At 43.3% G+C, this 72,089-nt stretch overlaps 1 protein-coding gene across 2 annotated transcripts; it reads right to left on the bottom strand.

Moving 5' to 3' along the window:
- Positions 1-35,679: 35,679 nt before the first annotated feature.
- TLR4 (toll like receptor 4) lies at positions 35,680-65,842 on the bottom strand. 2 transcript variants are annotated; one of them, XM_069242535.1, is made up of 3 exons: positions 65,687-65,842; positions 57,408-57,574; positions 35,680-38,345 (listed from the first exon to the last, which is right to left on the bottom strand). In XM_069242535.1, exons 1-3 carry the CDS (start codon positions 65,798-65,800, stop codon positions 36,095-36,097), a joined length of 2,532 nt encoding a protein of 843 aa, XP_069098636.1. In that variant the 5' UTR covers positions 65,801-65,842; the 3' UTR covers positions 35,680-36,094. The 2 variants fall into 2 exon arrangements, with proteins under 2 accessions (XP_069098636.1, XP_069098637.1); XM_069242536.1 differs by lacking the exon at positions 57,408-57,574 and having other exon boundaries at positions 65,687-65,781.
- Positions 65,843-72,089: the final 6,247 nt, after the last annotated feature.

Below are 72,089 nucleotides of genomic sequence, written 5' to 3'. Positions count from 1 at the left end.
TTGCCACCATGCAGCTAATGGGTATTGGCCCAAAATGTACACGCTGGGTACGCACACTGTACACTGACCCACAGGCCAGGGTGAAAACAGGTGGAGTCATATGAGGGAGCTTCTCGATCAGCACAGGTACAAGACAGGGATGCCCCCTATCCCCCCTCTTGTTTGCCCTAGCGATGGAACCATTGTCCGAACGCGTTTGTGCAAAAAAAGAAGAATGGGGGGGTAGCAAGGAGCGGCACCTTCCACGCCATATCGCTATACGCAGACGATGCCTTGATATACATACACAGAGGGGAGGAGGTGTTGCCCCCGGTGATGTCGCTGCTATCTGAGTTTGGAGGGATCTCTGGCCTAAGAGTCAACTGGGGAAAATCCTGTATATTCCCGCTAGCCAGCTGGCCCTCAGCAAAACAAGAGAATGCCCCATCAGGCCACCTAAAATGGTGCTTCGACACATTTAAATACCTAGGGGTGAAAATCTACCACAGAGCATAAGACCTCAGGAATGGTAATCTGGGGAGAGCGGCGGCCTCTATGAAGGGCTCAATGCGATTCTAGAATAAACTACCACTTTCACCATTGGGCAAGGTCGCCTTAGCAAACATGCTGGTATTACCTAGACTGTTGTATCACTTTGCGGCCCTGCCAATCATTATTCCCAAAAGCTTTTTCAACAGTCTGAACTCTATCCTATTGCAACTTGTGTGGGGAGAGGGCAGAAGGCGGGTCGCACTCACCACGCTACATTATCCGGTGGCTGCGGGCGGGCTGGGTGCCCCAAACTTTGAGCTCTATTCCGCGGCCGCACAGCTGCAGTGGATATTGAATTGGATCCATAGACCCAGCTCAGCGGAATCTATTTGGCTGAAATCCCGACTTCAGGGTGTCCCCCTGCTTGTATGGCTTACGAATAAGCAAACCAAAAGCACACGCGAAAACCCACTGATGGCAGCGGCACACGCATGCTGGAAGAGGTATATTCAAAAAGACGCAAAAGAACTTCCCTACTCACCGCTTCTCACGCTAGAACGGCTTCCCGGGTGGGTGGAAACCGGATCCCATTCGCCCACAATCTAGATAGATGCGGGCATAAACACAGTGGGAGATTGCTTCGAGGAAGGAAAATTAATGTCCTTTGAATCCATGCAGGCCCTCACAGAGGTCAGTCTGGGGCAATTCCTGGCCTACCACGCTATATGTCACGCAATTAGAAAAACATGGGCGTCTGGAGATCTAGAGCCATACACCTCAGCTACCCTGCATCATATGCTGAGCTGCGGTACCCAAGCAAAAGCAGTCTCAAACTCATATAAACTTCTGAACAAGCCCCCGGAATCCAATTTGCAAAAAGCTTGGGAGAGGTGGAACGCCGTACTGCCTACCCCGATCTCAAGGGCAGAATGGCCAAAAGCCCTGAGCCACACCCGTGAGGTCTCAAGAAACCCCAGATTCCGATACACACAGTTTAACTACATACATCAGACATATTTGGCGCCAGCCAACATTAAACATGTTTCCCGGGACGGACCCGGCCTGCCCCACGTGCAAAACACCAGCAGCACAGTTTTATCACATGGTCTGGGAGTGCCCGCGGATACAAGGGGAATGGGCTGGGGTGGTTAAAGCATTAACAGAAATGACGGGTCTCAACCTGGACGCAAATCCCAAGTCCTGCCTACTTGGCCTCAGGACAAGGACGAAAAAAAATAAACACTTGCACAGGTTCGTAGACGTAGCTTATGCAATGTACAAAAGACTGATAGCCATGAACTGGAAGGCCCCCAATGCACCCGACCTGAAAGCCTGGCTCACCCTCACGCTACGTTGGACCCGTGCTGAGTACCAGGTACTAATGAACCTAGCGCGAGGGGGACTGCGACAAGCGGGCTGCGAAACTTGGTGCACGTTAGTTTCTAGGCTAGAGGCAAAAAACAATGAAAGACCCCCTTGAACTGTGGACAGCCGCGATCACCTACACGGCCGCAGGCTTGGATCCGGCTACAATGCAGCACTATATCAGGGGATGCACACACACTTGTCAACAACGCCTCGACCTTACTGACAATACACCAAATCCCCAAGCGCACACATGTCAAATAGTACCTACGGGCCAACACGCCCAATCAATAGACACCAGCACCCAGGCGTTCCGCAACCCTCCCCCTTCCCTCCTCTCCCCTCTCCTCCCCGCGCGGTGGTCGGAGCCCCACTTTAAGCATCGTTGGAGCCTCTCTACACCAGAAGGCACCAAGCATCTGCGTCGGCAAAACCCAATAATACTGATCAGATTGTGCAGACCTGGAAGTGTACGAATGTTCTTAGTTGTTTGTTAACCTTAATTTGTGGGAACCTAACGATTTGCTGAAACCATCAACATCCTGTCATTGATAACACCGGTATGTAGTATAATGTACGGTTCTCTTGAAAACTCAATAAAAATATGTTTAAAAAAAAAAATGTATATCTAGAAGTATGCCCTGAGGGTGCCTTATATTTTTTGGAGCAAAGCCTTGTCTAACAAATTGTAGTAGCTAGGCTTTGTGTAAAAAACTATGGATGGTAGCATGGGAAAGCCCACTTACCACCCATGGGATGCCCCCTTGATGCAAAGTAAGGCAGAGATGCATGACATGCCAGGTTGCGTTGCTTTGAGAAACTTTAGAATGCCAAACAATATTTGTACTGAAAAGTAAAATAATAAAAGAACAATGTCAATATTGTTGGTAAATGTGCCCCGAAAGCTGTATCAAGGTTAATTCAATATTTGCATTAAGCAATAATACTTCTATTAATTGCTTCGTGAAATCAGTCTCCAGATTTCTAGTATTTTTCACTAAAATCCATAATGTCAGTTTGAGGACCCTCCTTGGTACATGCATAGTGTGATAGCAGACTCTCTTGTTTCTGTAGCATCGAAAAAGAGAAACGGGTAAACAAAAAGCCTCTGAGAAGCGCTAGTGTCATTTAACTCTGTTTCTAATGCAAGTTACATTGTTCTTTTTTTAAATGCAGCACAGGCAGTTTTCGATGGCATCCTGATTTCTTTACTTCTTTATCAGATGTTGTGTGCCCTGCAGGAATCTCTTGTGTATAGCGACACTTACATATAGGCTGGGAATAAGGTTGCTGAGTGGTTATGTGTGCTTCAGACTTTCTTTTGATGTTCTTAGTTTGCTCTTCAGGGAATGCGCTGGTTGGTAGAACATTGGCTACATCGCAAATTTTCTTATCCTCAAATGCTTTTCAATATAGGCTGAGTAATAATGCTAGTTTCCCCTACCACTAACTTGCTTCAATATTTTTTCATGGAAAACTATAACTTCGCAGAACGAGGAATAAGGCTGGTCACGTTCATCCATTAGGCATATTTGCTTTAGGTTTTGATGTAATTGTGAGATAATACAAGGGGTCTGTCAGCACCGGGTACTAGGACCAATACAAGAGGACAGACAGGGTCGTAGCACTGGAAGTTAGAGTAAAAGTCATATATCTTCAAACTGCCAAACAATGCTCCAAAGAGTGTTTCCTTTGAATTGTCTGCATGGAGTCGTGAGTACTGGTGTAAATTGGGCATAGTGATTTTTTTCTAATTAAGGCTTAGACATTTTGGGCCAGATGTATGAAAGGATTTTACCCATTCTGTGTCTATGGGAAAAAGCTTTCGTCCATATGGCCCTTTACTGCTTGAGTGATTAGTCCCTGGCAGTAGGAGCTGAAAAGCTTTCCCATTGTATTCTTTTCTGTAAACCACATTCCAGTTTACAGAAGAAAATTGATGATCCAGGCAGGCCTATTGTGGTCCACCATGAAAGTCTTCTTTTAGCCCTGCGGAGACCCAGCCATGCAACTCGGGAGCAGTTCTTTGCATTCAAGTAGAGCTTGTACTTCTGGCACGGATGGCAAACTATAGTTACATGATGAACTCTTCCGTACTCCAGGCTCTGTTGTTTCCAGTGTATAACAGCAGCATGTAGCTACTCTGTTTGTGGTATTCTTCCTCCTGCTCGATCTTTGCCACTCCTTACCGAGCTAATGTTCTTTCTTTTTCGATCTCAGTATTTGTTTGTTATTTTCTCTTTGGATGTTTCCTGAATCCTTGCGGTATGTAGGTGTATGAAAGGGACACAGTCCACTTTGGGGATCATTCCGACCCTGGCGGTCATGGACCGCCAGGGCCGGGGACGGAGGAAGCACCGCCAACAGGCTGGCGGTGCTTCTGGGGCAATTCTGACCGCAGCGGTAAAGCCGCGGTCAGAAAAGGGAAACCGGCGGTTTCCCGGCCGTTTTCCCCTGCCCCAGGGAATCCTCCACGGCGGCGCTGCAAGCAGCACCGCCATGGGGATTCCGACCCCCTTCCTGCCAGCCTGTTCCTGGCGGTGTGAGGCTGGCGGGAACGGGTGTCGTGGGGCCCCTGGGGGCCCCTGCAGTGCCCATGCCACTTGCATGGGCACTGCAGGGGCCCCCTAACAGGGCCCCATTAAGATTTTCAGTGTCTGCAAAGCAGACACTGAAAATTGCGATGGGTGCCACTGCACCCGTCGAACACCAGCAACTCCGCCGGCTCCATTCGGAGCCGGCTTCATCGTTGCTGGAGCTTTCCCGCTGGGCGGGCGGGCGGCCTTTTGGCGGTCGCCCGCCCAGCGGGAAAGTCAGAATGACCGCCGCGGTCATTTGACCGCAGTACGGTCTTTTGGCGGTCTCCGCCCGGCGGGCGGCGCCCGCCGCCCGCCGTGGTCGGAATGACCCCCTTTGTCTTATTTAACAATTTTTGAAAGGTTTTTCTGCAGACCTGCACACCACATTTTTTATAATTTGGAGCGCTGTGAAGTGTTGGTATAAGGATAATAGCATGCCGCCTAACAGTGTGGAGGGAGTATCCAGGTTTATCGCTTTTCTGACAACGAATGGTGGTACTCAAGACTTATCTGAGTCCTTGGAGTTGTGGGCAAAATGAAAGAACACTGAAAATGAGGGCATGTCAGCATCCAGTCCCACCTTTATTTCGGAGAAGGGACCATTAATGGGGTATACATGGCCAGGAGATACCACATGATGTCCATATATATGTTGTACTCCATTGGAAACCTGAGACTTGTATATCTGGTAATAAACATATTGGCTAACCATGAGAAGTTTTTGGACTCCAAATTAACTGGTCAAAGTTTTACATTTTCCCATTAGAGGAGTGGTGGTCCCCCCAGCAATTTTCTATGCCAGAAGGTGAGCTGCATACTAACACATAGAGAGACAATGTGGCAGGAGGATGACTCACCGACTCTCTGCAAGTAAATATACAAACTGAGATAAAATCAACATCTGGTCACTCTAAACTATTAAAAACAACCCAATTTTGTTGAAAATTTAAACTAAAAAGTAAAGGAGATCATTATATAGCCACCTGATGTATCACTGTGGTGCATTACACAGATTTCGTAAATTAATGACCCCACTACCTATGATGCTATGGATGGAGGCCGGGGTTGTGAACAACATGACTTGATACGTACATTCATAGATTAAGGGAGAAGGGCAGCTTTTGTCATTTAGAGCATTGATCAAGGCCACAACCCTAAACATGGCAGCTGCCCAAGTGTGAGGACAGGAAGCATCAGAACCCCCTCAATCTAACATATTGCACCTAATATTGACATTGATATATAACAAAACCATAACAACATATTATGAAGAAATTACTGACCTAAGGGGGAAATTGCAAGCAAACATATTGGACGAAATTTCTGACACTGATTGGATACATTTTTTTTAAAACAGGAAAAAAGGTTTCTGCCTATTACCAAATAAATTACGCCTTACAGACTTAAAAAATGGGCCAACGCTGAGAATTATACTCTGACGCTAATAAAGAACCAAAAAGGGATAAGGAGACACAAAAGGTAATGGACTAGTATTTCTCGAAGAAAACACTGACAAATGTCCTTCATGAGTCTCTCAGAAACAGGTTACTCCATAAACAAACAGGGTTATATGCACCCCAAGAACCCCAAAATCCAGGGTATATCGAGAAACAGGCCATTTCCACAAAAAACGGCTGATGCAGACAATTAAATAGGTCTGCCCAAAAGAGCAGAATAGATTCTCGAGCGAGGGGAAACTCATTTACATTATTGTTAATTTAACACAAGGGATAGAGATATGTAATGTTATTGTATAAATAATTTTGTAACAGCGATCTGATTGTGGAACACCTATAAAAGTTATACAATGTTCTATTTGTTCTCAGTGGTTACCACAGGTTGATAAACATTGCTGAAAAAGTTATTTCTTTCATGGCCGGTGTAAATACTGAAAGCAAAATTAAGAGCCTTTATAAAAGAGGGAGTGGCTAGGCCATCCAACATGGGCGTCCTGATAGCGTGAGCTCCTGTGTCGGATCAGCCACCAGCTGTCTGTATTAATGGAGTAGTCTCTAGCAAGTTTTGAAATTAACACCACTTTCTTCTGAAGCCCTGCCATAGCAGATGGATACCTGTGGGGTGGCCAAACTTCAGCGGCTTGGCTCCATATCCAAAGGAGCAGGCGACCACCCACAAGGTAGCTGAAGGTTGCTATCAAGCTGTAGTCATGGCCTGTGTCTTACTGATCGACTCCTGTCCAGAAGGGCAGGTGGAATCAGAAGAGCCATCACAGCTGTCCTTGTACTATTGCTTCAACACTGGCGTGAGGTAGGGGTGAATACGAGAACACCCCACTGCTCTCTGCGCACAAACGGGCAAGGACATAGAGTTATTTATTTGTGGAGCTGTGGGGTCCAATTTTGAGCAGAAAGGTGAGTGGGAGGACCCCCTCCAGTGCCATATGAAAAGCAGAAGATCTCCAGGTTTCTCCTTTGTGAAGGTGAGGGAGATGTGGATGTAATTTTTGTGAAATGTGCCTGACTTACTCTTATGTAGGTGGCTTTTTACATGTCCCTCCCTGTGGCCCTCCTTGATTTCCTCTTGCCTTTCACAATTGCTTGGAGTTATTCCACATTTTAGGTAATTCTGTCTTGCCACTCTCACTTTTAATCCTCTGTAGTCTATTTACATGTGCAGAAACTCTACACAAATGAAGTTGTATTATGCACATGGATGAGAGGAGGGCCTGCCCACCACTGAGGTATATCATTGCTGAATGCCCAGTGTTCTTCCATGTTTTTCTTGACACTCAACATTTTCTTCTGCCTCAGCAACAAAACAAACGAAAGGGGTTTCCTTGCTGAAACATAAAAAACACAGCTGTGTAGTGCTATGAGTTCTCTTCCTGCATGTCAGGACATTTTTTCCACTTTCGTGCCCAGGGCCACCATACCTCTCATAGTGGTTCCGAGCTGGGGAAATTAATAGTGAAAGCCCTGTCCTAAATAAGGTAAGATATGCAATACTGGCACCAAGCAACCTGTGTTGCCACTGGATTTAAAGTGTCTCAGAGAGTGAAGACAACCGAGGCCCCATTGTCAGAAATGTGGCAGATACCTCACATATAAATTAGATGGTAGTCCATAGGTTTGGATTTCCCTGTCACTTAAAAAGCCCTCCTCAGTGTGCCCATACTTAAACCTAAGTCAGTAAGTATATCGTGTTATCAGACAAGAAGAGAGACGCTTTTGTCCTGCACAAATTGACTGAAAATATATTGTTGTGTTTTAAAATTCTATCTAAATGTGTATTATGTCTTTATGGAATGTATCATCTGGAATTTCGATGACCTCACAGATTCTGAGCTGGGCAGTTGCGGAGCTGCTTTTGACTCGGTGGCTGTGAGGACGTTGGTGTTGACAGAGGAATAAATCTTCTTGTTCCAGACAAAGAAGCTTCTTGGAGTTTCCTTTATTTCATGTGGAGGATACATCTTTTGGCGACGAGCTGGTCAACACCATTGGAACCCACGCGACCTCACCTACTTCTTCATGTCCTTACAGCCTGTCTTTCGGTTACTTCTGTAATCAGTATTCTTGCTGCCGGCATCCTTTTTAGGGAGATGTTCGCTGGATGACTGCGGTAACATTTCTAAAGCGCCGTTTTTCTTTGTTTTTTCACTTACGTACAACATTATTTTGTTGCCAGGTAACGGACGCCACACGGAAGAGCGAGGCAATCTGTTATCTAGTTTCGGATCCACGAGGGATTACGGCGTCTGGACGCGTGCATTCCTGGCTCGCTACAATTTTGGTTGCTAAGTAACAGACTCCATGTTTGCACGTTCTCTATTTTTCGAAGGCTGGATGTTTGTGATAAGTTGTTACTGTTGACAGAGTAGTCAACTTTCTGGCGGTATTGATCCTCATCGGGTCTTTTGGGAATCGCACGGCTCAGTATCTGTCTCAAGTTTGGTTGCTGAGACACGATACTCACCTAGTTTTCACTTTCATCACGAGTTTTGCACACACCCTGTGCAAATTACGTGCAGCAAACGAGTTTATTTCTAACTGGCGCTTCGCACGCTCGCACCCAGCTGTCTGTTGTTTCATTTTACTTTCAATATGCAAACAGCTAACTTACCTTTATCTTTTTTTCCTGAACCTGGCATTCCTGTGATAAGATGGCAGCATTGGTTTAAATCCTTTGAGAGCTATTTGGTTGCTATTGATGGGGTTAACTTTTCTGCTGCTCGCAAGTAGGCGATTTTGTACAATTGCCTTGGCACAGAAGGGCAAAGAATTTTCGACCATCAACCCCAGGCGCAACCTTTTGCCACTGGTGATTGGGACGTGTTCACCGAAGCCGTGAGAAGATTAGAAAACCACTTCAAGGATGACCTCAGCATCATTGTTGAGAGACACAAATTTTTCACACGGAAACAACTTCAGCATGAATCAGTTGACAGTTTTGTAGCTGAACTTCGAATTTTAGCGTCTACTTGTGAATTTGTAGGTCCTTTGGATCAGTATCTCAGAGATCAACTGGTTGTTAATTGTTATGATGCTAAAATTCAATAAAAGATCTTATGTTGTAGAGACCCAACGTTGAATGAAACGTTGGAAATTGCTAGAGGAATTGAACGTTCTATGTTAGCCTCTAAAGAATTGGGTAAAGTGAGAATGTTTCCAGTTGAAGATGTTTGTTTGGTATCACAGAAATCTAAAACTGTTATGTCCACTACCCCTGATTTGAAAAAGAGCAACTTCAGGTGTGGCTCTAATTCACACTTGGCCAATTCCCCTATTTGTCCAGCTTTAGGAAAAACATGTATGAAGTGTAAGAAGACTGGTCATTTCGCTCGAGTGTGTAAACAAGATCAAAAGGTGATGTTGGTTGAACAGCAACAATTTGTTGAGAGGCAAGTGGGCGAGTGTGGTGATTTGCATCTTTCCAAAAAGTGTGTTCTTATGGTTAATTATGCATCCAATTGTAAGTCTGGTCTTAAGTGTTCCAAAGATCCGGTATGTGAAGTTATGATTGGTGAAGTTAAATTGAAAGTTACGGTGGATTCAGGTTCACCAATAACGATTGTTTCTGATGCAAATTATCATTCCTTTTGGAGTGACTCTCTCTATCTGCTCCTGATATAAAAACCATAGCGTTTGATGGCCAAGAGATTGATATGGTGGGGTACTTTATTGGAAAAGTTGGATACCAGCACAAGAACTTCGACACTAAAGTGTATGTTGCCTAGAGAGGGTACAACATTTTGGGGTGGAAGGATCAGGGGCAGTTTGGTATGGTGCTTAGGCCAGTCACCAATCAACCCATTACATTGGTGGGGAAAGTGGAGGTTAAACTAGATTCCATCCAGGATGTTCTTATTAAACACTCAAAGGTTTTCAGCAATAAGCTTGGTTTGGTGAGGGGGTATGAACATAGGATTATTCTCAAACCTGATGCTGTTCCTGTTGTACATAGGGTACGTAATGTGCCTTTGAGTGTCAGGGGAAAATTGTAAGAGCATCTGTGTGAGTTATGCAGTGATGGGGTTATTGAACCAGTTGACTCTTCACAATGGGTGTCTCCAATTGTAGTCGCGGTTAAGAAGACTGGAGAGTTAAGATTGTGCATAGACTTGAGATCGTTAAACAAAAATATTTTGGTTGATTGCTTTCCTTTGCCCAAAATTCAAGAGTTATTGGCTCGTTTGGGGGGAATGAAGGTTTTCTCTTCAATTGACCTTAGGTCCGCCTACCATCAGGTGGAGTTGAGTAAGGAATCCCGTTCACTTACCACGTTTATTACCCCGTTTGGGGCTTTTAGATTTTTGCGAATGCCTTTTGGCTTAGCCTCCGCGGCGTCTGTATTCCAGAAACTTATGTTTCAGATATTTGGTGACATTCAGGGTGTTTAGCTTACCAGGATGACATTTTAATTGGTTCGGAATCTTTTCAAGATCATGTACTCATGTTGGACAGAGTTTTGGGAATTCTGAATGACCATGGGATTACGGTTAAAAAAGACAAGTGTAAGTTTATGGTAGATTCAGTTGATTATCTAGGTCATCAAATTTCTGCACAAGGTATTCTTCCCAAAAGAGATTTATTGTTGGTTATTGAGAATTCCCCTGCTCCTAATAATAAAGATCAGGTGAGATCCTTTTTAGGTCTTTGTGAGTACTACTCACGCTTTGTGCAAAATTTTGCTTATTTGTCAGAGCCGTTAAGGAGGATTCTGAGGAAGGGGGAAATATTTGTATGGCTGGAGGAGCAGGAGCAAGCTTTTTCCATGCTTAAGTCTCTCATTGTACAGGCTCCTGCTCTTCATCCGTTTGACGAGGATCTACCTGCAGTAATTACCGTGGATGCAAGTGGTGTTGGTTTGGGAGCCATTCTTAGTCAGATGGAGAAAGGGAAGGAGCATACAATAGCATTTGGATCTAGACGTCTATCGGATGCTGAAATGAATTATAGCACGATCGAGAGGGAGGCGTTGGCTTGTGTATGGGGAGTTAATCATTTCTCAACATATGTTTGGGGAAGGGGGATCACGCTTGTCACAGATCACAAGCCATTGGTCTATCTTTGGAATGACAAAGTTTTTAATAAAACCAGTCCTAGGCTGACCAGATTGTTAGCCAGGTTGTATGAATTTAATATGAAGGTGAAGCATATTTCATGGACAAATAACTGCAGGGCAGATTTCCTGTCTAGGTGTCCTGTCAAAACCACTAGAATTGAGAGACTGTCAGTCGAGGAAGACGTTGTGGTGGGCATGATTGATGGTGTGGTTGCAGCTGGTGAAGTCATCTCTAGGCCAGTTTGGAAAGAGGCGGTGAGCAAGGATAAGTTTTTACTACTCCTTAAGAATATATTCGTGAAGGTTGGCCTACGGGTGGGGGATTGTCAGATGTAATGAAATCTTATGGCAAGATCAAGGAGGAGTTAAATGAGGAAGACAATTTAGTTTTGAGGGGAGAACGTTTGATTCCTCCCAGTGAGCTAAGGCTCACATTAATAAAGTTGGCCCATCATGGGTATGTTGGTATTACTGGTACGAGAAGACGTTTACGTCTATATTATTGGTGGACAGGTATGGATTCTGAAGTAGAAGTAGTAATTAAGAATTGTGGGAGTAGCAGATAAAAGTTTGCACACCAGGGAGGTGCCTTTGTGTTCTGTATCCTTCACTGACAAGCTGTGGCAGAAGTTGGGTCTAGATTTTATGGGTCCGTTAAGAGTTTGCAATGATGGGAAGAAATATGTATTGGTTGCAGTGGATTATTTTTCTAAGTGGGTATCATATACATTTTTAAGAGAACCGAATACCACCAGCGTGATTGATTTCTTGAAGGAGATTTTTCATTGGGAGGGAATTCCGGAGTTTTTAGTCTCTGACAATGGTGTACAATTTATCTCACATCAGATGGTGAACTTAAGGAAATGTAATATAAAGCATCTTACTACTGCTTTATATAGCCCGCAAGGGAATGGTTTAGTAGAAAGGGTGAACAGGATGATCAAGGAGACCATTTAATTGGCTGTCAGTTCGGGGGTTAATGTGCAAGAAGCGGTTTCAGAAAGGATCTGGAGTTATCACAACACGCCACATTCTGCTACAGGTGTTGCTCCTTTTGTGCTTTTGAACGGTAGGCACTCTGGTAATGAACTCTCTCCTGAGTGGGTGGTGCAAGAAACTTTGGGGAGTGATGCAAACGTTGATCTCAGTCAAGTAAAAGAAAAGGTAGAGAGACATCAAAGTAGGAGTAAGAGGAGATATGACAATCTCAAACGAGTTAAGGCGTTTCCATTTGCTGTCGGTGATGCAGTTAGAGTGAAGAAACGTCAAGGGAAAAGGATGGGAGTTTCTAGTTTTTTTTCTATCACTAAGGTTATTAGGGTGTCTAAACATTCTGTTATGGTGGAAGGAGGCAAATGGTGGAGCATGAGGAATGTGGTGAAGGTTGCTGTTCCGGTTCCAGAGCCAAATAAAGGGTTGTCTGACATTTGGTTTGATGGTGGTTATGATGTTAATGTGGGTGATGGTGGTACCTTGGAGAGGGGAGTGTGTGAGGAAGTGAGTCAAGGCGGAAACCTTCAGGGAGGAGGTTCTGGACTGCTCTTAGGGAGTTCAAAAGGCAACTTTCGGGGTGATGGAGCATTGGATGTTGTTAGTGGTACTCACACTACTTGCGTTCTGGACCAATCTGAGAGGTCCAAGGAAGGTGTGATTCAGGTGGATACGAGGGAAGTGTAGGATAGACCTAGAAGGAACGTGTCTAAACCTAAGTATCTTAATCAATATGTTATGTATTGAGGGTGACCAGTTTTTAATGGTGGTTTGGTGGGTTGTTTATTTTTGTTTTTGTTTTTATATTTTTTTGGGGTCATTTTGTTTGAAAGGGGGAAGATGTGTTGTGTTTTAAAATTCTATCTAAATGTGTATTATGTCTTTATGGAATGTATCAGCTGGAATTCCGATGACCTCACAGATTCTGAGCTGGGCAGTTGCGGAGCTGCTTTTGACTCGGTGGCTGTGAGGACGTTGGTGTTGACAGAGGAATAAATCTTCTTGTTCCAGACAAAGAAGCTTCTTGGAGTTTCCCTTATTTCATGTGGAGGATACAACATATATTTTATTCATTTTTTAATTATCACAAAATATATATATGTATCTTCGTTAAAGTATACTCAAATATCGGTATTGAAAAAATACATAATTTTAACTTTCGGAGCCTCATGATCTGTTGCATATCCATCCAAATTCATACTAATTACACTGCTCTCTCCAAATCCGTTTTCAAAGGAGTAATCTAAACTCTGAGAGTCTAGAACACAGACATATTAGTGATAAAGGTGCTAGCAAGATGTTTTCCACTAAGCTTATTCACTTTTCTGTTTTCGTGAATGTCAAAGCCTACTGCTGGATGGGGACGATTGTGGAATCTCAGATGTACGATCAGTAAATCATAGGTTTTGCAAAAAGAAAATGTTTGTGGAATGTACTTAACCCATTTAGTGATTTGGTATCATGTTACTTCCGGCCAGATGTGGCAAAGTTTTGCGAGTCGCAAATGGCCCGATTCGCAATTTGTGACTTCGCAAAATCCGAAATGGGATGCAAAAATCCCATTTCCGAAGTGCAAATTGCGATGCGAGCCATTACCGACTCGCAAAATTAGCAACCTCATTGTGCGGCCCACAAATAGGAAGTCGCAATTTGCGAGTCGCAAACCATATGAAAAAGCCACTCGCAAATTGCTACTAGTCGCAAAAAGCCCATTTTGCACGCCCAAATTACCACTAAGTCAGAGCAGGTGGTAACCAGAACCAAAGTATAAAAGGAGACCCAGAAGGCATCTGGGCTACTAAAAATGGCTGTACTGTATGTGATAGCATGGAGGAGGAGAGTCCACACCGCCCAGCAGAGGAGGAGGAGGAGGAGCCAGAGACAGGAGAGAATATACTGAACCAGGCAGACACTTTTCCAACAAACTGAGGAGGAGATTTATGAAAAATATAGACTGAGCAGTGCAGCAATATTAGAATTAATTGAACTACTCAATCCGCAGCTTCAACGACAGACAACGCGTGGCAGTGCCATCCCCACACATGTGCAAGTGCTATGCTCACTGCACCTCTTGGCCTCGGGTAGCTATCAGGGGGTTATTGCAGTGGCAGGTGGGGTATCCCAAAGTGCACTCACGATTCTTCAGATGTTTCCTAGATGCCATACTCACACACATGTCCAGATACATATTCCTACCCAGAATGAGGCAGAAATTAACAGCACCAAGTTGGACTTCCACAGAATTGCCAACTTCCCCCATGTAATAGGGTGTGTGGGTGTTCCGCAATAGGAAATGTACCCACTCACTAAACATCCAGGTGGTATGCGATGCCCATAATGTCATCCCTGACATTGTAGCCAAATTTCCAGGGAGTACACATGACTCATACATATTCAGGCACAGTGGGATACACCAACGCCTACAACGTGGTGAGTTTGGAGACGGATATCTATTAGGTATTGCTGAATACACCCTGAAGCAATACATACAGGTCACTGTAGAAACCACCCATGCCCTGCTAACATTGCTTATATTTGCAAACAGGTGACAGTGCATATGCGCTAAGACCATGGATACTTACCCGTACATAACACCTGGCAATGAGAATGAGAGGCGATATAACAGTGCACATCGGCGTACCAGAACTGTCATCGAAAGGACCTTTGGACTGTTAAAGGCAAGATTCAGATGGCTCCACAAAAGTGGAGGTGCGCTCCAGTATGCCCCAGTAACAGCATTCAAGATTGTTGGCGCCTGCGCCATCCTACACGACATTGCCACCAGACGTGGGCTACATCTCACCCCTGAAGACACAGACACAGAGGATGAGGAGCAAGAGCTACCACATCACCAGCCTGGGGATAGAAGCATTGCAAATCAAGGCAGACAGAGACGGGACCACATTGCAACCCAATACTTTGGCAGGTACGTGGCAACTGTCACCACACTCACTGAAGTCACACAAACAGAGCCCAGTTGTGTAGTGGAACAAACAAAACCTTTTTATTTGTGAACTAAATGTTGAAAGAAAACAGCTGTCCGTAAGGGGCCATAAATGTCCAAACGTTATGAGGACACATTGACATCATGTGCCTCATGAGTCGTGCTGTCTTATGGCCTACACCCTCCTCCTTGTGCGCCCACATGGCCCATATCAGGTGGCTCTGCTGACCCCTGCTGTGCACTTGCACTCCTCAGCACACGTGAGTCACTTGCAGACACACTGCTTATTGTGGACCCCTCCTCACTGTCCTCAGGGGTCGCACCTGTGCCCCTTGCCACCTGCGCGGCTCCCAACAAGTCCACTGCGTGGCTGATGCGGCCAAGTCCCCGTGCCACATCCCCAGCAAAGTGGCCAAGTTCTACCTGTAGACTCACAGTCTGTCTAGACAGGCCAGTAGTGTTTGTAGCAAGACACCCAATGGACGCTGCCATGCGGTCAAAGCGTGCGACTAGGTGGCGCTCCCTGCGCCTTGCACTGCGTCTATCTGCCACCAGTTCCGTCACTAGTTGGCGGATGGCCTGAGTGAGATCGCCCACATTATCATTAAGTCTAGTGAACTGCGAGTTCACATCAGACAGGCCATGGGTCATGTTGTTCTCCAGTCTGTTGAAAGCACTGTGGGGCTGGGGCCAGGGGTCGTGTGAGCTTCCCCCATTTCCTGCTCTTGTTCCAGAGGGGACTGTGGTGGTGTCATGCTGGGCCCAGGAATTTCTGCTGCAGCCTCCTGCACTGCCTCTGGCCTGTTGTCTCCTCCCTGGATGTTGTCGCTGCTGGGGATGTCGTGTGGGAGACCTGTGGGACATAGGGAATACACTGACAGTCTCTCACATCTGTTGTATGCCTCATTAGAAACATTTGCCTATATGCTGACTACTGTACTGCTTTGCCCATAATGCACCATTCTAGTGGTTGCTAGATTGGAATGGAGCTAGTCTGGTTGTGCCTGCTGCTGTGTACTGGGAGATTGTGGATACTGCATTTGTAGGTGTGAATGCATATTTCATGGTACTCACTTTTGGATGTCCCTGGTGCAGAACTGTCCAATTCTCCCATTCCAGAAACGGCCTTAGGTTCCAGGGTCTGCTCCACCATTTCTTCCATGGCTGTGGGTGGTGGGACGGTGGATGGGCCTCCTGATGTGCCCCTCATTTCTTTGAGCCGCTCTGCCACCCTCTCCTTTGTCCTGGAGCGCAGGTCATACCACCTTTTTTTTATTTCATCCAGGGTGAGGTGGCTCACCCCTATGGCATTAATCCGGTCCTGGATTTGCAGCCAGATCTTCTTTTTCTCTGTGTCTGGGACACTCAGGGCTGCCTTGCCAAACAATTTGTCATGGTGCTGGCAGCATTCCTCAGTTAGCACCTCCAGTTCTTTCTCAGAAAACGTACGTTTTCTTTTTCTCCCTGCACTGCCTGTATCCTCCATAGTAGCAGCAGCTCCTCTCTCCTGGGTGTTGCACTGCAGTTTAGAAAGGGTGTGGTCCTCCCTCCTCCCAGGTGTATTTGATGACTTCCTGGTTCTGATGTCATCAGCAAGAGGCAGGAAGTGTATTTCCCAACTGTTATGCTGCACCTGCAGGCAATTTGCGGGCCAGTCGCAATTTGCGACACCCGACTCGCAAATTGCGAGTTCGCTTTTAGCGAGGTCGCAAAAAGCGACCTCGCTAGAAGCGAACTCGCAAAATGCAGTGCGACATCATTTGCGAGTCGCAAATTGTTGTCGCTTTTTTTCTTGGATCCCATTTTGCGAGTCGGAAATTGCGTTTCGCATTGAATCGCAATTTCCGACTCGCTATTTTTTTCCTACCTACATCTGGCCCCAAATTGCTAAATGGGTTTAGGAAACTGTCAGGAATCTTTATGTGGACGGAGGTGTTTATGGAGTTCCTTCCCAATAGCGATTCCTTATGGTATGTATTAATGTTTTGCAACCAAAATCCTGTCACAAAACTTTTATATTTTACCAGCTACCTAATATAGTGGTTACCTATTTGTGAATAAGAATTGGTACCAAGGGACCCCTTTACCTTTGTGAATGCCCAAAATACATTTTTGTTCAATTACCTACTATTAAAAATAGTTTACCAAACTTTATATTTTTCAACACAGCCTGTCTTCCTTTAGGGAAAATGGGCTGAAAATCATAGTTGGTCACAGTTTGAAAGCTACCGCTTTAATATCCATGAGATAGGTTGAATTGCGACCAACTGTGATTCAGTATTTTGTGAACTGACCCATTAGAACATAGGTGGGTTGGCAAAATACCATAGGATTTACAAAACATCAGTGCGAAAAATGTGACTACTTTTCTATCTTAGTACATCTGGCCACTAATGTTTGCGCATAAATTAAAAGCCACTAGTATGATTTGTGTGAAAAAAGCCAGTTATCAACAAGTTTCCAGAAAAGCAAAGATTTTCTTTTTGACACTTAGAACGTTATACAGTTTTCTGAAAAGTATTAGACTCCAATCAACAACATATGATACAGGAATCCACTTGGAGCCTAATTCATATTTTTGATTTAGTATGAAAATAATAAGGGAAAGAACTGCCTCAAGAGCTGGAGGTTTGATGTTTCACTTGTTCCAAATTCCCCAAATGGCTCAAAGAGTATTAGTAAGATGCTTCCCCTGACCAATCAGAATGAGATTGAAACATAGAACTTTATTTACATTTTTGACTCTAGAATAGTAGCACCTGAAAAGTGGATTTACACGACAGCTTCAACATTTTGAGGTTCAAGGTTTCACATGCTCGTTGAGGGTTTTTATTGAAGTCTATGTGACAGTCAACTTAAAATTGACATTGAAGTAGAAGGGTACCCCCTGCACTGAAATAACCAAGTCCACCAGAAGGTCTCCCAAAAACCAAGAGGCTTGTTTACCTATAATACTGTCTGAAGTATAGTTTGAATGCAGGTATTTTATGATGCTTTTCAAGCCCCTCACTGTGTTGTCAAGACTAGGTTCCATTGGGCAGCCATTCATAGCACCTGCCAAAAACTGAAGCAAAGCCCATGTGACTCAGGGTCCACAACATATTTGCCCTTATTGGTCCTGTAAGTGGTAACTCCTTTACTGTTTGACTTGTGGAATCCTGTGTGAGGAGGTGTTTCGAGTGGTGGACAAGTAGTACCATCTCAATACCTAACCCGATACTACCTTTCCAACAATTTTAATCAGAAACCTACCTTTGCTAGATAGCGGAAGCTGGTGAGTGTTGGAATGTAAAATGTAATCCTGATTTTTTTCTAAAGGCCAGTTATCAAATTTTGGTTTATATTATTGAGAATCAGTGTTTTGAGCATTAATTATTAATAATGCTAGTACTGATTGGAGAAAGAGGAGAATCCTGAGCACACTGGTTCTCGGACTTTGATAAATTTATATGCAGGATAAAGACATCAATTTGCAGAATAGAGACATGTCTGGGATCACACGTTGGGTGACAGACTGAATAAAACTTGTCGAGGAATGGTCAAGGGTGCAGGCATAAGAAAGAGGTTGCTCCTAATATTGAGAATTTTACTGGAGGAGAAATGTATTCCAATGAATTGTTCAAAAGTGTTGGTTTCTGATTGATAGTGGATTATGGGGATGTAAATTATTGATTTGCAAGAATTTATGTCTTTGGGTTCTGCCTGCTGGTCCCACGCTGTTGGATTTCTTTGTATAAAGAAATATACATTTGCTCTGGTACCGTTTAAGCAGATTAGTGAGCGAGACAGGGGCGGCTCCTCCGCTATGGCCGAGAAGCATTGCGCTCCCACCAGCAGCAGGAGCTGCAAACCTTTAAAAATAAAACAATTATAAACAATGCTTATTATCGTTTTTTCTTTTAAAGGGGTAGGGCCATGGGGGTGATGAGGACTGAGAGAAGTGCACAGAGCACTCCCCGCAGTGCGCATGTATGTTTGGCTGGCCATCTCAGACAGGCCCAACACAAATGCACACAGGGCTCTCTCCGATCCGGCACTGTGTTGCCAGGTTGGAGAGAGTAAGCCCAGGCTCCTAGTTTGCATTGGAGCGCCCAGCCAGGATGCTCCAGACAATCATAACGCTGCTCTAAGCAGAGTCATTATTTGGTGACAAGGCAGGCTGGAAGCCTGTGCCTGCAGCGCTGCAGATAGCGGAGGTGCAGTGGTGCAGAGAAGGAAAGTTTTTATATATATATATATATATATATGTATTTTATTTTTGTTCCCCCTCCCCGCCACTTTTCCCATTCGCCAGCCACGACTGGAGCAAAAGTGTTAGATATTGGCAAAAACAGGAGTTTTTTCGGTGCTACAAAACTATCTATATTCTGTGACATAGCCAGAGAGTGTCTTCTTACTAAACTCCAAGACAAATGGAAAAGTTATCCTCAAAATAGCTGGGAAGGGAGATTCACCAACTCCATTCCCTCTTTTACTGAGTGAGGAGGAGAAAGAGAGGGGCAGTTTGCAGCAGAATCTCTGCAAAGGAGAACAAGCAGAAGAAAATATACATCTTCGAGTTATGTTCCATCTAAGAGTTGTTCATATATTCACTTCATGGGATCCAACATTTGTGCGAAACAAATTAAGTGACTTACCTGTTCATAACACAGTGCTCATGTATACTAAAGCACTATTTTCTGTATCTTGTCTTGAATGTGTCTTTTCAATGTTCGCTAGTGCCTCACCTTGTTTCCACATTATTGGAGTGTTAAAGTAAGTGACATTTGTCGCAGACATGAACCAAGCCCGTGCTGGGTGGTGCTGTGGCCTGCCATGCTTCCAGCACCCGCCTAGAACAGGCAGTATTATTGCTCGAGGAGAGTAATGCAGGGTTGTCTTTATGCCACCTACTAGGAGCGCATTCAGATTAGAAAGTTTTGCACTGCTCCAAAAATGGGGAGGGAATGTTATAAAATGCTAGTAACCAGAAAGAAAAAAATGTATGTGCACGCAGATGGTGACTTTTAATGCAACAAAGAGCAATTGTGGTATGAGGCCCACATGCACATACAGCTTGTGAAGCTGATGAAGCAACAGAGAAATAACTTACTGCTTTCTTAGTAGGCTTTTTCACATCCGAAGTCATAGCCTGAAGTAGAAGCCCAGAAATGAATGAAGAGGTAAGACGTGTATACAAAAATTTAGGAAAGGGTGCTCTTCCTTGGGAGAACAGTCAGTAGGTGTCTGGAGATGTTGATGCACCCACAATTTAGTCCAACATAAGGCATCATAATTGTGGGAAAACTGGGCTGACTGCAGAAGCCCCCTCATTTTATGCCCCTTTTTTTTAGCCTATACTGGTGTTTTCTGACTCTGACTGTGCCCTATGCACTGCTAACCAGTCCCAGGGCCAGTTTAAAATTGTATATGCAAATTAGGCATAATTATAAGTGGGTCTGACAACCTAACTATAGGTCCCTAGTATATATTAGGGCATGTAGGTTTAGGGACCCGGTATAGTTAGGGCAACACTGACTGCATTGCTGTGGTCCATAGTGTCCCTGTGACACCTGTCTTGCAGGCTGCTTTTAATGTAAAAATTAATCCCAAAGTCGACTTTGGAATTAAAAGTACTTCCAAAGTCTAAAACTTCCTTATTTATGCATATAAGTCACCCATGAGGTGTTCCCTAGGTGTCCCCAGGGTTGGGTGCAGTGTAAACATAAGCAGGGATTTAAAGATGTTTTATAAGCCCTGGTGAGTAAAGAAACAGCCACATTAATGTTCCTTATCAAAGTCAATGGGGCCGTTAGGCTAACATGGAAAAACTTTATTTTAAAATAATAAACTCTTATTTCCCATAGAGATGAGCTAAATATAGCAAGTTTTGTATCAAATTAAAGGTTACATTAAATTCAATAACTTGCCAATGTTGATATTGAGAGAGTGCAGCTTATATGCTTAGAAATTAACATGTAATGTTTATGAACTATTGCGTAATAATGCAGCAGAGAAAATGTATTTATGTATTTTGCCAAACGTACGCTTGAAATGTGCCCACGGGGAATGGCGGCCAATATATACAATGACTAATGAAACTGATTAATAATGATGAAATGTTATGTGAGAATATAATTTTGCACTAATAATAAAAGGTTATATGTTTAAGTTCTGCTAATAAATCATTAGGCCTTAGTTAGAATGAGTCGAGGCCTAGCTGCCTGGTTTCCCATTAAATGTATTTTTCTAAAGTGCAGTGTGCTGACTTGCTGAAGGACATGAACTCATATTTTTCCAAAGCTAGAAGATGAATGTAACTTTAGTAGATCCGTTCTCATGAAATTCGACTTGCTTAGTGAAACATTCTTGCTGAATGCAACAGTGTAGACTACTCACAGGTACAAGGTCGCTTGAACCAGTACAGACAATGGAACCACTGTCTAAAGATGCAAAGAGGACCACGAGAGTATGAAATCATACCGGACATTCTACCCGCAGACGTTAGTCATAACGACCAATAAACTGCGTGAGAACTGTTATGGGGTGACAAATTTAATGAAGTCATTGAAACCCTATTGGAGGGAGATAGTGGGGTGCTGACCACAACCAATTAAAACTTAGGGGATTGTAACACAGAAAGGGATAAAAACCCTTGACACAAGGAAGTAAATCAGAATAGGAGACTAGGAGTTAGGGAGATGCTATTGCAATTTGCTATGACCCAGGCACTTTGTTACTCTGCATAGAGACTTTGCTGTTTGGTTCCTCAAACCATCCTTGCCCTTATATTGCCCATTTACACTTTACCTCCTTATGAGGGAAGTGCCCTTTTACCCGACTGCTGAATTCCTGATGGCGAATCAACCGATGTCCTGAGGATGAAGACTGAACCTGTGTGCTGACGCAATATGGAGGGTAACTATATGACAATGAAATTGTAATTGTCTGTTTGCTTTTCCTTTCTAGGTACCAACTGCTTCTTTTGACAGAGACCCTAGTTAGATGTTTTTCAAAATTGGTGTTGCTAAATTGTTTTGCATGAAGCCCAACATGCCAATGCTAATTCGAGGATAGATGACGGGTTCACTAAACGGACGCAAATAGACAAATGACTGAATCTATGCTTTGTTGAACAATGTGATAATGATTCTCTGCTAAGGATAACCTATGTTGACGACGTGCAATATTCTAATATTCGTGATTCTTGCCTTGATGAAATCTTATCGGAGTTGCCATATTGTAACTATGCTAATGTGTTTCTTGGTTTTGAGACTAATAAACTTACTAGTAGAATTGTAATCAATAGGGAATAAACTTCATATAATAGTACTAAACTGGTGTGGTTATTCATGACTGAAAGGTCATGGTGGTTTCTGAGTTTTATTAATGTCTTTGACTAATCTGAATTATCTTATTATGGTAAATATTAATGACATTATTGACATATTGATTGACATGCTGATTAGTTATCTCGTCCTAAGGTGTCTTCAATCAGGGTCAAAAGATTCATTGGCCTAAAACGAGTCCCAGAGTGAGTAAATTAGTCATAAAGGGATGCGTTATCAGTTCTGGTAGCAGAGCGACGGTTTAGGTCCTTTGGGGCCCTCGGACGAGGGACCATTGTTTAAAAGTGTTTTTAAAAAATTGGAGGTATGATGTGTTTCTAAATTCCCCATGACTTTCCTGGAATCTCGGAGCTTGCCTAAGTGAGTTGGGTATGTTCTCGGCGTTCTAGCATGTGTGGTGTAGAATTTGCGCTTGCTCAGCTTATGCATATTGCATGTGATTTGTGAAGTTTGTGTGGATTTAGGTCAGGTAATGTTGTCTTAGTAGGAGTGGGCGTACTCCGCAGTATGAGAGTAGGGAAGTCAGCAAACTTCATGTGAGTGTGGCACTTTGAGCTAAAAAATTATCCACGTGGCTGTTGGTGATGTATGGACCCGGCGTGGTCTAACACTTCGGAGTATATTGACAAGTGTAGGAGACACTTTGGTTTATGTTGTAGTTTGTGCGGTTTAATAGGTCAATCGGGCGTGGTTGACAAGTCAAGTTTGAGTCAAATTGTGTGAGTGAAACCTTCGGTGGAGATTTGGCAAGTTCTAAAGTGCACTAGAACAAACCATTGACAAGTCGAGAGTAGGATTTGCGAGTCGAATTCTGCTTCCGAGTGCTGGAGCTGAGAAGGAGAGAGTAGCGGCCGAGGCTTCAAGTGAAATCTCTGTAAAGTTCTGAACCGATTGTGTTACCCTTCCTGTAGTAAACCGGCAAATTTGGGGTTTTGTTGTTAAAGGTGCTTGCAATATATTGCATTAGTTTTGTGTGAGGAGGACAAGCCGCAAGACTTTGTCAGCTGCAGTGTGTGTGAGTGTGATGTCATTTGAGACGCACTGGGATAGGTCAGTTGCCGAGAGGGGTCGCGCACAGATTGCCAGCCGTCCGTGAGAGGCAATTGGTTGAGAAAGGTGGTTGAAGAGTGTTCTCTGAATTAAAGTCACTTCCTGATTAGATTCTAAAGCAGAATAAAAGACGCAAAAATGAAGTTTTTCAAGGCTCGGAAGAGTGCTTTGAGGGGAGATACATATATTACAGCGAGTGTGGGGGAGCCTACACTGCCTGAGGGTACTCCAGCTTATATCGTAATGGAGGAGAAGGGAGTCGCGCCATGTCTTTGGTTAAAACAGTGGTGCAAATTGACAGAGAAGGAGGGATGTTTAGCGTTTCCGGAATACAGGACGTTTAATGTAAGAATTTTGGAGAATTTGCGAATGATGTTAAGTGTACAAAAACCACCTCCGAGGCCAGCTCAGTATGAGGCATTATCAATCTGGGATTTGATGGCCATATGACAGAGACAGCAGAAATTTGAAAGGAGAATTAAAAGAGCAGAAAATACTTTAGCTGAGGCTAGATGGGATAATGAGAACAGGATGTGGAGAAGGGGAGTAGTTGACGGACTTAAAATGTTTCCGGCAATAACACAAGAAGACGAGACACAGGGAAAGAAGGCGACTTGTAAGACAGACAAGGGCTCTAGTAAGCCAAAGGAGACTCAGAGGTCTTGGGCAGATGCAGATGATTCAGATGATGAAGAGTTTCTTAATCAGTTGTTACATGATCGCCCGCCACTATATGCCATAAATGATAACGTACAGAGCATCAGTGTGGGTTCTGAAGACCCGGCACAAAATAAGGGCATCACAAGTACAGGGCAGACAAGTGATACAGTTTTGATACAGAATGGTGTCAGTGTACCCACTGCACCAGACACACAGATACAGTTGCAGCCACCGCAGATTCAAAGGATTTATCCTGATGTTCCAGTATTGGAAACAACTACGAGTCTGACGGTGCCGCCTGATCCGGTATACACGAGATCAAAGTTAGTGCAGATTGAGCCAACTCCGCAATTGCTGCCCCAGCCGCAGCAACAGCTGGTTCAGAGTTACACTTCAGTTGCAGGACCGCAGTCAGTACCTACAGCACCAATGATGAATCAAGCTATGGGAGTTAATGCTCCACAGGGTTTGGGACTTGGCCAAACACCAGCTGCTATATCATTACCAATTACTGTTGGTCCACCAGTACTGCTGTATGCGCAACGTAAGCCTGGCGTATGTGATTAGGGAGTAATGAGCCAAGAGGCAATAAGAGGAGGGTCCATAGGACACTTGCAGGGAGAACAGACAGTCGAAAGGTCTAGATCCTTGTTAGACTTTAGTCCGATTGGGGTTCCTTTGGAGACAATGAGACAAGCAGGGTTGGGAGCACTAACCCCACAGGTAATGAGTACAAATCCGACACAGACACCAATGGTGCAGTCTGGAAATATTTCGTTGCAAGGCTTAACAGCGCGACAATTGAACAAGTGGTTAGACAAACTCAACACTCCGCAGAATACTACTGTGACCGCAGAGAGGTCAGAAAGGGAAGAATACCTGAATTTTGTGAGACTGGGGGTAGAAGCCATGGAACTAGTGGAAGGAACAATGGGGGTGAACAGACTAGAGTCATACACGGAAGCAGAATTGAGGTATCTGTGCCCCAAAATAACTAGAGAAGTGAGCAAGGTACATCAGAGGTTGGCAAACCTGGCGGATAAATACAACATTGACATTGAGAGTACTAAACATTTGAAAAGAAGTTACAGATTAGACTTCGGGCCTAAAGATTTCGAGCACATAAGGTCTACCGGAATAAAGGCACACTTCAAAGAAATACTGTTGAGTGCTCAAATTTGGTGAGCCTTAGAGAAATGGGAAGGCAGATGGGCAAAGAAGAAAGATAAAGAGAAAGGTGATGGTCCGGAACCAAAGCAGGCTAAAGCCGCACCGGACACGGGGACAATAAAAATATTACCAATGAGAGAAACAGCCAGAGGGGTTCTAGTCCATGTACCATGGTCTAGAGGTGACATCCTGTCACTCACAAATGACTACCCCAGGTTAAGGGAGAAGCCGATAGAGTGGTATCAGCAGACGGACAGATTTGTGAAGCTTGCAAAATGTCTCTGGGAGGACTTCAATACCCTGTTTGAAATTATAGTTCCACCTGACCTATGGCTTGAGTGCAAGAGGGGTGTAGATTGTCCGACAGAGGATCCGGCAAGGGATAAGGTTACTGGAGCACCATCTGCAGAAGTGATGAGATATTATCATAAATTGATTGAGTTTTTGAAGCAAAAACTGTCGCAGAAAGTGACTGATTGGCAGAAAATTGATCGAACATCACAGGAGGCCAAAGAGTCGATTCATGCTTACTATGAGAGATTGTTGAAAGCATTCAAACATTACAGTGGCACTGAGGTCATTGAGCCAAAAGACATGAATCATCTTATGTTCAGATTTGTTGAAGGGCTGAGACGAGAAATTAGCCAGATGATTAAAAATCATTTGATCTGTTGGCATGCGAAGCCGATTGATGAGGTGTTGCAGTATGCGAAATACTGTAGTGATGAGATTGAGTTGAAACAGAGAAAGTTGAAAGAGAAGGTGATGGTGATGCAGATTAAAGCAGCGCAAGCAGGGATGCAGGGAAATGTAATACAGCAGGTGATACAGCAGCAACCACAGGGGAATGGAATGTTTCAGGCACAACCAAGAGGTTGAGGACGAGGAGGTTTTGTGAACCATGGTCCAGACTTGAATACTGTTGTGGTTCAAAATGGTGTGCAGGGGATGAAAAAGGTGCCACCATGTCACGCGTGCGGGGCGTGGGGCACTGGAAGCGGGAATGCCCAATGGTGGTGCAGGATGGTGTTGTTCAACAAAGCAATGATGTCGGTACATTTCAAAATGTGAAGGGTCCAAAATTGAGGGGTCAAAATCAAAATTTTCAGAACAACATGGTGCAGATGCAGGGTCTCCAACCCGTGCAACAGATGCAAATGCCACGTGTCCAACCAGCACAAATGCAGCAGGCACAACAACAGATTCCCATGTTACCTAGACAGTAAATGCAGATACCATTAGCTCCTATGGGACAGCAACAGGTGATGCTTCCTCAACAGGTCACAGGTCAAACGATGAGTCAAAATAACACAGTACAACAGTTCCCATTGCGTGGTGAGGATGGAATAAACGATGAATGGTCGGATGAATGTTCAGACAGTGTGGAGTTCAGGCTTGCAGCGTCCCTAGAAGTAGACCAGAGGGGACCTTATGTAGGGGGAAGGTGACGGGTCATAAGGTTTCATTCTTAGTTGATACAGGAGCTACACACTCTACAGTTAGAAGTGCAGAGGTTCCGAAATTACCACTTTGGGCGTACCATAAGAGTGGTAGGAGTAGCTAATCAGTTCCTGACAAATCAGATTACAGATCCGGTCCAAATTGAGATTGGTAATTACCAGGGATTACACAAATTTGTAGTCTGTGACTCGAGTCCTGTATCCTTACTGGGAAGGGACTTACTGTGCAAAACAAGGTGTTCGATTACCTGTTCCAATGAAGGGATTGAGGTGCAGACAAACAGTGATGATGAAGGGGACGTTGGTCAGTTTCCAGAGTTAGAGACGGAGACCGCAAATGAGGAATACCCTTTGATAACCCTATTCCTGATGCTTACAGTGACTGACTTACCACCTGAGTTGCAGGGAACAGTGACAGAGAAAGTGTGGGACCTGACAGGAAAGGAAGTGGGATTAATAAAAGGAGTAGAACCGGTTAAAGTAGAGATAAAACCAAATGCAGTGTTTCCCCAGGTACCACAGTACCACATAGCACAAGATGTCCTCATTCAAGTGGCACAAAAGAATGAGTTCTAAAAGAATGAGTTCTAAAAGAAGTGCTGAGTAGCCCGTGTAATTCACCAATAATGGGTCTGAAAAAGCCTTGTGGGAAAGTTCGAATTGTTCAAGACCTGAGAAAAATAAATGAGATTGGGGTAAAATGTTGCCCCATAGTGCCAAATCCAGCTGTGATCATGTTTCAGGTTCCATGTGATGCAGAGTGGTTCACTGATGTGGACTTGTCTCAAGCATTCTTTTCGGTGCCTCTTCATGAGGATAGCCAATTTCTCTTCAGTTTCAAATTCCTGGATAAGGTTTACAGTTGGTGCAGAATTCCTCAAGGGTTTTCTGAGTCGCCTTCCATCTTCAATCAGATATTGAAGAAGGATTTGGAATCATTAGAACTGCCTTTCAGTTCAACTCTAGTGCAGTATATTGATGATTTGTTGATTGCGTCCAGAACAAAGGATGACTGCAGGTATGACACAATTGCCTTACTGAACCATTTGGGAAAGAATGGACATAAAATGCCCCAAAGAAGCTGCAATACTGTCAGAAAGAGGTGAAGTACTTAGGTCACCTGATTGAGAAAGGGGCGAGAAAAATATCCAAGGAAAGAGTGACAGCCATATTGCAGATGAATCCCCCGACAACAAAGAGAGACGTTAGAATGTTTTTGGGAATGGTGGGCTACTGTCGTCAGTGGATTCCCAACTTCTCGATTATCTCTAAACCCTTGATAAGACTGTCAAAGAAGTTCAGGATGGCCCGGGTGCCATAACCATGTCCGAGAAAGAGATGAAGGCATTCATGGAATTGAGGGAAAGTATGTGCAGGGCACCAGCTTTAGGTATGCCCGATTACACAAAGCCTTTTGTACTGTTTTGTCATGAACGTGATGCTTGTTCTTTGTCTGTCCTGACACAGGTCCATGGAGGTGCAAATTGCCCAGTAGCATATTTTTCAGCTACTTTGGACCCAGTCGCAGCAGCCTTACCAGGTTGTTTGCGTGCAGTTGCAGCAGTTGGTCAATGCCTCACCCAGTGTGAAGGAATAGTGATGGGACATCCTTTAACAGTAATGGTCCCCCATTCAGTTGAAATCTTGTTAACCCGAACCAAAACACAGCATATGACGAATGCATGCCTTACTAAATACAAGACAATTATACTGGGGTCACCTAATGTATCCCTTAAGAGATGTACTGTATTGAACCCGGCAACTTTACTTCCTATTGAAAATGCAGACATTGATGATGCCGAGGAGGTAGAACATGATTGTCTTGAGGTAACAGATCTGTACACCAAACCAAGGCCTGATATTAAAGATACCCAACTTGAAGAACATGATGACATTATCTTTGTTGATGGTTCATGCTTGAGAGATGCAGTAGGAGTACTGAGAGCTGGCTATGCCGTGTGTACAATCACTGGTATCTTAGAAGCTTCCTGGCTCGAAAGAGTGTACTCTGCTCAAGTGGCTGAATTAATTGCTCTTACTAGGGCATGCCACGCAGCAGAAAACCTGAAAGTCACTATCTATACTGACAGCAGATACAGATTTGGAATTGTACATGATTTTGGCCAGTTGTGGTCACAGAGGGGTTTCATGACCTCTTCTGGTTCTCCGGTGAAAAATGGCGAAAAGATTAAGGATTTGTAGCACGCGATTCAGTTACCTCTTGAAATTGCCGTGGTGAAATGCAATGCTCATGTTAAGTCACAAGATTTTGTGTCAATGGGAAATGGATAGGCAGATCAAGTCACAAGGTTTTGTGCATTGAACTGTATATCATTTTGAGGTCAGTGGGAATAGTTACCTGAAACTGAGAATGAAACATGCTTAAACTTTGCATTAAGGGTGGTTGACACATTAGATGAGCTAAAATCACTGCAGGGACGTGCTAGCAAAGAGGAGAAACGTTCCTGGCAGAGCATGCAATGCGTACAGAGATCTGATGACTTATGGGTTTCAGAAGAGGGGAAAATGGTTTAGCCAAACAGTCTTTTGTCACAGTTTGAGAGGTTTTACCATAGTCAAGTACATGTTGGGAGAGATGCAATGATCAGGTTGTTCAAAATCGATTGGTTCAATCCAAAATTCAGACAAACTGCAGAGGTTATCTGTCACAGGTGCATCATCTGTCAGCAGATGAACACAGGAAAAGGGACTGTGGTGAATTTGAGACATATTGGGAGAGCAGGAGGTCCATTTAGCAGAATGCAGATGGATTTTATTGAAATGCCTTTGTGTGGAGGTCTGAGGTACGTGTTAGTGATTGTGTACATTTTCAGCCACTGGATTGAAGCTTACCCTACACGTAGGAATGACAGTCTCACAGTAGCAAAGCTGCTGCTTAGGGAGCTAATACCACGTTTCGGGTTTCCGATCTCCTTAGAATCAGATAGGGGCGGACACTTCGACAATGAGGTGATTAAGCTCTTGTGTGCGACATTAAACACTGAGCAGAAGTTGCATTGCAGCTATCGCCCTGAAGCATCAGGACTAGTGGAGCAGATGAATGGTACCTTGAAGTCAAGAATGGCAAAAATTTGTGCAGCTACCAATTTGAAGTGGCCAGATGCATTGCCCTTAGTGGTGATGTCAATGAGAAACACACCTGACAAGAAAACAGGACTGTCTCCTCATGAAATTCTCATGGGCCGAGCTATGCGATTGCCCGTAGGGCCTGCGAATGCTGTCACGGATGATATGGTGTTGGACTACTGCAAGGGTCTGGCTGACGTGGTCTGCTCTTTTTCTCACCAGGTGGAGGCTACCACATTGCCACCGATAAGTGATCCAGGTCACACCCTGAAAGCCGGTGATTGGGTGGGTGTCAAGAAACACGTGAGGAAGTCGTGTTTGGAGCCACGTTGGAAGGGGCCGTATCAAGTAATACTGACATCTACTACTGCTGTGAAATGTGCAGGTCTTCCAAATTGGATACATGCCAGTCACACAAAGAAGGTGACGTGTCCAACTGATGAGGAACTTGAAGTGTCCAAAACAACACCTGCAGAGAAGGAAGTCTCAGGGCCGGAGAGTATTCAAAGGGGAACTGAGACTGAAGGAGAGCCCACTGAGGACGGCTTAATCACTCAAACCGTAAACGAGATCCAGAGGAGTGACAGTGAGCCTATCTCAGCTGGGGCATCAGGGGAACCGACACAAAGAGAGGTTCTCCCAGAAGCAGATACGGGTTTGAAATTGAGCCCATAACTGACCCTGAAGGTGAAGGGAGTGAGGCAGAAGGAAATCAAGGTGTTCTGACTCCTCCTGAGCTACTTGCAGAGCCATCAAGAGAAAACACCACAGCACAAGAGGAGGGCGATGTTCAACGTCCTGAAAGGCCAAGCAGAAAGAAAACACTTAAAGGAGATAATTGGCCAGAGCCACAAGCTGCAGGAGAGAAAGTGATCCCTAATGAAAGAAGATCTTAGTGAAGGAGAGTTGCAGGGTGATCGCAAACTGAAAAGAAAGAGAGTTGCAAACAGAAGGTACGCAGGTCCTGAATGGGCGTATGCAACATCAGCTGAATGGCAACAAGAATTCTTGGCGTTCTGTTTTGATCTAGAGGTTCCAGGTCAATACCACGGCACCTGAATTAAACATTAGAAAGAGACTGTGTTAAATTGAAATTGAAATTGAAATTGAAAGCTGAAAAGCTGAGAAAAGAGACTGATAAATTACCGGATGTGACACTGTTAACCTGAATTGACTCTGAAAAAAACGATTATGACAAGCTGCTAACCTGATTTGACAAAGAGGTCCTGGAGTGAGTGAAACGCTGTAAATACTCGCAGAGAAAGAGAGAGACTTTGCACAGAAAAAAAAAAAGAGAGAGCTTTTATATTGTCCTCAAGTTTATTGTTTGCTTTGTATTATTCTGCTATCTGATTCTTTATAGATCATGAGTTACACTAGAGATAATAGTCATAGGGGTAGGACAAATGCATGTTTGGTTGTTGGTGTGGGAGTTATATGTGCGGTAGTGATAATAGATGTGATTGTGGGAATGCCATTGGTGGATAAGAAAGTGACTAACAATGCTTCAAATCCTGAGACTGCTACACTAACACCATGGGAGAAGTTTGAGCAGGATGCAAAATACTTGCATGAGGGAACTAACTCAAAAGGGGAACTATCTACTAATGTCTTCTATTGCTTGCTGAATGAGTATGTTGACACAATGGATGCAAAGAATTGCTATGTGTGCACAAAGATTCCTTCATCAGTACAAGAAGGGGTTACTTATCATAGTCTGCCACTTACCTACGGGATAAGCTGTAGTTTGCTGTTAACAAGATTCTGTGATCAGGAACATGTTCAATACTTCTATTCTAACTTAGATGTAGTGTTTTCCTTCGTTCCTTCATGCCTGTGATTGAGTTTCTAAATAAATTAGCTAAAGAACACAGCATAAAATTAGTTAGGGGTTTCTTTGAGCCGACACTGACATTTGGGACAGTTTATGCGCACCGCAATAATCTAACCTGCCTACTAACACCGGTAGAAAAGAGCTTCTTAGATCACCCTGATGATAGAAGGAAAGCATTAAAGGAAAGGCTAGAAAAGGAATTAGAAAAACGCATGCTTGCAAATGATTATGCTTACACTGCAATAAAGACACACGGCAAGTTAGCTATAGATGCATTACACGTAGGAAGGCTTTGTATATATAGGCCGAAATCTGAGCATGACACTTTATTTGTGGGAACGAGTGAGTGCAGGCATGTGTTTTTGTTTCAGAGTAAATGGACGTTCATGTTAAATGGACAGGATCCAGCGATCCCTGGGATCTATTATATATGTGAGCTTAATGCTTATTACCGTCTTCCAGGGGGATGGTATGGGACATGTTATTTGGGAATAGTTTTTCCCAAGATCTACCAGATTGATGACTTAAAGCAAATTCCTAAAATGTCTGAATTACAACATATTTGACAAAAGAGAGAGACAGCGGCTGCTGTCGTTGGTGACGTATTTGGAGCCATAATTCCTTTAGTAGGGGTTATCTTAAACTCCATAAAGATTCTAAAGTTGTCTACTATTGTGGATAACATGTTGACAAACTTCACGGGGGCTATACTCCTGATGGATACTGAACTTGCTGCGAAAAGAGATATGACTCTTCAAAACTGGCTTGCTTTAGACATTCTTTTAGCGAAGAGTGGCGAAGTCTGTAAAATGCTTAATGAGCGCGATTGTTGTGCATTCATTCCTCATAATAATAAAAAGATTAGAGGTATGCTTACTAACCTAACAAGAGATAGTACAGATTTGAAGGAGCTGAAGGAACCTGGAGTTTGGGAAAAAGTTGGGAAAGGAATTACTAAAGTAGGGAATTGGTTTAGCAGTATTTGGAATGGGGTTCTTGCAAAAATAATAGAGGGTATATTAATTGTCCTGACTTGTCTATTTGGACTATGGTTATCATGCAAAATTAATAAAAGAATTAAAAGAGATTTGGAAAAACGTAATAAAAGAAAAGAAGAAAAATAAAAAGAGAAAATGTTCAAAGAAATTTGGGAAAGATCACATAGGGAGGAAGAAATTGAGATGCGTAACCTAAAGAAAATGAAAGGTTGTGAAGGGAAAGGTTTTGTGTGATGACAAGTGTAATCATAGGAGGGACTGAGAGAGTGCAGCTTATATGCTTAGAAATTAACATGTAATGTTTTTGAACTACTGCGTAATAATGCCGCAAAGAAAATTTATTAATGTATTTTGCCAAACGTACGCTTGAAATGTACCCACGGGGAGTGGCCGCCAATATATACAATGACTAATGAAACTGATTAATAATGATGAAATGTTATGTTAGAATATAATTTAGCACTAATAATAAAAGGTTATATGTTAAAGTTCTGCTAATAAATCATTAGGCCTTAGTTAGTATGAGTTGAGGCCTAGCTGCCTGTTTTCATATTAAATGTGTTTTTCTAATGTGCAGTGTGCTGACTTGCAAGGTCGACTGAACCAGTACAGACAATGGAACCACTGACTAAAGATGCAAAGAGGACCATGAGAGTGTGAAATCTACCGGACATTCTACCCGCTGAAGACGTCAATCATAAGGACCAATAAACTACGTGAGAACTGTTATGGGGTGACAAATTTAATGAAGTCATTGAAACCCTATTGGAGGGAAATAGTGGGGTGCTGACCCCAACCAATTAAAACGTAGGGGATTGTACCACAGAAAAGGGATGAAAACCCTTGACACAAGGAAGTAAATCAGAATAGGAGACTAGGAGTTAGGGAGATGCTATTGCAATTTGCTATGACCCAGACACTTTGTTACTCTGCATAGAGACTTTGCTGTTTGGTTCTTCAAACCATCCTTGCCCTTATATTGCCCATTTACACTTTACCGCCTTATGAGGGAAGTGCCCTTTTAACTGACTGCTGAATTCCTGATGGCGAATCAACCGATGTCCTGAGGACGAAGACTAAACCTGTATGCTGACCCAATATGGAGGGTAACTATATGACAATGAAATTGTAATTGTCTGTTTGCTTTTCCTTTCTAGGTACCAACTGCTTCTTTTGACAGAGACCCTAGTTAGATGCTTTTCAAAATTGGTGTTGCTAAATTGTTTTGCATGAAGCCCAACATGCCAATGCTAATTTGAGGATATATGAGGGGTTCACTAAACTGACGCAAATAGACAAATGACTGAATCTATGCTTTGTTGAACAATGTGATAATGATTCTCTGCTAAGGATAACCTATGTTGACGACGTGCTATATTCTAATATTCGTGATTCTTGCCTTGATGAAATCTTATCAGAGTTGCCATATTGTGACTATGCTAATGTGTTTCTTGGTTTTGAGACTAATAAACTTGCTAGTAGAATTGTAATCAATAGGAAATAAACTTCATATAATAGTACTAAACTGGTGTGGTTATTCATGACTGAAAGGTCATGGTGGTTTCTGAGTTTTATTAATGTCTTTGACTAATCTGAATTGTCTTATTATGGTAAATATTAATGACATTATTGACATATTGATTGACATGCTGATTAGTTATCTCGTCCTAAGGTGTCTTTAATCAGGGTCAAAAGATTAATTGGCCTAAAACGAGTCCCAGAGCGAGTAAATTAGTCATAAAGGGACGAGTTATCAATATTAATATAACTTACCCAAGGAAAGAGTTTTAGAACTCTTTCTGAAAGCTACCAAAGTCAGCCCTGTAGTGCTCTTCCCTGATTGGTCAGGCTCTGGCAGCCTGAGCCAGGCTGCCTTAATGAGGTGTGAAGTGGCCTGGACTGACACAAAGGGAGCATTTGGTGGGCGGAGAACTGCTGCAGCAGATGGCAGAGCAGGATGGAGGAAGAGTACTGAAACTGGTCTTCAAAGGAGGAAAAGCCACTTGGGACAGAAACTGGATGTCCCCCATTACCTACAGCCCCAGACAGATAGAAGTCCCCGGAAGAGGTAGGAGAGAGGCTCGCAAGGGGTGTTTTAAGGGAAATGTAGCCGCACCAGTGGGTGGACTCAGCCAGATCTAAACTCTAACACTGAATTTGTGCATTCTTGGATTTTTTAAGAATGTTGGTCCCTGGGATTAATGTTTGCCTCACTCACGAGGGTAGTGGCCTGCACTCTATTGGACCCCCCTCAATCCCACCCCGAGGACCACAGATAAATATGGCAGAGCTGCCCCACAATTCAGATCCCTGCTGGAAGACGAAACTGGAGAAGAAGGACAGCCCTGCTAGACTCCTGGCCTGCACATGGACACTGTACTCACAAGGACTAAACCAGCTTCACAATTTGGGTTCAACAAGAAGAGGACTTTGCCTTGCTTCTGCAACTCCAGGAGTGGACTCCCTGTTAGCTACAGGGACAAAGGAGCAAACCAGAGTCCCCAGCATCACGACTTGAGAGCCCAGCTGACCAGCATCCAGTGACTATTTGAGGATTCGACCAGGTGCATTGTGGGAGCTGTAGTCCAAACTTCCAAGGAGCAACTCAGAGCTTTTTGAACCTTGGATCAAGTTTGTGGACACTTCAAAGACCCAAAAAGGACTTTTGGAAGAAGGTCCAGAAATTTGGAGACGTTTGGAGCAACTGTTGTAAAAAGCTCTATAAATTGAAGATGTGCATTGTGGAAGTTGAACTCCCAGGCCCCAAGAGGCAAAACAAAGCCTCTGAACCCTTGGCTGGTGCTGTGGACCACTTTCCTGAATCAAGAAACACTTCTGAACGTGAGTGTAACAATGTTACATCATGAGTGGCCTAACCTCTGGACTTTGTTCCTGTCCTGTAGGGCCTTTTTTAACCACTTGAGCGGTACTTGCCTCTAAGCGGTAGTCTTACATTTAATTTTTAAAAATTCATATCTCTGGTTCCCTACATTGGATTATCGTCATTTCGGTTTCCTTTTAAAGATAAAGATATTTCCTATTCTTATAAATCGGTGTTGGATTTTTATTATGTGTTGTGATTTACGTATTTACTGTTTTGTTGATATTTAATGCTTTATACATCTGTCTCCTAAGTTAAGCCTAACTGCTTGTGTGCCGAACTAGCAAGGGTTGAGCACAGAAAAATTTACCCAGACCTTGACTGGACCTAGTGGGGGTTTGTAGCCTATTACTATGTGTAGGTATCTACCTGCCCTTACCAATAATCCACTTTTCAACAATTATTGGTCTGCATTAAATTGGCTGTATTAAATATACTAGTAAATATGAGTGAGTGAGTGAGATGCATCACTGTAGGGAGAAACAATTAAAAAACAGAAATTTGTAATCATCAAGGGACATTGGCTCTAAGAATTCAAGGCATATGACTCCATTTACTTACCAATGGACTAGTGTTTGAAAGAAACAACATACACAACGTATTGGTTCTTGGCACCCTTAGCAGAGGAATTGTACGTTAATTTCACCATAAGATGTTGGTGCTTAATCTTCAGCTTGGCTTGTGCCATGTCTAAACTTGGTCCTGAGTTGCGAACCGACGTGAGTCAGGTTAAAAGCCATTAATTCCCTCTGCTATGTAATTTCCATCTGTTGATGGCGCCACGGTTTACCATCCAATAAAGCCTTTCTCATCTTCACCCAAAACATATTTTGTTCCACAGCATTCTGCTTCCACTCTAAATAAGTGTTTCTGCGCAGATACCTGTGAAGGCCAAAGACGTGCCGCAAGTGAGCTTTGTCCACCTCTTGCAGGACGACAACAATAATTCCTGACTTAGTCTCCAGAAACTGCCAAGACTGAGCCAACTCAAACTCAAAGCTGCACCACTTGCTCTCAAAAAAGTGGTTTGAAACAACAACCACAACCTTGCGGCTCTTCAGAAAGCCCTCCTTCACAATGTTAGATGTAATCAATACCCCCGGCATGAAGTCTCTGAAATGGAGGCACAGACGAATGCGAGGCACACCCTCCTCCAGTTTTTTAACAAGGACACCAATCACCCACTCTTCATCTTTGCTAGAATAGATGACAAAGGCATCATACATGTCTGCCTCATCTGCAGGATCTATGCACCACTTAGAGAGCAGCAACCTATAATAGTGCTGGAAGTAGCATTTGTAGATAAGGAAAAGCACCAGAAATGTAAAGATTGGAACACTCACAAGCAACACCACTGTTAACAGTTTAGTCTCACAAGTGGATAGGTCCACATTTATTATTTTCTCATCCCTTAGGTATCCTGGACTCTTGCAGATCATTAATTCCCAATCTCCCAGGAGGGTTTTATGACTTTTAACCCACTCAAGAAAATGCAAGTGGGTGCAGGAGCAGTCAAATGGGTTCTGAGAGAGGTCCAGTGAAGCCAGGTTCCCTGGAAGACTTTCTTGTGGATTGGCAAGGAAAGCAGGTATTTGATTCCTACTAAAATCCAAAATAGAGAGGGCCTTAAGAGATGCATATACTGCTGGGTCCAACACCAAAAGGTTGTTGTTGCTTATGTTTAGCTCCTGCAACTTTTCAAGTCTGCTGAATGTGTCTGGTTGCACTTTTTCCAGGCTACAACTGGCAACATCAAGAAATATAAGCTCTGTCAGGTTGTAGAAGCTGCTGGACATGCTGTTGGGTCCAAATTTGTTGCCAGCCAGCTTGAGCACCTGCAAGTTCTCAAGACCACAGAATGCACAATCAATGAGAAATATTGTATCTGAGTGGGAAACATCCAAGTACAAAAGTTTTCTGAGGAGGCAAAGGACAGGAAATGTACCAAAATGGACTAACTTTGTATGATGCAAATCCAGAGTTTGCAAATTTTCCAAGTCAATGTAATCAGAAGACATTTCAATAACTGAGTTGAAGCTTAGGTTCAAATACTCGAGTCTAGGAGTTCTCAAGAAGTGGCAGCATCTATCCATGTTAATCTGATTTTGACTGAGATCTAATGATCGGAGGTTAGAGAGTCCCTCCAATTCGCCATTAAAATGTCTGAGAAATTCTCCATTTGTTATCTTCAGTTCCTTGAGAGTAGTCAGGGTTGACAGTTGGTGTGCTGGCACCTCCATAAACCAACAATTCTTCAATTCTAGATGGTGGAGCCTGGTGAATATGGGCATCTCTGTTATCTTTGAAAGACGTGAGCTCACAAGTCGAATGACAGTCGCATTAACCAGACAGTTGAACACTGTGTCTGTGCCATTCGGAAAATCATGAAAATTGATAAGTAAAATCTTGTGGAACTCCACATTGCATAAACCATCAAGCAATCCATTTTTAAAATTGAAGCGGAAATTATTTCGGAAGATTCCGATTTCAAGTTCATGGGCCCATAAACCTGTCAGTCCCTGAAGACAATTTCTCATAGTGTCTGAATGTTTAAAACAGAAGCGCAGAGAAAGCTTGTGGATGTGAATCCCCAGGAAGGATTCTGGCTCAATGTAGCTTATCATATTCTGTGAAAGAATAACTGTGAGGTTGTTTGTGTCCATTTCTTTAAGTACACACAGGTCTCCAACAAAGATATTTGAGATCAAGTTTGCATGCAAGTCTAGAATTCTGAGCCTCTGCAGGCTGGTGAAAAAATGAGGAATTTTCAATGATTTGATTTTGTTACTGCCAATGTTTAGCTCTTGGAGGCCAGCCATGAACCCAATGGGGAGATCATCCAAAGATGACAGATTAATCTCAACTGCAGCCAGCCTCTGCAAGGACAGTAGACCATAGAAGGTTCCTATGCTTAGATATCTCAGGGGGTTCCCTGTTAGGACAAGAGAAGTCAGGTTCGGTAGACCCCAAAAAGCCTCATCTTCAATTACTTCAATGCTGCACCTAAGGGAGGTAAAAAGAACAGGAATACTGGTCACTTGATGCCAATACAAATGTCATTGATGAAAGGTAAGCTGGCTCTTGCAAAGAGCTGAGGAACTAAAGACCACATTCCAACCTTTTCCAACAATATAAGGCATTAAACATTTCCCCTCAATAATGGGTCCCTATATAACACATTGACAATGATATGTTTCTAGCCTCCCCAAATGTTTCCTCATTGTTCCGGCCCAGTATTTGTAAGGTCTTCTACATGGAACTACAATGCAATAGTGCATGATATTGATAAATGTAAATAAAAATCAAAAACATAAATAACATGCCTTGACAATGACTGCACTCAAAGGAAACACACACTAGCAAGGCCAGCAGGCCTGGCTTTAATGTGTTAAGAGTTATAAATAGCATTACTGCATAACTGTGTTTGCATACATTAGAGCATCATGTAGATTTGTGTTTGAATGCATTATCACAGTATAGCCTAATCTATTTGCTTTACAAGAGCTTGCTATTCTATGTAAGCTGTAACTAGATCTCCTTCGTAAGTCAGGAACAAGTGTTTGAAGGGTTTTTAAGAAAGGTGTAGTACATCAAACCATTACTACATGTCCCTCAAGAGTCTTGTACAAAGTTTGCAGTATGACATACATCACTAGGGGCCAGATGTAGCAAGAAAACATTTTGCGAGTTGCAAATTGCGAGTACTAGCGACTCGCAATGTGCAACTCGCAAAATGTAATGCAGAAAGGTGTCTCAGACACCTTCTGCGACTCGCTATGGGGTCGCAAAGACCCACCTCATGAATATTAATGAGGTGGGTCGCAGTTTGCGACCCCATAGCGAGTCTAGGCACTCACAGGGATGGTGGCCTGCTGGAGACAGCAGACCACTATGTCCGTGACTGCTTTTTGAATAAAGCATTTTTTTCTTTTCTTTTTGCAGCCCGTTTTCCTTAAAGGAAAACGAGCTGCAAAAAGAAAAAATTCCAAAACCATTTGGTTTCGTTTTTTTCAGAGTAGGCAGTGGTCCATAGGACCACTGCCTGCTCTGAAAAAATATTTTTATTGCCATTCACAAAGGGGAAGGGGTCCCATGGGGATCCCTTCACTTTTGTGAATGAGTTACCATCCACTTCAAGTGGATGGTAACTGCGAGTTGGTTTGCGACCGCATTCGCGGTCCCAAAGCAACTCTGCATGGCGATGCGGTCGCAAATAGGAAGGGAACACCCCTTCCTATTTGCGAGTCGCAGCCTCAAATTGCGAGTCGGTACCGACTCGCAATTTGCGGTTGTGCATCGCGTTTGGCCTTTTGCGCCTCGCAAACTGCGTTTTTTGCAGTTTGCGAGGCGCAAAAGGGTTGCTACATCTGGCCCTTAATGTCACTCTTGTGTTAGACACAGGTCATTGCTATTCTAAGGTGCAGTGCCTTAGGTCATTGCTAGAGGTCATGCGGGGATTAACCACTCTCCCCCCAATCTCAGGATACCAAAGAATCATAACCTCCTTGAATGTTCCTTTTGTTTCAAACCCCAACTGTGCTTTACAGCATGACAGTCATCATTGAGTGAACAAACACACACAGACACACACACATACACACAGAAACACACACACACATTTATTTGTTAATTAGATCTGGTTTCCCTTCTTTGGCTTCATGTGCTGCAAAAAACTCAGGACAGGGAACCGTAGGCCAGAGGAGGTCTCCCCTGCTTTACTGACTTCAGAAGCTGTAACTGGGCCCAGGGACACAGCCCTGGTGGGCCCAGGGATGGAAGTCCCCTGCCCTGGGTTATTTTCTCCAGCTAAGGCTGTCAGCCCTGTCTGATTAGTCTTTCATATGAGCCTTGCTTCCTGGAGGCAGTGATGCCAAGCTGACATCCTTGTGCAGGGCAGCCTGCTCTGTGATGTCTTAGCAATTCCTGTATTGTGATCATGATGCCTGGGATGACCATGAAGTCTTAATAGCAGTTAATTAGGCTTTCCTTTCCCTGTGATGGTCTCAGGAGTTTAGATGTGTTCAGCATGATGGCCTCTTTTCACTCAGTGGGCATGTATTACAAAAAAGGCACATAGACTTCCTTAAGATTATTAGAGACAAGGTATGAGGGACCCCCTTGTCTCTGGTCTTTCTCCCCAGGCACTGCAATGGCCTGGGCCAGCCTTTCCAGGCATCTCATAGGTCTGAGGCTGTGGCTACATGCCAGTCCTACCCAAAATGCCTTTCCTTCAAGCCTTGCTTCCCAGAAAGCAGGCATAGGTGTGAAGGTGACATCCCCATGCAGGGCAGTCTGCTGGGGCTGGTTTAGCCTGTACTGTACTCTGATTGATTGTGTACACTTGATCCATTTATGGATGGACTGCTTGTCCAGCCTTGGATGTGGTTTCAAAGGTCTGCTTTTGTAGAGACCACTCAGCTGAGTGAAGGCCAAGGAGCTTGTGAAGTGGTCCGACCAGAATGGATGAGGTCACATGGTGCTAGTTCTAGATGCTGCCTGGGGACCCAGGCCCAACATACCTCTGTATAGCACTTCTCCACCCAGTGCATTTCCACAGCAGCTCAGAACGACCATTTGGTGGGGTAGACCCTGCTGCCATGCCAGGAGACAAAGCCCCTCTGTCTTGCTCAGGCTGCACGTTGGCCCACCTTTCCTTTCTGTTCTTGCAGAATAGATTGATAGATTGCCTGTGCAACTGTCCTTTCCCACTTGGCTCTCAAAGCAGGCTCCCAAGGGGTGTGAATGGTGGTTCAGGATGGGCATGTGGCTCTTTCTCCTCTACAGCTGGTATAGCTATCTGGTTGATCCTGCCAGTAGCATATGCTTGTCTCAGAGATTAAGATAAACATGTGTAAGTACATATGGCCAGAACTGTGAAGCTTCAAACGGCTCATTAAATCAGTTATGGTTCCTCTGATCCTGCCATCTGTTACTTGGATAAGGTGCCCAATGCAGACACTCATCAGACCAAAGAAAAGGTATTGGTTGATATAGAAAGAAGAATGGTGGCCATGGAAGTCTGAATCCAGTAAAGAGTGTTTAACAATTTGACCATTGCTGGTGCTAAGAACCGAGGTGTCTAAGACATGATGAGTAGGAGGGCCACTATGGAGTGCATGAAAGCCCAGGGTGAGGGCACAAGTGGAGCTGCGGCAGGTGCAGATCTTGGTTTTAGTAGAAACTATTCAAATGAGCACTTTGTTGGCCAAAGTGTAGAATGATTCCATCTGAACAGCAGATAAACATGGGTCAGTAGGCCGAAAAGGGATGGGAGAGTGTCATTCGGAGTGGATGGCAAATGCCTCCATTGCCCTCAGCTGATCAAATGGGAGTCAGGTTCAGATTCCCGGACCTGCAACAGTAGAGATGGGAAACCTTGTGGCATCCAGTGCAGTAACAGAAGCGATCCTGGGAGCCGATGGGAGCACCGGGAGAGTCCTCTTTTTGTTGCGAAGGATAAAGCGCCCTGGAATGGATTCAATCCAAGAGATGGTCCTGATATTTAGAAACCACAGTGGTTCTGGTGGCATGAAATGAGCACTCACTGGTCCTTGAAAATCTGGGCAAGTGGTGCAAATCTGACCCAGAGCAATACCCATATCTGCAGCAGATCTCCAAGGTGAACACTCTCTGGCATGCTCAAAAAATGTAGGTAAGGGAAGTCGGCAAGTCAGATCTGTAACTTCAGGATAAGGATTGGCTCTATGGGCTGGGTCGGTCAGGCTGGGGTGCAAAGTGGGTGTGGGAAAATGCCTAAGCTGGCTGTGGGATCATCCTTTGGGGTGGTGGTGACTCTGGAGGTGGGGCAAGTCTTTCCTGTGGATTACCACAGATGCGATGGTTGCTTCTCTTCATCCCCCTCCCATAATTAAAACAAAGCATTGCTAAATCCCGAGGCGGGTGTTGGTGCAATGTGATTTCGGCCCACTGCTCTTAATTACAAAGTGAAGAAATTCAATGATGTGTGGGTAAATGGCAGGAGTAACTATGACTCTCTGAACCTCTTCTCAGTCCTAATGGTCTTTACTGCCACATTATCCCACTGATAACTATCTCTAAACCACTAATCTCCTTGAGGAGACGTCTATAGAGATAGGCCAACTAAGGTGTTGGAAAGTTGGTTATTGATAATGGCAGGTAGGTACCTACACTTAACAATAGGGCACAAACCCCCAATAGGTCCAGTTAAGGTCTCAGTAAATTAATCCCTGCTCAACCCTTGGTAGTTTGACTAACAAGCAGTTGGGCTTAATTTAGAGAGCAGGTGTGTAAAGCATTTAATATCAACAAAAAAGTGAATAAGTAAAACACAACACACAATAAAAATCCGACACCAATTTATAAAAGTAGGAAATATGTTTATCTTTAAAATGACATTAAAATGACAAAAATCCAATATAGGGAACCAGAGATATGAATTTTTAAAGATTAAAAGTAAAACTATAGCTTAGAAGCATATAGCGCTCAAGGGTTTAAAAAAGGCTGCACTGGATAGGAACAAAGTCCAGAGGTTAGGCCACTCATGATGTAACACTGTTACGCTTACTTTCAGAAATGTTTCTGGATTAAGGAAGAGGTCCACAGCACCAGCCAAGGGTTCAAATGCTCTGGTTTGCCTCTTGGTCCTCGTCAACCTCTCAGAGCGTTTTACAGCAGTTGCTCCAAACTTCTCCAAACTTCTTGATTTTCCTCCAGAGGTCCTTTTTGAGTCCTTAAAGTGTCCACAATCTTGATCCAAGGATCTAGAAGCTCTGAGTTGCTCCTTGGGACTACAATTCCCAGAATGTACCTGCTCAGAATTCTCAAATGGCCACTGGATGCTGATCAGCTAGGCTATTCTTGAAGGACTTGATGCAGGGGAGTATGCTCAGCTCCTTTTTACCTGTAGCTTACAGGGAGTCCACTCCTTGAGTTGCAGAATCAAGGCAAAGTCCTTTCTTAGTGAAGCCTAAAGTGTGCAACTAGTGCAGTCCTTGTGAGTGCAGTTCTTCATGTGCAGACCAGGGGTTCAGCAGGGCAGTCCTTCTCCAGATTCATCTTCCACCAGATCTGAATTGTGGGGCAGCTCTGCTATATTTATCCTTGCTCCTGGCTTGGGAATCAGGCGGGTGCTCCTGTCCAATGGGGTACAGGGTGACTGCCTCTGGGGAGACCACTTCTTATGAAGTGTGGCAAAAATCAGTCCCAGAAAGCAGCATTCTCCAAAAATCCAACATAGAGAAAAATGCATCCTTGGAGGTTAGATCTGGCTGAGTCCACCTACTGGTGTGGCTAAGTCTCCCTTAACAAACCCTTTACAGCAAACCCTCCTAATCAAACCATTGGGGCTCCGATCTGGCCACTTCAAACCTCATTAAGGTAGCTTGGCTCAGGCTGCGAGAAGCTGACCAATGAGGAAAGGGCAGTACAGTGCTGAATTTGGTAACTTTCAGAATTAGTACTAAAACTCTTTCTCCGTGCTAGTTATAATAAATTCAACCTTGACAATTTATTGGATTTATTGTAGCATTGAATTTGATACCAAATCTGATATATCTACCACCTCTCTGTCAGAAATAAGACTTTCTTATTTTAAAATAACGTCTCCCAATGTTAGCCTATGGAGCCTATTGACTGCTATGGGGAAACACAAATTTGGCTTTGTTCCCCTCACCAGGGGTTATAAAACATCTTTTATAAAATCCCAGCCTATATTTACACTGCACCCAACCCTTAGGGCACCTAAGGAAGGCTTTAGGGGTGAAATATGCAAAAAGAAGGTAGTTTGAGATTTAATTCTAAAATCGAAATTGGGGTTAGTTTTAACTTAAAAGCAGTCAGCAAGGCAGGTCTGCCTTTACAATGACACTGGACACCACAGCAGTGCACCTATGTGTGCACTAACTATACTGGGGTCCCTAAACCTCCATGTCCTACCATGTACTAGGGACTTATAAGTAGTTTGTCAGAGCCAAGTACAATTAGGCTTAATTTGCATATACCATCTTAAACAGAGCACTGACCCTGGGACTGGTCAGCAGTGCCCAAGGTACAGTCAGAGTCATAAAACACCAATATTAGCTAAATATGGGGGCAAAAATTAAGGGGGCTTCTGCAATCAGTCCAGTTTTATCACACAAGGTATTTATCATGGTGATAGGTATGACAGCGAGAAAGGACAAAGCTAACAATTGCAATTCCATATGGGGTAGTTCCTGGATTACAAAAACCCTATTAAGATGGCAAAATGAAGTGCTGTCCTTTCCACAAATCATTAACCTCCTCAGCGATTTTGTGAACTCTACATCTAGCTCTACACAACAACACAAGGAATAACAACAAATTTAATCACACCTTGTTAACCTCTTCACTCTTCGTATTAACTGATAAGGAGGAAATTATCAACTTCAGTGGAAGCATTGAATTTGTTGCTTTATCAGCAAAAAGAGAAGGTCAGCTCAAAGCTTGCAAAACCGTCAGTTATACATGAGGTCAATACCAAACCAAATGCAAAAAAGTCATTTCACCAAGAAATTCACATACTGGAAATATTCTAATGAGAAATGCAACTGCAGTTTTTGAGGGAACATAATAGAAACAGTCAAAGAATTTAATAAACTTCTCCAAGAAACACAAAGGATTCTATATTAATACTTCTTGATCGAAATGTGACAAGAAAGCTGAGTTTCATAACATTGCATGTCACTATGCAAAATGCAAAAGTAGCATACAGAAAGGAGAACTATAATTCCTATGAAGCTTTGCGATTTGAGATTCACAGCGAAAATAGGGGTGTTGCAACATACAAAACACACACACCCAAAAGCTCAAAATGATGCTAGACACAGAGCTCTAGCAAGCAGCAAACCTTCAAATCTGTAGTCAGTCTGAATACATTTTGCTGCTTACTGAATTTGGAAAGGTATATGAAAACAAAAGAAATATAAATTTACTCATGGTCCAGCCCATTGACTGCAAAAACAGGAAATAAACAATTTACAAATGATTTGCATCAACAATCCACCAAAACTGAAAGTGACTCTAATGATGAACCAGAAATATTACAGGGAGCGAAAAAAGTAAAGCATACAGACTTTTTAAATAGTAAACAAGCACCTAAAATAACCAACATTCATGATCTGAATAACAGTATATCAGAAGCACAAAAATATTCTAAAGATTCAGAACATTATGAAGCTAGCATGGACTTCATGGAAGAAATTGTGACTTATGCCACACAAAATACTAGTGATATACATTCAAAGCCAGCCAATAGAAATGAATCACCTACTGAAAATGATAACCAGCCTATGACAAGAACCAAAATGGTTTAAATGGTTCAGCTCAAAGCAACATACCAAAGAAACACAAAAAAATGAAAGGCTCAATAAATCATTAAGATAGATATTAAAAAATAAAGGGTAGGTACAAAGAATATCAGAGAATGTTCAAGAAAGACAAAAAGAAAATTGCCAGAACAATCAGTGATGTCACAGAGATGCCACTTAATAGGTCAGTGCTCAAGATATTTGTTGGACGTGACACCCTTGGTGTGGTTTTCTCCCAATTTTTTGACTTCCATTCTCTTATTTTGGTGACTTTGTTTTTGCTAACTTTAAGACTCTGCACACTTTACCACTGTTAACAAGTGCTAAAGTGCCTGAGCTCTCCCTTTTAAACATGGTAACATTGGCTTACACCAATGGACACATTGAATTTACTTTAAGTTCCTGGAAACAGCATGTGCCGAGGGCCTGTAGAGCCTGCAGCACTGATTGCGTCACCCTCTTAATTAGTCTTTTAACCATGTTTCAGGCGTGCCATTACAGCCTGTGGATGCAGTTTTAAACTGCCATTTCGCTCTGGCCATTTGCCAGACCAAAACCTCTGTTTTTAATGCATGCAAGTCACCCCTAGGGTAGGCCCTATGCAGCCCAGAGGGCAAGGTGCAATGTATATAAAAAGTAGGACATAAAAAGTAGGACATGTACATATAAGTTTTACATGTCCTGGTAGTGAAAAACTCCTAAATTAGTATTTCACTACTGTAACGATTACCTCTTCCATAGGATAACATTGGGTTAACTTACTACATTTAACAAGTGATAACTTTCAATTGGGAGCAGATGGAAATGGTGAGTTTGGTGTCTAAGGAATTGTAGTTTAAAAACATCTTTAATGGTAAAGTCAGATCTTAAGGCACAATTTGGAAAATGCCATGTTTGTAGGAGGCTGGCCCGGTTTGTAGTGGGTACCTAAGGTACTTACACCTTATACCAGGTCCAGTTATCCCTTTTTAGTGAAATGAAGACAGTGTCTAGAAGCCAGGCTCTCTAGGGTTAATGTGGATGAGCAGCCAAGGCCCAACTTGGAGACATGCAAAGCTCATGCAGTACCACTGTAGTCACACAGTACTCACACACAAGAAAGAAAATACCCAGTGTTACAAAAATAAAGGTACTTTATTTTGGTGACACAAATGTCCAAAATACATTAGAGACTATACCCCCTTAGGAGGTAAGTAATATATACAGTATATACACTAGAATGCAGAAATAGCTGTAAAAACGGTTAGAAAACAGTGCAAATAATGAAAATCACAATAGTTAGAAATGGGCCAAGGGGGAACACAAACCATATACTAAAATAGAGGAATGCAAAAGTTGGTTTCCCACCTACGCAAGTGTAGTGTGTAGAGGAGCGCTGGGAGTGTTAGCAACCACCAAAGGTAAGTAATAGAACCCACCCCAGAGCCCAGGAAAGCAGGAGTAAATCACAGTAACTTTCCTAGAACACACAAGAGCATGCAATAGAAGATTTTGCAAGAACCAGAAGAGACTGCAAGATACCAATGATGGATTCCTGGACCTGAAGAACCGTGAAAGAATGGAACCAAGTCCAAGAAGTACTGAAGAGTCTAGGGAGAACATGAGCTCCTGCTAACCCGGATGAAGGTGCAGAAGAAGAACCACAGGTGAAGAAGAACAGTCAGTACTGCACCCAAGAAGACAGATGCGGGTTCTTGGTTGGTGCAGATGATGTCCCACGCCGGATGGATGATTGCAGTCTGGTTTGCGTCACTGGATTCTGCCAACAAGCCTTGGCACATGCAAAGCTCACGGTTAGCGGATTATGGTCAGCTAACAGGTAAGCACCTATCAGGGGAGGGCTTTGATGTCACTTGCTGGCACTGGCCACTCAGGTGCTCCCAGAGGTCCCTGCCAACTTGGAATCCAAGATGGCAAAACCCAGGAACACTCTGGAGGAGCTCTGAGCACCACCCCTGGGGTGTTGATGGACAGGGGAGCTGTCACTCCGCTTTCCTTTGTCCAGTTTCGTGCCAGAGCAGGGGCTGGGGGTCCCTGAACCATTGTAGACTGGATTATGCAAGGAGGGCACCATCTGTGCCCTTCAAAGCATTTCCAAAGGCTCTGGGAGGCTTCCCCTCCCATGCCTATAACACCTATTTCCAAGGGGAGGGGGTGTAACATCCCTCTCCCAAAGGAAATCCTTTGTTCTGCCTTCCTGGGCCTGAGCTGCTCAAGTAACAGGAGGGCAGAAACCTGTCTGTGAGGTGGCAGCAGCTGGGGCTGCCTGGAAAACCTTTAAAGGTTGTAATGGCAGTACTGCAGGACCTCTAAGGAGCCCCCAGAGTGCATGGAATCATACAACCAATGCTTGCAAGAGCCTTGGGATATGATTCCAACATGTTTGATACCAAACATGGCCATATTTGGAGTTGCCATTGTGAAGCTGTAAATAGGTAGTGACCTATGTATAGTGCACGCATAAAATGGTGTCCCCGCACTCAAGAAGTCTGGGAAAATGGTCCTGGATGACATTGGGGCACCTCTGCTAGTGCAAGGGTGCCGCCACACACAGGTACTCTGCACCCAGCTTTCAGGGTTGGACGTCTGGTATATGGGTGACTGATATGTGACCTGGTGCAGTGTAAATGGCTGTGAAATGGCGTGTGCACCATTTTACACAGGCTGCAATGGCAGTCTTGCAGAAGCCTTTGCATGGGCTTCCAATGGGTGGCAAAAGAAATGCTACAGCCCATAGGGATCCCCTGGAACAACAATGCCCTTGGTACCTAGGTACCATATACTAGGGAATTATAAGGGGTGACCAATATGCCACTTTGGCATGAAATACTGGATTACCAGTATGCAGTGACAAAATTAAGAGATGAGCGAGCATAAGCACTGGGGTCCTGGTTAGCAGGATCCTAGTGACACAGTCAAACAAACTGACATCAGGAAGAAATTAGGGGTAACATGCCAAAAGAGGGGAATTTTCTACAATGTTTAGTTGCTATTATTCTTTTTCTACCCATTTGGTACCTGCAGCCTGCATCCTGGTTCACATGACTAGGTGTAGATGGCAGTTGGTCTTTGTGTATTGCTCCCATACAGTGAGACAGAAGAAAGATAGCTGCCACCTACCACAATTGCACATCACAAAGGCTTTGCCTGAGCACAATTACAAAGGGTTTGACATGGGTCTTTTGTGACCCCAGATGATCTGAGATGAGGGAAGGGAGGCAGGACATTCCACACACCTCTGGGGGTGAAAAGCTCCTGAATATTCTCCTACTTCAAAGTGGACACCAGGTATAAATAATGGACCTTAAGACTCAACTCTTGATACACCTCTGAACCGGTGGAAGACTCACAAGGACTGCTGTGGTAGTTTGAAACAAGCACTGCTACTCTGCTACCTTGCTACCCTGCTGCCTAAGTGAAATGACTGGACCTCCATCTTGAACCTAGGACAACCAGAGAGACTCCAGGGGCTAGTCAGCTGGCCTCCTGCTCAGCAACTACCTTAGACCCAGTACCTGGACTCTGTCTGCGGTGAGTTCCACACCCCTAATTGATGCCACCCCAGTCTTGAACCCTTGGTAGTGAGCCAAAAGGTGTTCTGCCAGCCCAGCAGTGGCCCAGAGAGCAGAACCGAGGCAGCCCAACAAATCTCCTTGCAGGTGATGCATCCCCAACGCAGGACCTCGTATAGCACCCAACAACTTCATTGGAATGTCTGCTGTGTGAAGCAGGCCTTTGCATTGCAAGCCCCTTGCCAATCCTCAACCAAGATACAGGACTTTGCATCACACCCACTCAGCTTCCTTGGAACCATCACTGTGCAACACATCTTCAACGCAGGCCTCACACCACAAGCCCCTTCTTGATCTCTTCTCAATTATGGTGGAGGACTATGCATCATAGCCCTGCAGCTTCCATGGAATGACCACTGCACAACGCATCTTCGATGCTGGATCTCGCAGTGCGCCACAAACAGGATTTTGAGCCCTTTGTTCAGCGGGTCTAACTTGGTCCCAGTATCCGGCAGCCACTCACCAGTGGCGGCTTGTGCTTCCAGGAATTATTTTCACTTAAAGCTTTACAATTGCATATCTTAAGTTCTACTAATTGGAATTTTGTCATTTTAGTCTCCAATAACTTATTAATCTTTACTCTATTTTTTCTGACTTGGTGTGGGATTTTTCTTGTATTGTGTTTACACTTAATTATTGTTTGAAATGCTGCATAAATACTTTACACATTGCCTCTAAGTTATGCCTGACTCCCTGGACTCCCACGAGACCAACAGACCTCTTCTCTACCTATAGTAGAGGTATGGGGATTGGGTTTCTTTCCGGGGACTGGATGGGCAGATTAGGGCTAACACTGCTATTATTTTCATGTAGAGTCTTAGTAGTGCAGGTAGGGATTTTAGAATTACTATTGTGACAGAATGGTGGGACTTTTCCTCTGTTTCACTCTAATAGTGTTGTGTTTTATTATCCTAATAATTGCAATACATGCCTTTTACATAGAATGCAGTTGCTTCAATAAACGTATTGAACCAAATCCTGCTTCAGTTTGTCTTTGCATGTATTAGATGTGTATAACTGAGAGAAAGGGGTAAGATCTGTTCCAGCGCGACTTCCCTGAGGAGTCTTAGATTGTAATGCAATAGGCTGCCACAAGTAACCTTTACTCTTGGGTTCTGGTGAGGTGCTGCTAGCTAGCTGAAAGGGTTAGGTCTACAGCTTTCCCACGGTATGGGATCAGACTCAGTCCCTCACTCTCAGTGGTGCTGCCACCCAAAATCCAGCAGTCTCTTTGTTACAACAAGAATCGTACTACAAGAGCATTGCCACCCTGGGAGACATACCTGAACTGACCAATTGGCAAAAGGAAGGTGGTTTTTCGAGGGAGGAGTTTTGCAGAGGAAAAAGGAGGGGGTTGGCCACGGGTTAGTTATCTCTACCTGTAACAGGGTAGGCCTTGTTTGAAATGAAGGCTCAATATTGTCATAATTTCTGACGCTATCGTGGTACTTCGCAGGATTAGCGCCAAAACATTTGCCACTAATCCTGCAAAGTACATAGAGGCCCATTATTAAAAATGGTGTGCCTCAATTTAATGCCTGCTCTGACACTAAAAATGGCACAGTGGAATCTCATAGATTCCACTGTGCCATTTTTCTGGGCCTCCTAATGGAGGAACACTCCCCCTTGCATACATTATGCTTGGCGCAGGCATAATGTGGAGCAAGGGTTTACAAAGTGGTGCAATGCATGCACTGCACCACTTTGTAAATTTGGCGAAGCGTTTTTGCCAACCTAACGCCACATTAGCGTAAAACAAATGTTGCTAATGTGGTGCTAGGATGCACTAGGCCCTTCTTAAATCTGGGCCTAAACATGGGGGGAGCGAAAAAATGGTGCAAAGAATTGTTTTCATCATTTTTAACGCCTGCACAGAGCAGGAGTTAAAAGGGGGCATACCATTATTTTTAATGGGCCCCTATGTTCTCTGCAGGATTAGCGCCAAAATGTTGGTGCTAATCCTACAGAGTACATCAATAGCGTCAAAAATGTTGTCACGCTGTTACCCCTACCCTGCGCCATGGTGCACCGTATATTAAATACATTGCGCATATGGTGGCTGTGGAAAGGGGGCACAAAGGTCCTGCAAGAAAAATGGAGCTACATGTAATGTAGTGCCACTCTTCTCACATCTGGCCCTTTGTCTCAGCCCTGGGAGCAAGTTCACACCTCATCAAGGGCTATTCAGCTCCTGTGTGACAGGCAAAAAGCTTCTAGAAACTTTAGGCAGGTAAAAGGTAATTTCCTTAAAGTACTGTAGGAGCATTTTAGCTAATTGAAAATAACATAATCTGTATGATACAGTGCGTAGGTCTCAGAAAAATGCTGTATTTTAAATGAGGATTTGCACATCAAGCTTCCATAATCATATGTATTTAGCTTAACTGGCTGAGAGGTGCATCTTTCCTTTTCTTCCTTGTTTTGTTTTGTCTTGTGTCAGGGTCATGAATGGTAAAACTTGAATGACACAAATGTGTTTTTGAGACACCTGAATGGACAAAGGGGAAGATTTACAAGGCCTTAGCGCCTCCTTGCGCCACATTAGCACATTTTTTTGTTAAGTAATTGTGGCTCATCAAGGTAAAAATTGTTATGCCATATTTATAAAGTGGCGCAATGCATGCATTGTACCACTTTGCGACCCCTTGCACCACATTATGCCTGTGCCAGACATTATGTATGCAAGAGGGGTGGTCAGGTGGTAGGAGGCCCGCAAAAATGGCACAATGACATCTACAAGATTTTGCTGCACCATTTTTGGTGTATTTTTTAACACCTTGTCAAAGCATGCATTAAAAGGACGCACCCATTTCAATCAATGTGCCTCCTTACACTTTGCTCCACTAGTGTCAACATTTTTGACGCTAGTGGAGCAAAGCGCCACAATAGCGTAAAACATTTTGACGTTATTGTCTTAATGTGGGCCATTGTAAATACGCGACAACCATGGTGTTGTTAAATGGCGGTAGGGGCATGCAAGCAAAGTGGTGAATCTGGACGATGCGCCACTTTCCTGTAAATCTGGGCCAAAGTTTCATGCTTCAGATTGCTCACCCGCCTAACATTCATAACAAAATAATACTGTATTGAAATGTTAGATTAACTTCCCTCAAATGTTTCTTTATGAAGAGGTTTTGTTAGTGAATGCATGTGGAAAAGGGAATTACTTCATCTAGCAATGTGATAAACTAACCCTGGACTGTTTTAACTTATAGTTAAAGGTGATGGGGAACCAACTAAACTGATAGTCATATTCAAATTTCTGGTACATTTGTATCTTACTTTAAAATGTTCTTTGTGTCAATGCATTTAGGTGATGGAAGCTGTCCTGTTTCCATGATGACATTATATACTGATTGGACAAACCGCTAAAAGATGGCAACAAGTTTTAACGTAATGCTGATATGAGAATATGTTAAATGCATCTTCCCCCAGAGAGGCAGGGTACACAGATTCTGTCATAACCTTTTGACCTCTCTATTGACCAAGACTCTTTGCTGGTACTTCTCAGATTAATTCTGAAAGACCTTTTATTTCCTTTGCCGGAATCTATGCATCTCTGAGACTGTACTGAGTTTCATGAATCTCTATTTAGGGGAAGGTCTACTAATGATTGAAGTATATGCTAAAAAGATTCATGATTTCACTTCTGGAATTTAGAACTCCTTATGGGTTCTGGTTGATGCTTTTTTCCATTCTTTTTAGCTTAGTTTAGGGTTAAAACTTTATGGAATGCAGTTCATGCCTTTTTCTGTGGTGTACTGATATTTTCCGGGACTAGTTAATGATTTTTCCATAAAGAGCCATTACTAAAAGATTACTCACATCAAAATCTCATTATTGGACTCCCATCAAATGTGAATTATATTTATAATGATGATAGATGTTGATATGCAGCTACTGATAAATCGTGGTTCACACTCACATCCAATGTCCAACCTCTTGGGCCAAGTGGATGCTGGAACTTCATGTTTCGAGTTGGATTAATCATTAATGACTGAAGTACCCAATAGGACCCCTAGCCATACCTTTTGCAAAATACGTTACTAATTTGACTTTACCAGTGAATTGGGCATGTAATAACTATTATAAAAAGTAAAGAATTAAATTTGTAACTGTTTCTTAGGTGGAGCTAATATTAAATGTTATATTGTACGCAAATGCTTTCTGGTGGATCAGCTATCCTTACTAAGATGTAAGTAGCTTGTGGGGACTTGTTAATGTAAGGACATGTTTAACAATAAATGTTTGCATGTCCTGCTTTTAAATGCCACGCACCCTTCTTCATGGAAATTGAGGGTTCAGGCCTGTCTGGAGGGGTTATATTGACAGGTCGAATTTCCAGTTTTAAACCTTCACAGCCAGGATACAGTAGTAGGTCCAAAGTCAGTCATGTTTGACCTGTCACAGGAGTGGGTGGCACAATAGATGCTGCAGTCCACAAGTGCAGTGCTGAATTTGAGCCAGTGATGGGCACCAATGTCGCTGCATTAGATATTTATGGAAAGCAAGATAGGAAGAAACACACAAATCAGAAGATGAGAAAGACAAAACAAAATAACAAAGGGAGAAAGCTGAAACATGTAAAAGTGATAACAAGTGGCACAGAGTGTCTGGTACTGGATTAAAGAGTCTTCTGAAAAGAGTTTAACGTACCAGCATTCTTAATGTCACCTCAAATGTCTGTTTTTCTAGCAAAATGTTTATGCATAGGATTTGCACAATGCTATTTATGCCAAGCTAGAAAGTGACAAAGTCTTTTGCCATTTGTACAGCAAAATCTTGCCCAGTGCCATCCTTGCCAAGCTGTAAAATGACAAAAGCCTTTCACCTCTCCAGGCATAGCATTACAGCTTTGGACTGGTAAAATACCATCCAAGCCAGCCTAGAGGGAGCAAAAGCAACCCTTGACACATGTTTCAATGTCATTACATCTCTTCAGAGAGGTTTAGCTTTGTCTAGACACAAGTGAGCTCCCAGTATAAGTCAAAACAAAACCCTTTCAGGGTTAGAGTGACACATAAATTGCAAATGGCAAACTTTGTATTGACTTATACTGGGTGCATGAATTGTGACTATCTCTCATACTGATCATTCCTGCTAAAAGCCAATGGCTTCAGCAAGACGTCGTCAGATGACTATCAAGACTCATGGAGCGCTTCTTGGCCACAGCCTGCTAGTTTGGCCCAATGAGGATTTTGACTTCCATTTCAGAGACTAAGGGCCTGATTTAGATCTTGGCGGTAATGGTTCTTCTGTTGGTTTTCTGTCTGAAAACCCATCCACCGCAGTGACATCCACCTGACAGATTTGGATGTTGATGGTCCTATAGACTGCAACACACCAGACTCCCTCCAACTCTGCCAAGGAATTCCATCTGCATCAACAGTACCATAGGAAATTGTGGATGGTAGCAGGACTCCAGATGCTCTTGCGCTGAGCATATTTGGATGTGCCTTACTGCCAAGGAAAAAGTGGCCATCCAACCTCCAGTTCTAAATTGGGGGATGTAGGAGGAAGGGGTGAAAACTCACATTTTCTCCCTAATCCACTTCCTTTTTCAGTTAGATTCAACTGGACAGGACCCTTCGTCACTGCTGACATGGGACCACAGAGAAAACATGACCCCTCTGCCACTGGATATGAAGGCAGGCAACCTGCATTGGCTGTGTACGCTGGGGGAGGTCATGGCACATGAGCACAGGACCACTGCAGACATATACATATCACAGTCATTTTTTAATTAATGTGAAATTCTTATGTAGGGGCAACAGTGGAACAGACATGCATGGGGACGCACTTGTACACAACACATATAGTACATATACACAATTGTCATTATGGAGCCAGTATTCATTGCCAAATAAATGGTGGCACCACAATGATGGTACATTCACACTTATTAACTGTGTCGATGTGTGCACATTGCAAGAGGACCTGTACCTGTCATGTTGTGCATCAAGTTATGTGTGTGGGTCAATACATGTATGTGTGTATGTGATGCGAATGGCTGGGTGAGGTGGAGGGAAATGTAGTGGGTGATATGGTTGTGTCAGTGTGTGTGCCACTTGCATTTGGTGTAGAGGTTCTTGTGTATGTTTTGTTGTTTGTTGTGGTGCTGCATGCAACATTCAGGTGCATGTTGTGTGGCAGTCATTGTCATGGTGTGTGTAGTTGTGCTTGTGTGTGTGCTTGTGCAGATGTGTGTGTAGTTGTGGTTGTGTCTTGTGTGGGTGCAGTGTCACTAGTGTGTTTATTTTGTGTCATGGATGTACATCAATGTGTGTTTGTGGCACGTAGGTGTTGTGTTGTGTTGGAATTGCACTGGAAAAGGGTGTGTATGTGGTGAGTTGTGTCTTGTGTGATGGAGGGAGATGCATATGGCAAGGGTAGAGTGTGTGTGACTTACGTGTATTTCACGGCCACTGCATTTGTTCAATGTCCATTGGTCCAGCGCTGTTCTCTGCCAGCAAACCGCCGGTAGTACACCACCTGTACAATTGTAACATCTAAATACGGCCGGCGAGATGCCACCTGCCTGACGGCTCGGAAGAGCACTCCGTTGTGGCGGGCTGCGGCTCAGCTGAAATACATCTAAATATGGCAGACGGAACGCTGTTGACTTGACAGTCTTTTTGGGCCCGCCCTAGCCTCAGATTGGCAGTAACACCATCAAGATCTAAATCCGGCCCTAAATCAGAAGGTAACTTGATTCTTGTAAGTGACCTATGCTTTATCACTGTCAGTAATAAATTGCACCTAGGTCCCAGTCAAGCACAATCAGATGATCGTTGTTGGTGCTTAACACATTTGGTGCTATTTTTTTTTAAATCTACAAATTAATATCTCCATTTCCCCTTATTGGATTTGGCTGTTCTAGTGTCATTTTGTTCATTAAAGTAGTCTCTATTTGTATAAATTAGAGTGAGATTTGTACTGTGTTGTAGTTTTTACTTTTTGACTTTTTCATTCTTCTTAGTGCTTTACACATTTTGTTCAGTTAATCCTGTCAGCTCTATGACATAGCTGTCAGGGGCTGAGCTCTCATTTAAATTGATGAAACCTTTGCTGGACCTTATAAGAACAGTGACATTATTTGTAGCGGACGACCATCCAGCCCAACTAATAATCCTCTTTTTCACATGTGACCAAAAAAGCAACTATGTAGCATATTCTCTTGCAGTAATACTTTTAGTCATTTGATCTAGAAACATTTTTTGCAGCTTTAGTTTGGAAATGAAGCGACAAATGTTCTTAATTAATAACTATGGAATAAACGCTGCAACCATAGAATCTCATAGATACACTTGACGTCCCCATTACTTTATTAACAATTAATAGATGTAAGGTAAACAAATCTTAATTATTCTAATTACGATCAGTGTCAATTGTTAACTACACTTTAAAGAAAACAGGCTATTCAAGATAACTATCTGAAAATAAATAAGTAATATTAAAATACATAAAGCATAATGTCAGTGATATGGTCCTATAATGCCATCTTGCGGTTTTGTTGCAATTTACATACCACTCTTCCCTCAGTCTTGTTGTTTACTATGCGATCAGACCACCTCTTGATGGCAATATTGACCTATATTACATGGTCACCAATTGTGTACTCTCTCTTCTATATATTCATATATATTACTTTGCCTCTCTGTTTCTAACTGTTTCTCTCTTCTTTCCCTGACTTTTTCTCTCTAAGTCAAAAATATAATCACTAAACAAACCTAACCTTGCCAAAATAGCCTGTCAGTGAATAGTTGTGATTTGCATGAACTCAAAATGGAGAGTTTGCTAGTTACATCAACGTATGATAATCTTTCAGGGGTGGCTCCTCCATAAGGGCGGAGGAGCGTCGTCCACAACTGCCAGCAGCGGCAGCTGCAAAACCTTTCCACCAAAACGACAATAAACTTTGTTTATTATCGTTTTTTGGGAAAAGGGGCAGGGCCACGGGGGTGACGAGCAATAAGGAGGAGTGCTCAGCACTCCTTCTCAGAGCGCATGAATGTTTGGCCGGCAGTCTCGGCAAAATCGGTAAGATTTGCTTTTAGGAAATCCTAAACTCAAATCTACGTACATCTGGACCCTAATTTCCAAACCATATACTCTGAACACATCCCAAATTTCACACACTTCCCCATCAGATTGACATCCTGATTTAGACAGGACTTGGGTTTTACCTGGTGAGATCTAGCCTTCGTAGTGATGGCATTCTGCCAAAGTATCTTGGTGATAACATGATGAGGTGATTGAAGCTCATGTCTAGCAGCTGAATGGAGGTTGGTAGTTGAAGGGGAAGCCCAGTGAGATTTAGATCCATGCAGCAGAATTCAATGTTGGGAATTATCTAGAAAGATAACAGGCTCGATTAATGTAAGGCAAACCTCATCATAATATCAGTTTATGGTGCAGGTTTCCATAGGGGTCACCTCTGTAGCCTACACCTCCCAATGGTTAGGTTCACACCTTGATTTTCAATAAAGTAACAAAAGGCAATACATTAACAAATATATTTCATTCAACATCTGTAATGGAGATCTATTTTCAAAGGTGAGCTGCAGCTTCAGCCTTGTCTTTCTTCCTTTGTTACATACTTGTTGCCACTCCCTTTCCTATGCTGATGACCTTTCTCCTTTACACTTTTCTTGAGTGTTCCTTTTTTGACCTTACATGTTTTTGGTCTTTTCAGATAGTTTGAAAAAGTCATTCAAATTCTTTGTCTTCATTGTAAAGTTGTTGTTTCCCTCTATGAGGGCCATTTTCTCCCTTTCCTATTCTTTATAGAATTCTGTCCAAAGGTGAACGGTATCAGGAAGCAACACAACAAGATGCCGCACTCACCCCCAGTCACAGTTTGGGGTTAAATCCATAGTTCTTTTGCTCCGCATGCCATCCCAATTTTGAACCAGCCATATTCCAATCAGTCTTGACCCTGTTCCCCATGGAACAAGCATTCTGGGACCCGTTTCAGGGAATCACCCCTCATCAGGCAGGCTAGCTTGACTCCAGTGGCACAGTAAGTAAAGTACCCAAGTCTTCAGACACTCCGTCCATCATTCCTTGCCACTTAGGGCGAACATAGCAACAAACAAGATGATGGACGGAGTGCTAAAACTCTACAAACACTCATCTTCAATCACAGATCTGGGTTAAATCCATCATTCTTTTTCTCACCATGCCACCACATTTGGACCCAGCCATTTGCCGGATTTTCCTTGACACCCTAGGACTACAACTAAGGCTTGATCCCATAATTCTGCAACTTTTCAAATAGTCTCACTACCCCTTTCATTTCCTGCAATAATACTCTATGAAGCCACAAGTGGAATGCAATCTTGGTTTACCACTAAGGAAAATGAATTGTTGGTTACAATTGGTTCTCTTTCTTTCAACGGATGATGCTGCATTCTGAAAACATTGACCATGCCAACCTGTTTTTTAGATACAGCTCCTGAAATTTAGTACCTTCTAGGGGTACTACCATGAGTGCTAATCCATTTAATGCATCTGGACAATCCCTCTTTTAGTTTGGACTTTAAAGACCAGTAGGGAACGTAACTCCTCGTGAACTGTAGCCAGTGTGCGAGCAGCAATGGAGCTTGGTGGCCATGTTAACTGGCCACTGGAAGTTTTACACAGTATTTGGCATCGGAAATCCATAGTTTTGTGGATGATTGTTAAACCTGTCAGCTTTAGGGTGGTCTTCTCCCAAACCTTTTTCCTTTCTCCTCCATTTTTTTCTAATCTTTTTCTTTGCTGTCCTTTGAGCTGTGCACACTTTACCACTGCTGACCAGTGCTTAAGTGCTTGGGCTCACTTCATAAAACATGATAACTTAATGTCAGGCTTTTCCTACTACTGCGTCCTGGTTTGGCTCATTATCATGTTGCCTTGCAATGGTGTCTCTACACAGTCAATTAAGCACTTTATGATATTTTGTTTTTTGTACTCTGTTTCTAGAATTTGGTTTTTACACCCCATTTTAAGAAGAAATTGTTTTAAAACACACCAAGAGCGTTTGTTGGTCCTGAAAGGCCTCAAGTCTCCAGCCATTTGCTATGCAGTACTGAATTTCAGTACACTGGTACTGAAGTTAAGGAAATAATATGCTGCATGATGTAGCCCTGGTCAGTCCGGTGATGTAGAAGCTTTTTTCTTTTTAACTTAAGTTTTATGAGACTGATATGTTCTGATTTTTATGTGTATTTCTTATGTGTGTTTCTAAATGTGTGCTTTTATGGTCACTCACATGTCCGAATAAAGATATATTGACTTGAATGGAAACATAATAACAATGACTTATCCCCAATTGGCACATTTAACTAACTTTTCAGTCCCTAGTAAAGTGGTACCTACACGTACCCATGGCCTGAAAATTAAATGCTACTAGTGGGACTGCAGCACTGATTATGCCAACCACTTACGTATCCCCTTCAAACTTGTCTCATGCCTGCCTTTGCAGTCTGTGTGCACAGTTTTAAACTGCCAATTCGACCTGGCAAAAATAAACCTCTTGCTAAGCCCAAGCCTTCCTTTTTAATACATGTCATCACTCATAGCGTAGGCCCCGGACAGCCCAGCGGATAAGGGACAGTGTAGTTAAAAAGTAAGACATGTACTTTTAGTTTTGCTTGACCTAGTAGGGAAAAAATCTTAAATTGATTTTTCACTACTAGAAGGTCCACATCTCCCATAGGATATTTGAGTTACCTTCGTACATTTAATAATCTGTACTTTCCAAATGCTAACAGTAGCCAGTTCATGTTTGGTGTCTTTGGAATTGTAACGAACAATCCTCTCTTATGGAAAAGCCAGGTTTAAATTAGTTTTGGAAATGCTTTTAGAAAGTTGGCACTTTTCTGTCTTAGCCATTTGGTGCGTGTTGCCTGTCTTTGGCTCACATGACTGTGTGTAGCTGACAGTTAAGCTTTGTGTATTCCTCTGAGATAGCCATACCAAAATAGAGAGCTTATGTGTGCCTGGATGGGCCATCACTGGAACGATGGGAAGGTGGAAATGGGCACACCCCTACTTACACTTGAGGTGTCTGTGTCCTGCCGCCACACAAAGGTCTTCGTGCCTCTTTTAGTTTGTCTGGAGCCAGGTCACGGAAGGAAGGGTGCCTGTGGACTTCAAAGGGAAACCTCTAGAAGGTTCTCTCACCTTCTGGAGGAAGAGCACAAGGTATAAATATTGGACCTCATATACCAACCCTTCAGTCACTTCTGGACCGTAGGATAATCTGCCAGGAAGATGGACTGTTGTGTTTGCTGAAAGGACTGCCACTCTACTGGTATGTGGCTCTGAAACAGTCTTCTTGCCTTGGTGAGAACGACTGGACCAGCATTTGTTGAACCACGGACTCCAAAGTGACTCCTAGGGCTGGATGGCCTCCTGACTACATCTTCAAGGACTGAAGGCTCCAACAACTTTGACACCATCACCTGGACTCTGCCATCTGTGAGTCTACATGCTGTTAGAAATGGGGTCTTTGGTTGACAGTCAGGTTACCCCCTGTTCAAGCAAGGACCCTCACTCTAGTCAGGTTAAAAGAGAATCACCCTCAGCTAACCCCTCCTTACCCCCTTGGTAGCTTGGCAGAGCAGTAGGCTTAACTTCAGAGTGCTAGGTGTAAAGTATTTGTACCAACACACAGTAACTTAATGAAAACACTACAAAATGACACAACACCAGTTTAGAAAAATAGGAAATATTTATCTAAACAAAACAAGACCAAAACGACAAACATCCACCATACACAAGTCAAGTTAGGAATAAAAATGCAAAAAGAGTCTTTAAGTAGTTTTAAACACCCACTAGCGCTGCTAGCGTGAAAATGTACCTGGTGTGCATCAAAAATAACCCCGGACGGGTGGGTGTGCGTCAAAAATAACTCCGCACGGCGATACTTGAGTCAAAAATCCAGCCGCACGATGATCCGAAAACCCCGCAGCGATGCTGCGCGTTGTTTCTCCTGCTCCGTGCGTTGATTTTTCTGTCGCGTTTCCTGCGAGCGTCGTTTCTCAGCTGCAGATCAGATTTGCGTCAGTCTTTTCCCCACACAGCACTCTGTGCGTGGATTTTCTTGTCTTTAGGCTTCCAGCTTCTCCTTTCAGGATCCCAGGAACTTGATGGGCACCACAGGGCAGAGTAGCAGTCTCTCCAGAGACTCCAGGTGCTGGCAGAGAGAAGTCTTTGCTGTCCCTGAGACTTCAAACAACAGGAGGCAAGCTCTAGATCAAGTCCTTGGAGATTTCTTCTCAAGATAGAAGGCACACAAAGTCCGGTCTTTGCACTCTTACTCTGGCAGAAGCAGCAACTGCAGGATAGCTCCAAAAAGCACAGTCACAGGCAGGGCCGCTCTTCTTCCTCAGCTATTCAGCTCTTCTCCAGGCAGAGGTTCCTCTTGGTTCCAGAAGTGTTTCTCAAGTCTGTGGTTTTGGGTGCCCTTCTTATACCCAATTTCTCCTTTGAAGTAGGCCTACTTCAAATTAAAGTCTCTTTGGAATGTGAAATCCTGCCTTGCCCAGGCGAGGCCCCAGACACTCACCAGGGGGTTGGAGACTGCATTGTGTGAGGGAAGGCACAGCCCTTTCAGGTGTGAGTGACCACTCCTCCCCTCCCTCCTAGCACAGATGGCTCATCATGATATGCAGGCTACACCCCAGCTCCCTTTGTGTCACTGTCTAGTGTGAGGTGCAACCAGCCCAACTGTCAAACTGACCCAGGCAGGGAATCCACAAACAGGCAGAGTCACAGAAATGGTATAAGCAAGAAAATTCCCACTTTCTAAAAGTGGCATTTTCAAACACACAATCTTAAAATCCACTTTACTAAAAGATGTATTTTTAAATTGTGAGCTCAGAGACCTCAAACTCCACATGTCCATCCGCTCCCAAAGGGAATCTACACTTTAATCAGATTTAAAGTTAGCCCCCATGTTAACCTATGAGAGGGACAGGCCTTGCAACACTGAAAAACAAATTTAGCAATATTTCACTGTCAGGACATATAAAACACATTACTATATGTCCTACCTTACCCATACACTACACCCTGCTTGTGGGGCTACCGAGGGCCTACCTTAGGGGTGCATTACATGTAAGGAAAGGGAAGGTTTAGGCCTGGCAAGTGGGTACATTTGCCAAGTCGAATTTACAGTTAAAACTGCACACACAGACACTGCAATGGCAGGTCTGAGACATGATTACAGAGCTACTTATGTGGGTGGCACAACCAGTGCTGCAGGCCCACTAGTAGCATTTGATTTTCAGGCCCTGGCACCTCTAGTGCACTTTACTAGGGACTTACTAGTAAATCAAATATGCCAATCATGGATAAACCAATTACATACAATTTTACACAGAGAGCATATGCACTTTAGCACTGGTTAGCAGTGATAAAGTGCTCAGAGTTCAAAAGCCAAGAGCAACAGGTCAGAAAAAATAGGAGGCAAAAAAATTGGGGATTACCCTGCATAAGCAAAAAAGTCCAACACATGCCAAGTGCTGCCACCCCAATCCTGGACCTTTGGAAGGGGGCTTAAGGTGCTCTACTAGCTTCTGGGGATCCAGCGGAACCGACACATCTCCTCTGATGCGCAGCTCAACCTCGGGCAGAACCAATGCATCGCTGCAACTGCATGGATCTTCTCTGCTGCCAAGGACCTGCATTGCATTGCAGTTCATCACCTCATTAGAACTGCGGCTACCTGACTCATCCTCAGTGCAGGCCCTTGCATCCCATGTTGACAGCGGCCTCAACTTCAACAGTGGACTCCACCTCTCAGCTCATCTAGACAGACTCATTGCCCTGACAGCACGACGCATCCTCAGCACCAGACTTTACATCACAACCCCTCACAGACGGGGTCCTTGATGATGGTGCAAGGATTGTGGTTACTGCTTGAGTAGTAGTTCACACCCCTTAACCAGTTACCCAATTTCTTACAACACGAATTACAGATCACTTTTGGTCAATGGGTTTTTGGATGTTTAAATTTAAAACCTCTTGTGACTTTGGAACATTTTTGGTAGACTCTTGTTCGCCTTGGGCTCAAACCCAGTGAACAGTCACTTTTTTCACACAGGCCCAACAGAAACTAAGACAAAGGATAAAACTAAAACTAAGACTAGCACATTTGTTCCATTGAATGGGGGCATGTATCTACTGCTCATAGTCAGTCTCTACTTTCAAGTAGGTGTCTTTGTTATATAGAGAGTATCTCCCACACATAGCCAGTGAATCCCACCACCATGCAGTGTTCACCCACAGGAAATGTCATACGGAGAGAGTGCCTTCATTCGTCAGTCAATGTCAGTTTCTTGCAGCCTGCCAGTGTCTCTCTTCACAGCAGATTAGAATAACCTATAGACTCGGGTTTCTCGACCCAGAGTCTAGGTTCTGCCACCAGTAAAACTTTATAAACCTACTACATGAATGTGACAGCCATGATGAATCAGCATCTACTTCTTGCAACCTTTGTGTACTTCTTGAAGCCGCATTCTCACTCCACCTTCCAATGCCTATCTCCATCACTCACTATCTCAAAAAACTTGTTTTCTTTTCCTGCAGTCACTGTCCATCTCTAAGGGGTGATATCTGTCTTATGGATAAAAACTCTAGCCATGGCAGCCAAAGATTGGTGGCCAAAGGCCAGTATTCTCCTCGGGCTGATCATTCATGGTCTCAGAAGCAACTATTAAAGCCCGTGTCCTTTCACATTCATTGTTTATTTTTGAAGTCAGTTCCAACTTATGAAAGTCATTATAATACTCCTCCGAGAAATGACTGGTTTCCGAGTTCTGCATCTGCCTTTCCCGGCCCATATATACCCTAGTGGCACCACTTTCTCACTTTGAAATATCTAAATCTCCTTCTAGCAGTAAGTGACTGACTTCAACAGGCGGTGGGAACCAGCTACTATCTGTGCTACCATTGGCATCGGTTGCCAACGTGTTGCTGTCAGTGCCTGCTTCCTGCATTCATTGTCTGCTTCCAGCAGTCAGTCTTTAATTTTCAATGTCAGTTTCAAAATCACTCTTCCAATTCCCTCTTACCACAATTATTATCTACCTCCTATTAACCTGTGACTACTTTCAAAATAAAGAATATACCACCGTTATGCAGTGTGTGACTCCTTAGCCCACAGTACACAGATCTGCAGACTCAATCACAAGCAGTGTAGACTCCACATGTAAAGTGTACCATCTGTGTACCATCTGAATGTAGTTTCTGCTTCTAACTGCTATCTAGTACCCCTGTGGCTAGAGTATACCGCATATGCCCAAATGTGCTTGCTGCATGTAATGTCTTTCTCATATAGCTGGTGCATTCCTTTCACACAGTGCAGAGTCTGGTTGTGGGTATTTACAACCCGCAACCAGCATCTCCACCAAGTAGACTCAGATGAAAAATGCAATAGAATCTTGAGGTGAAACTAGATTATTTAGCTCCAAAGCAGTTTTGTGGTAGATGATGGTGGGCACATTCAATACTTTGTGACAGGCTGAAGTATATCCAGTGTTCAGTTACTTGTGCTTCTGCACTAATGAGGACAATACATCTTCTTGGGGTTACTAGCAATATATGGCAAATTAATTTCACTTGGACATTAGCTATGTATTACTACATGGCTAGGTCAATGTCAAAATGTATTGACTTTTATACTGAGCTCAGCACTCGAACCCACAGGCCCTTAACGTTTAGAAGGGTTAACTGGCCAATTCTGATCACTCCAAAGTGTGTAAATATCAGGTGACGGTCGTAGATGAGGGGACAACCCACGTCACATCAAGAATTGGTTATGCTTAGCCATGAATGTACTTACATTCAGTACATCTTCAAAGAAACCTTCATCAGGTGAATGTGAATATCTGTCTACCTGCGTGTGTGCTTCTGTGCATGTGTGTTTATGTGTGGTCAGAGCGGAGGATTGTGCTATTATGGTCTCTGCTGTGGTTGACGCGAGTTTGAGGAATTCCCACTGATTTCTCTGTATGTTTTCTTGTGATAATGAGAGATGCTGTTTTGTTCTGTGTGTAAATGCGTGACTGCGAATGTGTTATTATGTGTTTGTGACCATGGAGGATGTGACTCCATACGTGTGAATGAGTGCATGACTGTAGGCGGGTGTCTTAATGTGTGCCTGGGTGTCTGTGTGTGCTTGTGTGTAGGTGTGTGCGTGTCACAGAACGAGTGTGTGCGCCTTAGTTTCTGCGAGTGTTGCCTAAACCAGTGATTTTCAACAACGTGAAACATTACACTGTTCAATGCCCTTGAACTGAACCGTTTCATGAGCACACACCACAATTACTGTAAACGATGCAGGGAATGGGGCACGTAGAATGTAAAGATAGGGAAGAAATTAAAATGAAACTGAAGGGAAGAGACAGAATGAGAGAGACTGAGAGGATAAAAGTTAGTGCCAAAGAAAGTTTGGCAAACAGATGGACCTTACCTCTTTGCAAGGACTCTGCCCATCGGTGATACGAAAAACCCAAACCAGTGACAGGAGCAAAAGGGCTGCCAAAGGGTAGGGTCTGAGCCGGTAGGGCATGGAGCACGCAGCCATCTTCTGGGAACAGCTGTGTGTGTCGGCGGCACGAGATCTTCGTCTGCAGCAAGTGGCTCATGGCAAGCATCAAAAACATGTCACCACAGGGAAGTGAAAGTAAGACTTGGAGGGTGAGACCGGCTTAAATAGAGGGCAGGCACACCGTCTGTCATGCCCCCTTCCCTCCCGCCACTCTTCCGTTGCGCAAGAAAACGGTAAGCACTTCTCTTCCTTGAACTATTAACCTCTTTCCAGAAGTGCAACACACTTCTGGAAGCCCGTGCAGTCTAGTACGATCCAGCTTGTAGTTGGGCAAATCTTGTCTGAACTTCTCTTGTGTTGTAGTCCAGCAACTGAGAATCTCTGTTTTTTTTTTAATCCGTGAGGGATATCTAAGGGAACAACCATCCCATCAACTAAAGCTAAATACAATAAAGATATAATAAAAATATGGAGTTTTTTCATTTTTAAGTCAAAATATTGTAGCATTTTTCCAACATACACATACGTATTCTAGAACTCTATGTAATGAAATTTTATCTTGAATGCCCCGAGTTAGGCATTACCAATAATGTGTGGGATTCTTTTGGTGGTTATATTCGGAGATACAGCACAGGCTCCTACAGCCCCTGCGGCACAATGCACCCTCACTCCATCGGGGCCACCACATATCAAGGGGCCTCGATTCAGCCCTATTCCAATGAATATCTGGGAGATGTGGTGGACCCAGGGGTCTTCTTCATATTCTGCAGGGGGTCCCTGTTAGACCAGTCAGCCTAAGGGTGGTCCTCCCCCAAACCTTTTTTGCCTTCATCCTCTTTCTTTGCTGGTGACGTTTTTGCTGACCTTAGGACTCTTCACACCTGACCACAGCTAACCTGTGCTAAAGTGCATATGTTCCCTCCTTAGACATGGTAACATTGTCTAATGCCCATTGGCCTATTCTATTTATTTATAATTCCCTAGTAAAGAAGTACTACATCTACAAACTGCCTGTAAATTAAATGCTACTAGTGGGCTTGCAGCACTTATTGTGCCTCCCACTTAAGTAGCCTTTTAAACATCTCATGACTGCCATTGCAGCACGTGTGTGCAGTGTAAACTCCCATTTCGTCTTGGCAAGGTCCAACATTCCTTTTTAATACAAATGAGTCACCCCTGTAGAAGGTCCTGGTCAGCCCAGCGGGCCGGGTGTAATGTATTAAAAAAGTAGGACATGTGCTTTTGAGCCTTACATACCCTGGTAGTGAAAAACTCTTAGATTCGTTTTTCACTAATGCAAGGTCTAACTCTCCCATAGGATAACACTGGAGTTACCTTATTATTACATTTAATAAGTGTCATTTGCAAATTGGGATAGGTAACCAGACCAGGCTTGGTGTCTATGGAATCCTTATTTAAAATCCTAAATTATGGTGAAGTCAGATTTTAAGTTACAATTTTGAAAATGGCAGATTTAGAAAGTTGCCATTTTCTTCCTTAGTCATTTAATGAATGTAGTCTGTCTCTAGTCACATGCCTGTGTGTTGCTGACAGTTGGGCTTTGTGTATTCCTCCTAGTCAACCACTCATTACAATGAGCTTAGGTGTGCCTGGATGGGCCATCACTGGAGGATGGGAGAGGGAAAAGATGGGCACAGCTCTACTTACACCTGAATAGGCTGTGTCCTGCCTCTATAAAAGGGCTGCATACTCCCTGGAGTTACTCTGGAACAAGGGCAGGGAAGGCAGAATACCCCGGGGACTTCAAAGAGAAGCCTCTAGAAGCTGATTCCCCACTTCAAAGGCACAGCTCTGACTGCTGTGCTGCTACAAGGACTGCCACTCTGCAGGACTGCTGCTGTGAAGGAACTGCAGCTCTTTTGAGCTCCTGCTTCGCCCCGACTGGGCAACGCATCCTTGGCAAAGTTCCTTGCACCCCTCATTGACAGCAGCCTCGCCGACAAAACCGGACTCCGCATCACAGCCTCTCAGCTCTTCGGAAGTGATGCACTGCTCAGACTGAATGTCTCATCCTTTGCGCCGGACTTCGCATCACAAGCCTCTTTGACTACAAGATCCTCGAAGACAACACAGGTCCTCACATAACAGCCACGCTATATCTCGGAACTGACACTTCACTTCAACTGCAACACATCTTTGAAGTGGATCCTCACAACACTCCACAACCAGGATTTAAGGTGCTTTTGTTCAGTGGTCCTAACTGCGTCCCTGTAGCCGGCCTGCGCACCATCGTGGTCTGCCTGAACTTGTAACTTTGGGCCTGATTTAGAGTTTGGTGGACAGGTTACTCTGCAACAAATGTGACAGATTTCCCATCCGCTATACTACAATCTCCATAGGCTATAATGGCATCTTAATACGGCCAACAGGATATTATTCATGTTTGTGACTGAGTAACCCCCTCTGCCAAACTCTAAATCAGACTCTTTGTCCTGGACCGGGGCAACTAGGTATCCACAGTTGTCACTTTATGCCTTTTGGCTCTTTTTACTAAAATCTTTGAAGTTGAATATCTCCTGTTCTACTGATTGGATTTTTTTGTCATTTGGTCTTGTTTTATTTAATGAAAATGAATCTATTTTTCTAAATGTGCTGTGGACTTCTTTTGTGGTCTGTTGTCACTGTAGTACTGTTTGAAGTGTTGCACAAATACTTTACATATTCCATTTGAGTTAAACCTGACTGCTCTGAGTCAAACTTCTCAAGGGTTAAGCACAAGTTAATTTAGGATTGCTTATGACTTCACCCAGAGAAGGCCTTATATATAAAGCATTTACAGGTTCTTCAAGACCAATAGATTTTAAACCTCCACATGGTTGATTCATCTTTTAAGCCCATCTTCGTGTAGATATTAACAAAGTAATTCCAAAGACAGCCACCGCACGTTTTGTGGTATTATACACTACAGTTTTTCAATGTCAAAACTAGTCCTATGAGCATTTTTGTATGCAGATGTATTAGATTCAGTGTTGATTAATTGTTTAACATTATGATGCTTGGTTTCAAATTACGTATTTGTTGTAGACTTCTTTGTTTTTCCTTAAAAAAAGGAAACAATTTGTGACGAATTTGAGATAAACGTGTCAAGACACACTTGACTAAACTAGAATGTTTTACATGACTCCTGACAAAGGGCTAACACGAAATATATGGAGATCCCATTGGAATTAGAGTCAGGAAACTGAGTAGGGACATAAAAATTCATGAATTAAGTGGCAAAAATTAACCAGAACAAAGGTGAACATGAAATATATGTTGTTTCAAACTCTGTACACCGCACAGGAGCTACTTGCAGGCATCAGACCTGGCTGGTCACAGAAGGAGATCTAAGAAGTTTGGTGGACATTTTTACTTTTTGTTTGGCTTGCTTGTACACACTCATGGCACTGTGGCAAAGACACTCAAATATATCTTTGTTCATGTTTTATGTGCAGGCAGATATAAGACATGCATGATTCATTTGGGCACCCTAAAATTACAATTACACATTAAATCTTTGCAAGATGTTTAGGAACAACATGTTCCACATCTAGCATAGGCCTAGTCATCCTTTTTTGCTGACTACCACCTCCCTAGGTCTGTATAGAAACTTCTCAATACTAAATAGTTTCTAACTCTGCACACCCTATGGAATCTGTTAGGCATGGCGGATGCCTAAATTGGTGGATAGCGATATTGAAAAATACACGTTGGGTTTATGAGGGACATGTACATATCTCATCTGGTTCACAGAGGACCTTGTGCAAATACCAGGAGTGTGCTGCAGAACTGGGACATCCGGGTAACAATCACTAGTTTATGACAAAGTCTTGCCAATTCATCAATCTGACATCCCAGCGCCTGAGCTGCATGAATCTTGGACATTAGGTCAAATTAACCAGGAGCTGCATATAAATTAATTAATCATAACAGTTTTTCTCAGTCAATAAGGAGAGTTTGATGAGAGTGCAAAAGCTTTATTGATGAATCTTTATATGCTCAATCTTTATTAAAGTAGCGTTAATTTAATCAAACTAATCAAACTAATCAATAAGAAAGTATATAATCAATATTCCCACAAAGCATTCCATAAAGGAAAGAATACCTATTCTAAGAGTAAGGATGGTTTTAAAAGAAATGGATCATCAAAAAGGTATCAGATAGCGCCCATAAAGAGTTCTATTTTGAGAGATCAAGCAAAAGACTTAAATTCAAATATAAGAATCGATCAGAGCAGAACTTCTCATAAAGAGAGGTTTGAGAAATGTCAGTAGTCTCTGCCTGAGCTGTACAGACTCGAACATGGTGTCAATGAGTAAGTGTAGTGGGGTTGGTAATCTACTCTAGGAACAGACATTTTTATAAACAGTACAAACTTAGGGCCTGATTCACAAAGGTAAACTTATATGTTTGGTCCAAACTTAGACCAAACGTCTAATATTACGACTATGGGAATTCACAAAGGGAATTTACGAGTAGTATCTTTAGGTCCACACTCGGGGGAGAGATCCGCCCCAAGTGCGGATGTAAAGATACTACTTGTATATGCCCTTTTTGAATTCCTAAGGTCGGAAACTTCTGCAAAATTATTCTCCTTATAATCTTCAGTCATCCAATCAGAATGCAAGGTTTTTTGGGACACTCCTTCACCTCTTCTCTGGGACACAATACCATAAACAGCAACAAGATGTAACCACATTCATCTCTTATCACTAAGTGTCTTTATTATTCATGTTGGATGAATCGATTTCTACTTGGAAAAATATATTTTTCCTATAAGAACACTCTTAGCTAATCAACTAAATAACTGCACAATCATAATATCTAGGGCTGTTATTGCCTGTTAGAATAACACACATTCTTTCTAATATAATGTAAAGCCTTGTGTCTGGTTCTCTTCATTTAATAGATTCAGCAGTTTGCATCTTGTATTTAAACTTCTACATTGACTCACTAATATGCAAGGACCCTCTTCATAATTCTACAATGCTTAGAGTGTGATTGTGAGTTTGGTTGTCGGCTTTGCCGACCGCAAGTCCTGTGGCGAGGAGACCCCCGTCGAGGTGGAAGTCTCCCCACCGGCCGTATTTCAACTTTCCAGCTGGGCTGATGGGTGGGGAACCAAGGTTCCTGCCCATCAGCCTAGTGGGAAAAGTGCAGCAGCTTTGCCGCCGGCTCATAATAGAGCCGGCGGCAGTGCTGCTGCACGCGTGATGCACTAGCACCCTTGAAATGCACACTGTCTGCAAAGCAAAGCAGACAGTGTGCATTTCAAGGGTGCTAGGCAGGTGGGATCCCTACACTGCCCATGCCATGTCCCCCTGCACTTGTTCTCTGCCAGCCTTTTCAGGGCTGTCAGACTGCCATGAACAGGCTGGCGGAGAACAAGGTTGTAATCAGCAGGGCGGCGCTGAGATCAGCACTGCCCTGGCTGATTACAATCAGGACCACCGTCGGCCCGTCGAGATCATTGATCCTGGTGGGGACGGCAGTAGGTTGGTGGCTCTGTCCACCACCTCATAATGTGGCGGTTGGACTGCCACCGCCAGGGTGGTGGTTTTCGGACTGCCAGCCTCTTAATACAGCCCTTAGTGTTTAATCAGAAACATGGGAAAGTTTACATGTCAGCGATTTACTCAAGTTAATACATTTTATTGAAACACATGCCTACCTGAAGATCAGGAACAGTACATTTCACATTTGTGAACTAGGTCAGTTGTCAGTAAAAACACACAAATGCATCTTTCAGCTATTCAAGCTAAATGTGTGTAACTATGGCTGTTTCATACGAATTTTACAATTTAAATGCACTCGCCTTTCTAATGAGGCCTACATGTTAATTCTATAAGTTAATGTTTAATGAATTGTTTAAAAAAATTATAAAATCTGCTTCCTCGTTTTTCCTCCCTTTGTAGGTCTTAACCATCAGATATTCTCTACGATTGAGTCATCAGAATTTGTCCACTTGGACAGTTGAGTCTTTTCCTTTCCTTTTCAATTTTCTTGACAACCTTAATCTTTTGTACTCTTTATTAATGTGATCATTCTTTTCTAATTTTCTCTTCATTCATTTGTTTTTCTCCATTGTCTTTCTCTTCTAGACATAACATTTAATACCTTTATAAGGTCAAATAGGAAGAGAAAGCAAACTCTAAATACTAACAGGGTTATTAATATGAAACTGAGAATTCCTACTCCTGTTGTTAAAAACCAGTTGCTTAAAGCAGAAACTCCTCTTCCCAAACTATCTAAAACACACAGGCCGCTTCTAAAGATTCTAATTCAGGTTTGAGGTCATACATATTTTTGGTGAATTCAATAATGT

The sequence above is a fragment of the Pleurodeles waltl genome, chromosome 6, assembly GCF_031143425.1.
Source record: "Pleurodeles waltl isolate 20211129_DDA chromosome 6, aPleWal1.hap1.20221129, whole genome shotgun sequence".
NCBI lineage: Eukaryota > Metazoa > Chordata > Amphibia > Caudata > Salamandridae > Pleurodeles > Pleurodeles waltl.
Note: the sequence above shows the minus strand (reverse complement) of the source record. Positions and strands in the feature narration are given on the sequence as shown.

Coding starts and splice junctions, on each gene's coding strand:
- TLR4 (XM_069242535.1), bottom strand. CDS start 65,800: ATGGCTGCGTGCTCCATGCCCTACCGGCTCAGACCCTACCCTTTGGCA. Junction 57,575..65,686: donor GGCAGAGTCCTTGCAAAGAG/GTAAGGTCCATC, acceptor TTATCTTTCTAG/ATAATTCCCAACATTGAATT. Junction 38,346..57,407: donor CGAAGGCTAGATCTCACCAG/GTAAAACCCAAG, acceptor TACCTCCCTTAG/GTGCAGCATTGAAGTAATTG.